The sequence below is a fragment of the Mizuhopecten yessoensis genome, unplaced genomic scaffold (assembly GCF_002113885.1).
Source record: "Mizuhopecten yessoensis strain PY_sf001 unplaced genomic scaffold, ASM211388v2 scaffold5229, whole genome shotgun sequence".
Classification (NCBI taxonomy): domain Eukaryota; kingdom Metazoa; phylum Mollusca; class Bivalvia; order Pectinida; family Pectinidae; genus Mizuhopecten; species Mizuhopecten yessoensis.
The window spans coordinates 468,921-541,009 of NW_018405944.1; the positions used below are offsets into that span (position 1 = coordinate 468,921).

The 72,089-nt window shown below is 35.1% G+C and overlaps 2 protein-coding genes across 3 annotated transcripts; both read right to left on the reverse strand.

Moving 5' to 3' along the window:
• Positions 1–5,676: 5,676 nt before the first annotated feature.
• Positions 5,677–14,912, reverse strand: LOC110450503. The gene is made up of 7 exons (XM_021498055.1): positions 14,845–14,912; positions 14,319–14,511; positions 13,251–13,453; positions 12,464–12,655; positions 9,332–9,550; positions 8,895–8,933; positions 5,677–5,768 (listed from the first exon to the last, which is right to left on the reverse strand). The coding sequence occupies exons 4-7, from the start codon at positions 12,588–12,590 to the stop codon at positions 5,677–5,679; spliced, it is 477 nt and encodes a 158-aa protein (XP_021353730.1). The 5' UTR covers positions 12,591–12,655; positions 13,251–13,453; positions 14,319–14,511; positions 14,845–14,912.
• Positions 14,913–24,761: 9,849 nt separating this feature from the next.
• Positions 24,762–37,525, reverse strand: LOC110450511 (H2.0-like homeobox protein). Of its 2 annotated transcripts, none has more exons than XM_021498064.1 (4): positions 37,128–37,525; positions 27,527–27,709; positions 25,980–26,167; positions 24,762–25,023 (listed from the first exon to the last, which is right to left on the reverse strand). In XM_021498064.1, the coding sequence occupies exons 1-4, from the start codon at positions 37,522–37,524 to the stop codon at positions 24,823–24,825; spliced, it is 969 nt and encodes a 322-aa protein (XP_021353739.1). In that variant the 5' UTR covers position 37,525; the 3' UTR covers positions 24,762–24,822. The 2 variants fall into 2 exon arrangements, with proteins under 2 accessions (XP_021353739.1, XP_021353738.1); XM_021498063.1 differs by having other exon boundaries at positions 25,980–26,170.
• Positions 37,526–72,089: the final 34,564 nt, after the last annotated feature.

A 72,089-nucleotide genomic window follows, 5' to 3' on the forward strand; every position in this document is an offset into this window, starting at 1 on the left:
CCGAGTCCCCAAAGGAAAAATGTCACACAAGAAGGGCATATCGAAGTGTAAACTGACTTTGTTATTCTATTATTCTATTCTAAGCAACCTTTAGAGTTTCATCTTTATGTTAGATATACTAGTAATTAGACTCGCTTAACTCTGAAATAATACACACAGAAGAACATAAGGACCGCCTAGAAAATAAATCGTCGATAACTCTTAATTGTGACTTATCAACTCGAATTTCGACTTCGTAACTCAAAAATCTGACTAACTAACTCGAAATGTCGCGATACTTACTCATGTATTTACCATAAATAAAGGTATTCCACATGCATTTACTATGAAAGTCAAAAATCGCATTGTTTCTAACTTCTAAATGGTAATATGTTAGAATAAGTTAATTTCTTTGTCGTTCCATGATCAAAATCACTATCAAAATGAACCAAACTAAAGTTCAGGAAAGGTTTAAATAATAATGTCGAAATGTTGAGTTAAAAAGAACCAATTTCAATGCATTACCTCGAAATTTCGAATAAGTCGGAAATATAATTAATTAAAACTTTGAGTTAATAAGTCTAAATTTCCAGTGAGCCTAAACTTCTTCTTAGCATTTCAAATGTCCAGTAAGCAAGTCGAAATTTTATTTTATCGAAATTTCAAGTATTCAGCACGAAACATGATTCTTTTGGTTTTCGACGTGGCCTATTTGCTCTTCCACAAGTACAGGCACATGACTAATCAAATATTTTATTTAAAACGTTATTTGTAAAATTTGTCTTGTGAATCACTTCACGTGCCTTTAAGCTGTTTTCAGTAAAGCTGACCGTGTAAGCAAGTACGGTTAATCCTACGCTAGGATGAACTGCCTGACACGTGAAATCCTATAAAATCGTAATTTTTAAATTAAAAACTTCATCACGAATGAGGATTCATAATCATGAAGTCTCATAAAGGAAAATGTTAATTTAAATCTTATTATCTTGATTTGCATAAAGGTTTTTGTATTATTTTTTCAAAACATAGATTTTATCTATTCTACACAGTGGTGTAAATTATTAATGCAGTCTGTTCCTGTTTTCACGGTGTTGTCATGCATACCAATATCCAGAAAAAGGACTAAGGTATTCCATGGAGACACTCTCTTTATTGATGTTACTATACCAGTGAACATTTCTCGAATTATTTATCTATGTAAATTTCCATATTTCCTACTTATCTTGATCTTACTTCAACTTCTTCAGAATATGTCAAGGGCATAATTTTTAGCCTTTTTAATATAATTATTTGCTTAGTTGTCTGAATGCGCATAACACATGGAACAGTATTGTTTAGTCTAACTATGATTGTTGTAACGGTTTGACATATCCAAGATACGCTATCACGGTTAGTAGTTACTTACACCATAACTGTATACATTTACGAAATCATCGTTTATGTTATTATGATAAACGTAAACTACCTTATGTAATTTGAACATTGAGCCCACTACATACAATAATTATCATTTTTTCCCGACTTATATTAATCAATCATGTTGGCCTAGATGAAAGCACTCAGAGGATCTAAATGTGAGAGGAAACCTGAATTCTCAGGGAAATCCCATATGATCGAGCATGTGACCAAAAACCTTTTCACGTCTGACCGGATATTCGAACCTTGACCGTCTTGGTGAAATGCGAGTGCGCTTTCCACTGCGCCCCTCGATCATCTTTTTCACCTCATTAATAGTGGCTGGTCGGTGTAAGTATTATGCGTCAACATCAGACGCACATGTACAGACATAATTAATATGTTATTATTATTACTGTAATTACCAGTAGTGACTGGTTTATTGAAGTTCTAGTGTATATTACGTTTGCATTATAATTGTATTTTAATGATGTATATATGACAGATATTGACTATTTGCAATATATCATATATTAAAAGCACACGGTAACAAAAGCTAGTGCCATTATCTACTGAAATTGTGACAACTAGTCTTATGTACAATGTATATTCAGCATTCCAGAAACTGTCGGTTATCCTCAATGATTGGAGCGGCATATATTCATCAAATAAGTAAGCAATGTTGAATATAAAAACCGTTTCATGTTTTACGTATACAGTTTATAAAACAAATTTATTTAAGAATTGAAACTTGCTTTGGTCGATTTCATAGTGATGAATTGAGTTGCTTCCAGTTCATTAAATTTGTTTAAAAACGAACTCAATTCATCTCAAAGCAAGTCACAATCCTTATATTTCAATCAACGGGCGTTTTATTCAATAATTGGAACTTGTGAAGTCCATTCTTATAGTTTGTCCTAGGTTCTGGAGCTTATGCAAGTTTACGTATTGACGTAATGGAACAAAATATAGTCCGTCATTGAAGGACCATCATACAACATGATGGTGACCGTTGATATTTCAATAAAACGAAGTTATGCAGAAACAAACACAAAACCATATTTTAAATTCCATATTTAATTTTTGTTGAATTCATAGGATATCAAATTTGTGACGCGTGATCGCGGAAGAATATTATATAGACGCGGTTAGTAGGCTCAGCTGCGAGTCAAGGGCATCTATCGTTTTCCTAGGTCGAAGTGGAGAGTCACTAAATATCGAGGTTCTACATCTTCTGGAATATGAAGCTGCAATAATTGAACGTTGAATTAGACAGGAAACCAGACGTGTCTTGAAAGGACGAAACAATTTGATATGACGGTTGGCTGTTCGACTGCATTTCATATAGGACGGGGCCACAAGGATCCACGTAGTTTTCGATTTGTACCGGGGTTGATACTGACACGAGAGGCAGAATGGATAGTTGGAGGGAGAATTTCAAGGGCAGTACATGTCTTGTCACTACCGCTAGCAACCATGAGCTGATAATACTTTGTTGATTGAGCATTTTTGGTTGTTTGAACAATTTCCTGTGTAGTTTCAATAGAAATGTAAAATATCACCAAGTGGTATAGTCTTCGTTAATAGTTATCAGTTAATCAGACGCAGATGTACAGGCAATGTTAATCTGGTCAAATTCATCGGAAAATGAAACGGGTTACATTTGGTAGTTATATTGAGTCCACCTTGAGTATGAATTGGAATATTAAGGACTGACACAGAGGTCCAGAAGCTGTGATGCCCCATGTGTCCTTATAATCAGTGCCCTTCCTTAAAACCACAAATTTAATATACAGGCTATTGTTTGCAAAACCTTTATAAAATCTATGCAAATCAATTGTTGTTAGATCATTTCTGACGAATTTCGATATTTGTGCTACTTCATTTCCCATGTATAACATGGGATTCAGACATATAGATAAAATAGAATGGATAATATTATATACATCTATCAAATTTACCTGTTTTGTGATTTGCTATCGGCTTGTTCGAAATGTTTTCTATAAAGAAACCTAATTCTTCAGTAGCATATTGTAATACAATAAGCGAGAAAATGTCCCTCTAACATGTTCTTTTTAGTAAATCTTGATTTTCAAATCAGTTCACGTTGTTTTTGGACGCCGGGCTCGTGACCGAAGGGTTGCGGGTTCGCGCCACGGCACGGCGATGTGTTGTATCTTTGAGCAAGATACTTTACTCCGCTTCTTCCAGTCTACTCAGCTGTAAGTGAGGACGTGGTTGGGTAGTGCTATAATTGTTGAATGCTAGCTGTTAGCGCCGAAATGGCAGCTCCGGCTGTATGCTCCCCAGGGAGTTGAGAATGTATTGGCTGGTTGCAAAGGCCCTATAACCACGTATAATAATTTGTTAACCGCTTTGAGACGACCTACGAACTAGGATGTGATAAAGCGGTATATAAGAACCTCCAACTATTATTATTATTATATCACATTAATGTTCGTTTCTTGGCAAGAAAAAATGCAAAATATCACTTTAAGTGACGTAATCTAAGTGATTTTATATTGGCTGTAAATCCACCAATCGTAGGTCACAACAAGTATATAACAACTCTTCCTTCTTCTTAAAAGTCTATTTGGCCCAGATTGAAGCGAATGGAGGGTCTGAATGTGGGAGGAAATCATTTTTTGGAATCGAACACCGCCGTCCTGGTATACGATATATGATAGTTAATATGTATATAATTGTATAGATCATTTTATTCTCATGCTTTGGAATTATTTACAACATTATCTATCCAATGTTTACCTGTACAACCCTTCAGGGGGTCCCCTGTGTGTCGTGCCTTACATACACACGTGTAGTGACCATCCTCAAGTTTACACTCAGCGTTAGTACCACACGAATCTTTATCTCGGTACATACCGCTGTAAATTATCTTACTACTGAACAGTCAATGAAAACAAACTCTGCACCATCCTATATCAAAAACAATAATCTACATTTTTTTAAATAACGTTTAAGTTTTATTTCATAATTACAAGACGGAATGCCATGATAGACTAAGTCATGTTTCGTTACATCACACCTTTCGCATAGAAGACATGTTACATTAATCGACATTGCGGTATGATTCTCTGATTTAAAAAATATACAGCATTTGATATAGCGCCCAATCTAGCTAACATACGTCACTCTAAAGCGCTTTACAGTACATAATTAATACAACTAACATATACACTAATCAATACAATTTTGAGGAATTCTCAGGCGCTGCCTTATCAGGCGCTTACTTCTAGTCCTATGCCACCTGGCTAGTATCTCCCTATGTGTGCATGCCTGCGTGTGTGCTGGAGGTGTATTGTGTATTGTTATTAATGTGAGATTAAGAGTGTTACTTGTTTTAAACTATTTATGCGCTTACGATGATATAAGTTAAATGATTACCTTGCTTCAGGACATTCGAGTTTTGTTCATTAAATGCCGTTACGTTCGACTGTGGTGTGTCAAAACTTTTTAAAACGTTTGATCGATAAGTGTATTATAACTGTTAGGTTTCACTCATTTATGTAAATATACACCACTAATCAAATTCAAAGTGGTAATGGATTTTTTAATACTCATCACCGTTGAAATGATGTACGATACCTTAAAATGAAAAGCTTCTCATTACGAAGGTTTCCAAATTAAAAAAAAGAACTGTTAATGTCTTCAAACTATGGTAATTTAGAATGAATTGGTGACGTATTTGACAGTGCATCAACGTAAAAGAATTAGCTGTTTTTGACTTATTAAATCAAAATAAGAGTTAAACACGAAGAGGCCAGCGGTACGACTATCCTGTAACTTTTCACATCAATTTCCTCCGTTTAAGATTGTGATAGTTTTAGAAAATGCAACTGTTAATTGCTCTCGGTTTTTAAATCTAGTAACCCCTGGAATATGTCATAGCAAAATTGAAGGCACAAAGAAAGCTGTTTAATTGGTCTCAGGTAAATAAAATACTGACCAATCGCTAGGTTGATACCTGTCCTTTGAAGATTACCAAGGAGAGACGCCCGACTTCAAAGCCTGTCAATTTGTACCGTTACGTGACCGCGAGAATCTTTTGATGTATATTAAAGGATCGAACTAGTCTTCTTGTCTCATTAACACGGTGGCGCACACCGAGCCTTCAATTTTGCTGTGACATATTCCAGGGTGAAAGTGATGAGAGTGAAAGTGAGCGTAACCCCTGGATATCGGGGATGCACTCATCCAAGCAGAATCAGTTCACCTTTACCATGATAAGCAACCGTTTTCGTAAAGCTTCACATATTATCTAAAAATAATAACTATTGCAATTCATTTTATTGAATGGAAAAATACAAGGAAAATCTCAAGATCGTTTTTCTTATCCTTTCTTTCGTATTCACTTCCGGGCTTGTTTTTAACAGCTGAAAGAGTAAAAAATAATTAAAACATCATTTTGGTTAATTTATAAAACCGGATTAGTAGTGACTGGATGGAGGAAATAGTTGATTAGCGGTCACTGGATGGTGGGAAAACTGGATTAGTAGCTGCTAGATGGAGGGAGTAGTTGATTAGCGGTTACTGGAGCGGGAATAGTTGATAAGCGGTCACTGGATGGTGGGAAAACCGGATTAGTAGTGGCTGGATGGAGGAAATAGTTGATTAGCGGTCACTGGATGGTGGGAAAACCGGATTAGTAGTGGCTGGATTGAGGGAATAGTTGATTAGCGGTTACTGGATGGTGGGAAAACCGGATTAGTGAAAATACCGGAGAAGAGGTGAATAGATTAACTAGATAGTAGTTTATGTTACATTTGAATTGAAATTTGATAAAGAATATATTATATAACGCACATTGACAACGATGTTATTGCGATAAAATGAAATTATGTCAAAATAGTAGGTAAATAGGGGAAGAAGCGTTAAAATCACAATGCGTTATATGCTCAAAGTATTGAGAAACTTATTCAGCTTGTTTTTTCTAAAACAAGTGTAAATATTTCACGTTATATCAAAATACACATATCGGGAAATCGGTAGCTTATCGCCAATTAATATTTTAATATTGATATCTGACATGGCTGCTTGTCCGATTCTTGCTGATTGTTATCGCCGTAATGGGTATGCTTTGTAAAACGAAATAAGGGCAATTTCTGTATAAGAACACTGTTCTGTTTTTCATTCAAAATAACGAGGGAATGATGAAACATAATTGCATCACCACACGTGGACTATTCACCAGGATACGTCAGGCAGATCCAATTTACCATTTGTATAGCCTAACATATAAGATACAAGACTAAGACGTCCAACAGAGATTTTATAACACGGAGACACCAGGCAGTATCTGTTTCACACGGAGACATCAGACAGAGTTTGTATGAAATAGGGACACCAAGCAGTATCTGTTTCACACGGAGACATCAGACAGAGTTTGTATGAAATAGGGACACCAGGCAGTATCTGTTTCACACGGACACATCAGACAGAGTTTGTATAAAATAGGGACATCAGGCAGTGTTTGTATGAAATAGGGACATCAGGCAGAGTTTGTATGAAATAGGGACATCAGACAGTATCTGTTTCACACGGAGACATCAGACAGAGTTTGTATGAAATAGGGTCATCAGACAGTATCTGTTTCACACGGAGACATCAGGCAGTGTTTGGTTATAGTGGAGACATCAGACAGAGTTGGTATAACATGTAGACATCAGGCAGGGTTTGTATAAAATGTGGTTATATTTGAGACATAAGACAGAGTTTGTGTAACATGGAAACTTCACAAAATTTGTTTATAATGTAGACACCATACAGAGTTTGTTTAACATCGAGACATCAGGCAAGGTTTGTCTATAATGGAGATATCGGACTGTGATTTTATTACATTAAAACATCGGACAGACATATGCCAGAGATTGTCTTACATGGAAACATTAGAATGGAGACATCAGTCAGAATTTGCACAACACGGAGATATCGACTTTGAAAACACATACACTATTTCGAGGCAAAATATGTATTCTACTCACTATAACATTTCACAATATTCCCATTTATTTTTGTACTTTGGGTCGTCAACAAAGCACCATGGCCGCTTTCTGACGACAGGATTAGGGTTTCTGCGGTAATTTGCCTGTCCTGACAGCTTTCTGGCAAACTTGTTTGCCCGTGGATATTGTGAGGACCAGGACTGACACAGACGTCCGGAAATTGTTATACCCCATTTGCCCTTATATTCAGTGCCCTTCCTCGTATTCTTGCATTCTAAAGTCAAACTGAAAAGATATGTACTAAAGCTTTGTAAGAATTTATTGTACATTTTATATTATTTTATTATACCAAGTACATAAATCCCAAAGTCGATATATAAAAAAAATCATCGGGTGTGCTACTCGCATTGATGCTTTTGCGTTCAGGGACTTGTGCGTCATTAATAGATGATTTAACATCAAGTTCCTACCTCCCTTTTTGAGGGGAAGTACAATAGTGTGGCGGTCGAAACATTTATGTCGCTCTTACTGGAGTTCAAGGATAGGGTAGTAAATCAATCAATAATAATACATTGTGTTACACTATCACGTATCCAATAAATAAACACAAGACCTCTTTTTTAATCGAAGGTTAAAGATTCGATATACGTGTCGCAAATTGACCTAACTTTCAGATTATAACATATAGATATACCAATTACATTCCCTGCTATCAAACCATAGCACCTGTTTGGCAAATGTAAAATCATACTCTTGTCTCATCATTTTGTACTATTCAAGATTACCAACCGATTACATTACAATTACACTTTTTGATATTCTTTGAAATCACGTCCAAAATGGATTGATTACTGTTTTGATCGAAATTACTGGTAAAAATTATTGATCAATAACGTCATTATTGTACTGTTTTCATTGACATTCAATTGATGTCATGATCATTCTGTTGTAAACTACCGGCAGAGATTACTGATCACTGACGTCATTATTGTACTGTTGTAAATAACTGGCAAACAATAAGTCTGGATGACGTTAGTGGTATATTCTTTTTCAATTACAATCAGGGATTACTGATGAATGACGTCATGATAATTATGTTGTAAGTTACTGACAAATTAATTAATGATGACGTCATTTTTTGTGATGTTGTAAATAACTGACCGATATTAGCGATAGATGACGTTAGTGATTGCGAAACATTGCTTGAATTTGATCACATACAAATTTCAAAATAAATCAATAATATTAATATCATAATAATACAATTCAATTTGAATTCTGTTTAGTTTCGTTTTGACGCTTTATGATCAAAATGACCTTCTTGTGCCGAGGGGCAGAAATGCCATACCTACATGCATACATCCCCGGCTTTGACCTGTAACATTTGATGGAAAAAGTTAACTTATATCCCGCTCAAAATATCCACATCCGGTTTTAAAAAAACGGAAACGGTGGAAGTTTATAATATAAACCACATTTTTTCCATTCATTTTATAAAGCCCAATTTGGAAACCATACAACCGATATATATATATATATATATTAAAGTATCATCACATGTTACTGGAGTTGTTTTCGGCTCGTACGAAATATTTTCTGAGAAGAAAGAAAATGATGTTGATTAGTATGATAGACACATAAACTCAATCGCTGGTGTATTTATCAATATGTGAATCGCAGGTAAGATAACTTGTCAAACAGCTTGATGACGAGAACCACAGTAAACGGTTTGTACTTTCAACATGACAACTGCTTTTAAAAGTTATTTAACTACGATGACCATTTTATAATGTTAAATGCATACATTTTAACATCAAAGAGGCAGAGGCGTCCATTTTTTGAAAGACACATTGAAAATTAACCGTGATTTGTATCAATTTAAACAATACAAATCAGGATAACTGGTTTGATTTAAGTTTAACAGGCCCAACCCCTTGATACATTTGGATAACATTATACACAAATGCATTCGGTTAATGTAAATATCATTTTACCTGGTATATAGCATACATCAAAGGTACCGCCACACTCTCCGTTAACCCATACTTCGTTCTTCTGTCGGCCATAGCTGAGACCGAACACACATTTCAGGTCATCTGTCTTAGATACCCAGGTGAGGTATTTTATCACAGGTTTCGTACACCGCCGTGGGTGGCCTTTTGCACTCGAGCACGATATTTTTGTTTCGGCTATACAATGCGGCTTTTTCGCTTCTAAATATAAAATAAAGAACATTCATGAACGATTGTGTATCAGTTCATGAAGGAAGTACCAGAATTTTTTGTTATGTACTAATTTGTTTTGTTTTTCATGTACTGAATACAATGTGGAAATAATGAAACCATGTCAGGACAAAAATGGAAAACTCTTGTCATCGATGTAGCATATTTAAGGTGTATGTCTCTAATGCTGCAGTTACTTTTCCATTATTACAAGCACATGATTTTATTTCTTTTGATTATTTTAACCTCACGCGATAAGATGTCGAAGTCTTAACTTATTTTCGCGTTACAACCCATAGTGATCGATTATCGTCTTAATATTGATGTTCATGATTATCAAGTGTTATAGTAGAGAAATAGCTCAAGAGAAACCATCACTCGCTTGATATCAGGTATCTTGTATTCAGTTGATAATCTTTATTGGCGGAAATACGTCTTGTACGTTCTATGTTTAACACTGTTTGAATGAAAATAAAATCTTTCCTTATGAAACTGTGTAGCAGATGGGGTTTTTTTCTTTCAAATTTTGTCTAAAAATATCTTCTTTTTTTAGTTATTCTCAGAATTCCAATTAGTTAAGCCAAGACTGTAATTAACATTTCTTGTAAGACTGATATACATCTTTGAACATTCATTTTTGAAGGACCAAGATTGAGCTTCTAAGTTTACCATTTCCGAGCTTCAATTGATAACCATTGGGGATTAACTTCATAATTTTGGATTTGACGTTACGTCACAACTCGTTACCGATTGCTCAAACGGTTCGACGGAAATACCCAAACAGTTGACGATAGAAAACATTCACGTGTAATAGATATATTGAGGGAAGCTAGTAAAAATGTACGAAACTGTCTAACTGCCTTGGTCCGGAACTAGGTCACCAGTTGGTCACACTATTAATCCCCCTGGCCATGAAAATGAATAATACCGAAAGAATAAAAAAAAAAATGCAGAATAAAAATGTTTTTAATTTTAAAAAAACACCTCAAAAACCCAGGTAAAAGTCCACTATTCAATGCTTTGCAATTACTCAGAGAGATATATGTAACCCCAATACAGCAATCATGAACTTCGATGTAAATACAATTAATAGAAAGTTATACATGGAGACCATAGCTAAATGTAATCAGAGATCAGGTGTGCCGGAAGAATAACCGTCCTCTGATTCATCGTCGACAGCCGCAATGTCAATTTAGGTACTATCCAACACATGTCACGTCCTTAAAGCGAGAACAATGGTAGTGACAACGACACAACTCGGCTATCTAATGACTATGATGTGCCAAGCACAAACTCGACCTTTGCATCAAACAAGGAGATAGAAAATTACATTCATTATCATTGGTTGTCAGAATGAAAAGAAGTTGAGAACGACTTCAGAACAAATAACGTAGAACTTGAGAACGGATTTTCCCATTCCCCAGCACTTGGGATCGTATTTCTCCAAAAACGAACGTCTGTTCGCGCCAGAAGACGTCCGAAACCGGAAATAGTGTCCACACAAAAATGATCCGCAAAAGAAAATCGTTCGTTATAAACATATCAATACAAAGTTACGGAAAAACATTGTGAGAATAACAACACCATTTCAAGCGTAAAAGTGCATATGGAAAAACCAATGATTATAGGATTGTTTTAAAATTATTTGTCTACGTAGTTTTAAGGTTCATTGTATTCCTCCGCGCAAAACTTGTTTTTGTTTACGCTTGTCACAGGCGATCGTTGACCATTGAGTTTAGAAGCCATTTGGAAAACATGGTGTTTAATTGAATTTTTTAAATGGAGAAATATATATGTTAGTAGTATATTGATGATAAATAGTTTATCATACAGTATTTTCAGAGTTTGTCGTTCGATTCGGTTGCCTCTCGATTTTATCCACGTGTTCGCGATGAGAAAATTGTTCTCACCACAAACCCTGAACAAACAGTGTGCTAATCTATAAATAACAAGAATGCTTTCCTACAAGATCCTTTTTGCCACCATAACACACTTGCCCATAATTTTTGGTCGGTATCTATCACGGAAAACATGTAAACATGATGATCATGATATATGTATAGATCCGAGGTATCAATAGTAATAGGAGACACATGAAGTACTCTGAATTTGGGGATAAAGTAAGTCTCTGAGTCCCCCATACAAGGTTTAACTCGAAGCGATGACGAGTTGTTAAACGATACAAGCCTTGTAGATGAGAATCGACGTTTGCTTTATCCCTATATCTAATTATTTAACTGCAAAGAGAAGTTTTTAAAAATATACATTACAAGCCTGAGATTTCTGACAATCTATCTACTCTTCCGCTATATCTAAAGTGATGTTTTGATAAATACACAAACAAGCTCTTTGCCTAATTACTCTTATCTCTCATTGATTGGCTCGGTCATTTTTGTAGGGAAGTTACATAAACTGGCGAATGATTAAGTCCTAAGGAATGTGTTAGGTTTCTTACTAACTCCCGGGACAGCAAATTGGGGTATAGAAAATTAAAATTTATAACTTCATTTACATAAAATAAAAATAATGAAATAAATACTTACTACACATGGGCATATCACAATATTCCCAGTCTTTCCTGTCATTAATAAAGCACCATGGCGCCTTGGTTTTTCTACGTGGATACGGATTTCGACAACCATTATGAGCTACAAGTTTTGCGAATCTATGCGCACTTAACGTGTTCCATGTTCTGCATTGTCTTCCGGTAACTGTTTCGAAAATGGCGCCCTCGTATTCTGACCCGTCGAATTTCATTCGACATTCAAGCGGTGTTTAAATACAACAATTAAGAGATGGTGCAACATAATATTTAATTTGAAGTGATGTGACAAATGATGTTATGATAGCTTAGATATAAGCAATTTTTAGAACATACAAACTTTTTAATAGAAGTTCTCTTACCTGTACACGCCTTCAGAGGATCTCCTGTGTGTCGTGCCTTACATACACACGTGTATTGACCATCCTCAGGTTTACACTCAGCGTTAGTACCACATGGTTCCCTCGTTTCCTTGACAACAATCTTCATCTCGTTACCTACTGCTGTACACTGCTTAACTTCTGAACAGTCACTGGAGACAAATTCCGAACGTCCTAAAATAGAAATAGTTTTGCCTAACGCTCTTAATCATATTAAAACCGAACAAACACTAGAAATAAATACAATCCAATTCTTAAACAAACAAACAAAAATCTCTCACAATAGAACAATTATTGCAAAGCAGAAATAGCATTATCCATGTTGCTACAGATCAAAACCGCACAGCTGATTGTAAGATCTACCTGAAGAAGTGAACAACATCTGTGTGTTAAAAAGTATACGTACATTTTTAATTCTAAACATTTTAAACAGCTTCGTATCCACAATATCATTGTTTCCTCATCAGTATTAGTATTGCTATTGATGTAAATTGACTTTTTCTCCAGAATTTATCCTTTTAACCTCTTTTATCATACGTGAACCTTATCGCATTATCTAAAGCGTCATACGACCATAGTGAGGAATAAGAAGTGCATTTTATTAGTTATTAGTTATAACGTTCCTCCAAGATATATCATATCCTAATGCATTCTATTTTTGTACTTGCAGTTGGATATTATTAAGATTTTTGATTATAAATTCATATGTTGGTACATTTTATAACTCTAAAAGCACAATCATCAATTTGTAAAGAACGAAGTTACCGACCCGATATTGAGTCCCATCATCATCTCTACATCCGCACTCCTGAACACGTATACATTGTCCTTCATTCGTTACAAATCCCTTGTCACAAGCACAGCCTTCTGCCATGGGTTTCCTACACCTGATAGGGGCTTTAGGAGCCTGACATGAGGCAGGACAGGCAGTCACCTTTTTGACGTAGTGGGCGTTAGCTCCACAGGTTATTTCTATTACAGATACATGAAAAGTAGTTCCGTATCAAGCATTTAATTTATCAGACAAGTCATCTCTTTTCAATTATTGAATTCGATAATCATGCATATTCACCGTTTTGGATACATGTTTTCCTTCTGAGTCCTACAAGATGTGTAGCGAGGCAATTGTAATAAAAAACATATATAAAAATAGGGATAACATTCTCCTTTATTTTATTTCATTTTTTAAGAAATACAGAGCCTAACAAACATACAACCCGCTATGTAGAGTATCGCATGATACCTCCTCACTACACAAGCCAAGGTATTTGCAGGTAAGAGGGATTATAATGTAACCCAGATGTTAATATGTCCATACGTAAATCCATCGATTGATTTAAGGAGGCTCCAACGAAATGTACTTAAGCTGCAGAATCCGTTAAATTTGTTCAAATACTGCTTACGCCACAATATGGACAAGATTTTTTGAAATACAAGGCAATGCGATAAGTTGAAGATTTTCTTTTTTATTCCGAAAAATACATTGAATTAACGAAACATCTCTCTTAGGATCATTTAATATGCATGTCCCTCTCGTCTCGACATATAGTTTGTTGACATTGTCACGCATATGTACTGGTGCTAACCCAATGTTAAATACAGTCTATACTAATACATCGATTATCAATACGGGATACTGATAAAGAAATAAGTCAAGAACAAAAAGGAGCCTCCTTAAGCTGACATCTCATTATGATCAACATTCAAATTATTAAGTTAAATTTTATTTACAAACAAATTTTTGCTCATTTTTGTTATATCAAAATATATACTACACCCAGCTTCTCACCAGGAATCAACATAAACATGACACGATTAACACATTACATGTAATTACCTGTACAAGCCTTCAGAGGATCTCCTGTATGCCGTGCCTTACATACACACGTGTATTGACCATCCTCAGGTTTACACTCAGCGTTAGTACCACATGGGTCCCTCGTTTCCTTGACAACAATCTTCATATCGTTACCTACTGCTGTACATTGTCTTACTAATGAACAGTCTTTGGAGACGAATTCAGTACCATCCTAAAACAGAAAAAGCAATACCATTTTCTAAATGATATGTCAGAAAATTATATTTTACATTTTAATAAACCTCGTCTCGCGGTGTTTTTTCTTAATGGACAGAAGGTGGAAAGACACAAAAAGATATGGATTATTGCCTTTTGAGTCGTAGGGTTGATTTTATAAACTACCACAAATGCACTTTTTCACGAGTGTGACAGAATACCAATTTTTTCCTCGAGTGCAAAAGTATCAGGTTAGTTTTATTAGCTGCATTTGCAATGGTTAAAAAATAACATTAGTATTATAGTGATATTGAATCTATATTTTAAATATATTTCCTGTACTACATACCGGGGATTATTGCCCGTCGTCGTCAGTACAACCACATTCAGCCTCGCGAACACAGCGTTGGTTACTAAGAATATACCCTGTATCACATTCACCCCCTCAACTGCGTTCCCAGTGCATTTGCCAGGGGCTTGCCTGTCCACACACGTGACAGGACAAGCTGACATCTCAGCGCTGTAGTGCGAGTTTGGTCCACATGGTAATGCTGAAATTTTGATTGTAGCAGAAACATGATATTTTGCAAATATTTTCGATGAAAGTACTTATATCATAAACAAGAAGTGTGTTACTATGCTCTTGTCAAAGTACCTGGCTGTTGATAATTCCATTATCAACGTAATATTTTAGAAGGCCGCGTTGACAACAATGGTTAGAGTGGCAGATATTTTTCGACTAAATTATTCGGTAACTGAGGGATTGAACAGGTCACGAGTCAAATAAAGGTATCATATATATTTCTTAGTATATGGTGATCAATAATTACCATAGGTGATCCTATGGTGATAGGGGTAACCTGCCATACTTGTACTGTCTAATATATCTGTATACGGGACAGTAGTAAGTTAAAGTTGTTATCGGTAAAAACCTAGTGGCATACGCGTGTATAGGACAAGAACATTGATGTATTTCCTAACTTTATAGGTTCTATCCCAAAAAAGACTTAGGCGAGATGTTATTTGAATGCAGCTCTTTTGTTGATAGTTTGCCCATTTGGAGTTGCAGATGTGTAGAAACCATTTACAAACTTGAAAAGACGTAGCTTACGACACAGTGTCGACGTTCTCCATTTGACTGTGATTCCCCTATAAGCACACAGGTCAGCTAGAGCACTGACGTCTTCACAAAGCACCTTCTCGAGGGATTTCCCTTATTTGTTGTCTAACCTGTACGTGATACATTATCTCTTCTTAGTAACCATTAATGATTGTAATCATAAGAAAGCTTCGTGGTGGCATGCCACTATCAAAGTCCTGCACAAACTGATATTTGATACTGCATAATGCAGATAATAAGCACAAAATAAATATATCTGTGACGCTTTTTGCATCAAGTGATTTGTTTCGTGTCAATATGATTTCTGACTATAGTGTTCACCATCTTTGAATCAACCAGTGGTTAAGGTATTACTCTAACAGTTGCCAATCTGAGGTTACCTGCCAAAGACAACTTTTTGAATGCTTTTATCCTTCTTGTCAGACCAGAAATACCATACCTACTTTTGTATAACCAAACACGTGCCCCTGTACTAACCTGAACACGCAGTAGTCATACACACAAGAACTAAAGAGAAGTGCAGCCTCCTCTTTAACACTTTTGAAACACTCGCTGAAGGCACTTTGTTTAGTACTTGTTGGGTCCATGACTCTACATACGGACGTTGTTTCTCCCTCCGTCTTAAACGTTGGATTCTGTGCACAAGGGTGGAAATCCTGTGGTGGTGTTTTACAGCTGAAAATAATTCATGAAATGGTCACGCGTCAAGCTATATATGTTTTCTCTACCATCAGGGTTAATGCTTGACGCGACCATAGAATTTAAGACTCTTTAATGCCCAGGGGTGTAGGATAGGAAAATTCCACCCGAGGTATGGGTTTTCAAATTAGGTAAAACCCGAGGCTTTTCTTCCCTATCCTACATCCTTGGGCATGAAAAAGTATTTTTCTATCGTTCAAACGTTCAGCATGATTTAGCATATCCCATATTTGCACAGAAAACAATAATCACATCTTTCTAACGTATACGGAAAATATATCGTAAAATGTTTTAATTTCGTCACGTCGCCTTTTTCGCACTGCGGAATCGGCGATTGTCAAAAATCGTTACGTCACGTCATTGTTGAGTCATTGTGACACCACGTCACGTAAAATGAGGTGTGAGATAGAAATGTCCTACACCCCTTTCTAACAATGGACAGCTCTATCATACACACAGGGAAATGAGAGAAAATTCGTTATCCTGCCTCTCTGTATGAAAGGTGCATTTGTCCCATTTGGAACACTCATGGGGATACGTGTATCTTATATTGGTACGATTAGTTACTTGTACCAGTATGACGTCATCATCAGATGAAGGCTTGTTATTATGGCTTTATTTGACTGACTGTAATAAACCTTGCTGTCGTAAACTTACAGCACCTAGAGAACATAGAAATAATTGTACAAGCTTACAGCTGTACCCGGAAGGTATTGCATGGATCTTTAAATGTGAGGTACACTTACAACATACCATACTGTTACTATATCAAGTCTTACCAACACTAAAATATTAATATCCCAAATACCAACAATTGCTAGATTCCATTAAGTATAGTATCCTGATCTAACAAACAATACATCAAACAGACACAGCTATAGCTATAGTCAGCTATATAAATAAAGCAATCAAATCATATTATATTTTCCAAAGAAAAGCTAAATCTTTTAAATATAGCTTCTTATGTAAGTCAGCAAAATGAAATATCCTTTGAAAATGCAACTTTAAAGCGTGATTACATTTTCACTAAGGATGCTTTCGTTTTCGAGGTAGATTAAACTGAATTTGCCTTGAGTCACTACATCTACCACAGATGGGCGATTGTATTACTTACTGTTCAAGTACTAGGTCCGAATCATCGGCGACTTCAAACGCATTAACATCTTTCCTGTCATCGTTTTCGTTATTATTACAATTACCACAGATCCCAGTTAGGTCGTTCCCGTACACATTAGGTACACGGACGTTAGCGTTACTGTTACCGTCAAACTGCACCACCAGACCACACCTGGTTTCCAACCGAACATACGTCCCACTTATATCTCAAACTCTTCCGTCCGATAGGGAAGAAACACTTCTTTGTCATTCACCTAGAAAAAAACAAGATCAGTAAAAATTTACGCAAGTGATTAAAAGGAAGCAGTTATACACTCATCGACAAAATGGGGAACGTTAACTCCAGGTTCTGTTAAGGATTGCTACCGTTCTGAACCCTCTGCAGACGACTAGTTAGTTTGTCAGATATACCACAGAGCAGGGCGTTACCATAATCCAACCGAGAGGTAACAAGTGATTGCACCAAAATCTTGCATGCATCTGCAGTTAGAAACTGCCGAATACAGCCGATTTTCCTAATCTGGTAGTAACAGGATTTGGCAATCACGTTCGCTTGTTTCTCCATGTTCAGAGAACTGTCAAAGTATACCCCTAGGTTTTTAACAGCTGGAACAGTCTCAATAGTTCTGGCACCAACCTTGAGCTGGAGAGCCATTGTTTGCTGACACTTTGGGGAAAAGACGATTAGTTCCGTCTTTTCCTGATTAAGTTTAAGCATGTTGGCGTTCATCCAGATACTGACATCTGTCAGACAAGCTTCCAGACTTTCTGAGACTGTATTCCAACTGTCCTGTGGTTTTATGACCATGTAAATTTGTGTGTCATCAGCATAGCAATGATAGCGAAGGCTATGGCGACGACAAATCTCTCCAATCGGTTTGGAGTACAAACAATATTTTCGTGGTGTGATGTTGTTATATAACGAGGGGATACTGTTTTGTATGTGATGGTACCAAAATGTGATCGTTATAAAGCAAGTTTATCTAAACAGTACACATATTAACCTAGAGGTTAACACGTATATGTAAATTCCAAATACTTTGATGAGTGTGGACAGGGGTCTCCCAAAGCATCGTTGTTAGTGCTGACAGTACAATGGGTTTTCCCTTCACAATTTGTTCGTAGTTTGTTTAATACACCATTTGGCTCGCAGAACACGTTGCTCGGTCGAGCAGGGCAAATGGATATGTCCCTACGACCGTATTCACCCCTTTCGATGCGCAGTGTTCCGCCTGGCTTGCATGCGATAAACCTCGTCTGATGTTCACAGAGCAAATCATGTACGGTTTTTCCGACCTCTGTTAATTGAATTAATTTAAATGAAAAGATTAATTACTTATTTATTATCAATCGATCATCATCAAATCATTTAAACAAAATTTGATAAAGACAAGACATATTTGTAGGATATAAGTACGGTTTTTCCGACCTCTGTTAATTGAATTAATTGAAATGAAAAGATTAATTACTTATTTATTATCAATCGATCATCAACAAATCACTTAAACAAAATCTGATAAAGACAAGACATATTTGTAGGATATAAGTTATGGGGATTTGATTGTTTTACCAATCAATATTGTGAAATGTTTTCGTAAAACCGAAGCAGCATGATACAATGATTATTGAAATTATCGAACATCATTGCAATAACCAATCTATTTGCGCATCAATTTGTGACTGTTTTAATTCAGTCGCATCTACATGATGTTCGAAATCCATGCATGATATCCCAGTTTTTAAATATTCGAAACAAAATCAGTAAAACCTTAGCTTTATTTGAAAAGTGAATATTCTCTATGCGGCTAATACAAATTCTTTACACAAAAATATAAATACATATTGAGATGCTTTCTACACTAGAAATAAATATGAATATATAAGACTAAAAAAATGAACACCAAGATGACATATAAGGTATATTGAAGGATACAATCGTTTACAGTCCCAACCAGACAATGAATTCCGCAATTTTTTCTCACCATTTCAAATAAGGACTTTTTTTTTGTATTTTGGTACTAAAGCACTTTATTTTAATGCTGATCTTTTTTTATTACACACAACAAAAATAGTAAACAACATGTGTTAACAAATATTTTAGCGATGCCTGTATCTTAATTGCTTGACAATTGGTACCAATATTTGATGAAACGTCACAAAATATCGATACATTTTATCAGATTCGCTCTAGTGCAGGTACGTCTTAGAATTTACTTATACTATAAACATAGTGAAAAAGAATATCCGGCATGGCGTATGGTTAGTTAAAGTATAATATACAAGTAGTAATAACGCGTTAAGTCCGATTCATAGTTTATAAAGCGTTGCAGTTAATCCAGTGCATAATCTACAGTACAGCTCGCGTGTAATTCTACAAAAAATATTCCGTGTTTATCTCTGGAACATATGAATGTGCATCCCTCGTGTAATTCTACAGAACATACCGTGAGTAAATCTACAGTACATCCTACATTTAATTATACAGTTCATCCCATGGCGGATCAAGAGTACATCCCGAGTGAAATTCTACTTGAGATTCCGCGTAATGATCGATTGAACTTCCCGAATGAGGGCGAGTTATGATGACAGTAAACACTATTAGTACACAACATATAAGATGTAGTTCTTACATGTGATTCGCGAAATTGACACTAGCTAGACATGGATCTTACCGGCAAAGCTCGAATATTCGACTGGGTGAAAGTTATCCCGTTAAAACAGTAATGACAATTGGTTAGGTCTAACGATCTAAGTATTAAATGCTTTCAAACCCCAAGTTATATTAAATTTACTGTTTGCGCGTCCGTTTTAGATTTAAACATATTTGGATTTGCATCTAATATACAAAAGGGATTGGGCACAAGTTGTCCAATTTGTGTAAAGCCCTTTCCCTATAACATAATGAAATATATATATACAAGATGGTAATTTTTAAATTAATTAATATTTTCAATTAAGTTTAGTGTTACCGAGAGAGAAAGAGAGAGAGAGAGAGAGAGAGAGAGAGAGAGAGAGAGAGAGAGAGGGGAGGTCATAGCGTGAAGATATTTAATTTGAGATCGTGGTAGTGATCTTCTCCGACACAGACGGCACTAGTAACACTGTCCACTATTCAAAGCACTCTGCTTTTCTAATGTTCATCACTTCCCGTGCCTCTGTTGCCTTCTCCTTGTAAATTCGATTCCTTCTGATATTTTCGTTTCACTAGTGCCGTTTGTATCGGGGAAGACCAGAAACACGACTCTTCAACACTTAAGATAAAAATGATTTTCGACTCATAAATGAACAAACATAGATAATATTAATACCAAGTTCGTACAATTTCTGTAAAATTAGTGGAGGGGGGAGAAGAAGGGGGGAAGGTGTGTGTGTGTCTGTCTGTGTGTGTGGGGGGGGGGTATATTTATCAAAATCTATGTGAATCTAGAATATATTGCCGAGTATGTTGAAATATTATTTCATTTTCCTGTTGGCTTAATTTCAAACTACAAAAAAGTATCAGCTGCAGGTCCAGAGGAATGAAATAGTTTGGTTCACGATATAATTTAATTCTTTGTTGTACATAATTGTTACAAGCGAAAAAGAAATTATATGCATCTTCAACAGGATGACCACATTGACAGTGTCGGACATTTATTAGATTTGCATGGAATAGATCATTATTTAAGGTACTAGCTCTGTTTCTTAATCTGGTATGTAAAATGTTAAGTTTTCTATCACCAATCAGATAATATTTTGGAACATATAAATTTTGAAGATTTAGGAGAGATTTATGTGAAACTGTGTCTTATGACTAGGTCTAATTGGTTCCAAAGTTGGATTGTAGAAGGGGAAAAGGATGAGTTTGAAAGTTGGAAATTAGGAAGAGAATAATTATCGGCATTACGGAGGTTGTATTGTGAATTTTCTGAGACAAGAGGAGACAGTAGAGAAGTAAGATTTTTTTAGCCCTTTTTGTGGCTGTTTTATTAAGAAAAACACGTTTTCTTTTGGTTCACTAAATATTAAAAAAGGTTTTAATAGCAGGACTTTTTATATCCAGCGTTAAATCTGCAAAAATTGGTGAATAAGAATTTTTTATTAAAAGCTAAGGTGTAGAGGTAATAATTTAAACCGCTTTTCTAAGATAAAAATTAAGATTAAGAAAATTTATTTGATAAGTTATAGGAAAAGACTATTTAGATCAATTCTGCAAGCATATATGATAATACAATTGGAAGATATTTTATGAATTTGTTCTGCAAATGGTCAAAACTATCAAAATTACCTAAAGTCGCATATTAGGTTAAATTGGTATATTTGATCGACCATAGCACAAAAACGAACTCACGGACATATATTATTTTGCATTTTTACAATGCCATTAACTCCTTTTGCAAAAAGTAAATACATAGAAAGAAAAATTAAATACAGGAAAACTTATAGCTCTCAAAGGTGAACATTCATAAAAAACATTTAAAAAATCAAAAAAAGTCTGCTCTCCTCATTTCCGAACTTGGGACATTTATACCATCTGTTGATGTTTATTTAGTCAGTCATGATAAAACCTTGTTGTTGTAAAGCCCTTTAATCTTAAAAGGAAAAACTACAATATTTCCTAGGAACAGAAAATAGGTTGTTAGAATAATTTCATGTTTTCTCTTACAAATATCCTAGTACAACATACCAGTCATATTCAGAGTAGTTGTTATCGTGATATCACTATTCTATATAAGAAGAATCATTTAGAAAGGCGAATAGCTATAGCAACGTTTGCCTGATCCTTGATGTTTGAATGTTATTGCAATTAAATATATGATCAAACAAATATCCCTTTGGTTGAGAAATGGGATCCGGTGAAAGAACGGGACAGACTATGAGCGTATATGAGAACAAATTCCTCACGACATATCTATGTTGATTCGTTCAGTATCATGATATCTAAACCTTTGTCAAATCGTGAGTCTTTGAAAAATGCTGCAGGATATGAACAAGCAGCAGGTTGCAAACTACACCCTGATGATCCAAGTTATTTAGCAACAAACAATAAAAGGAGTCTTAAAGTGGTTTGAGACGTGCATCTTGTTTGGAATTTGTAGAAAACCAATTTTGAGCCAGAATAAAATGTATGTAATTGAAAAATATCAATCAATATTAAAACACTTTGTGTACTTACTTTGTGCAATGCACCACAACATGGATAGTTTATGATGTTGAATCAATGTTCTATCAGCTAAATGTTAGGTAGCAAACTAACCACGTAGTTAGTGAGTAGCTGCACGCCCCATTAAGATAAATTCAATACTACTGTGGAAGGCCACATGGTACAATTATTCCTATTTCGTTTTGCACTGACTGACATATTCGATATTAATCCTCCTTCCAATAAAACCATTCAATATAAAGTCATTGTGAATATTTTAATTACTTTCCATTTTCATATCATTTTTCTTCACTGACTTTTCACTGTGGTGCAGACCACAACCGTGAAATTAAAAATACTTGCGATAAAGCCAGTTGGTATTGTCTAAACCGAAGCTAAATACCTATCAATTATTCCATGTTGTGCTAGCAGAACTTTAATGATGTAGAAAAACGTGATATTCAGTTGTTGACGTGGGTTTTCCCCGGGTACTCTGGTTTCCCCCGACAGTAAGACCCCCGCGCGCTAACAGTCAGGCCAACAAGAGTGATTAGTATAAGTTGTAAAAACTTATTTCATAATTGTTGCAAAATGAATAAAGTTTATATATATATATATAGTTGTTGACTAAATAATCATTAAGCACATTCGATCATAATACCAAACCAAAAGTACAGTGGCATATTATATATATATATATATATATAATTACTGCTACCAGTTAATTTTTGTGGCGATAATTCTGTCACCAATATTATCTCACTTAGTCGACTTATCATTATAATTTAACAACTTGGAGTCAGCATCAGGGAGAGCACACGTTAGGAATCAAACATAACCTTTTCTTCAATCTATCCTTGTTATACCATGGTTTCAGTTGACTGGTTGTTTCCTCCTATTGTCCTTACTTCTCTTCAGTTCCATTGCTTGTCTCTCTCATTTTTCTCTTTATTTGGCAGCATGTCAATACATAGGGCTTATTTTGTGTGAAACGTATTATTGAGTGGATCTAAAGCAATGTCGTAGGAATTACAATGGATTTAATTATTTATTCATTTATTTGTTAATGTATTATTTCAAATCAACTGTAGGATTATGACGGTGGCTAGCCTGCACAACATCGTAAAGTATCAAGCAGCATTGTTGTCCATCATTATCAGCGAATGCATATATATTTTTGTATAGAATATATTGAAATAAAACGGATAAGTATCGGACGGATATTAACGAAAAAAAGGGAAATAGTAGGCTTTGAATAATTTATATATTATAGCGGTAATGTTTTAGAAATAGCTGTCCATTACTTCCTGAACAATAGGGATAAAAAGTGACATTAAAATTCATGAAGGTCGCCTGGCGGCCATATTGTTATTCCACAAACAGCAGTAAAGTTGCATAACAAGGAACGAAGTGGAACCTGTGTAAAGGATGTTTAGACTTTCCAATGTCGATGTTTTACTCAAGTTGTATGACGTAAGACATTTGTTTTGTAAATCTTGTAAATGGCTTAGTTTTGACGCTGCCGACCTCTGCTCCGCCATATCAAAACCACAAGAGAGAAATCAGAGATACGTGATTGATAACGAGTCTCCTGCGTTAAAAATATGATTTTTTCTTGAACTATTTTCCAATGAAAATAAGAGTTAATATCGTTTTGTAGTAGTTTTTGCTTTTAATCTAGACAGTTAGTTTTTAGCACCGTTTTTTTTAGATGAATCTAATTACACGGATTATATTCCAAATTATTTTACTTTAAAAAAATATTCAGATTAGCCGTTTTGGTATTTCAAGATATCAAAGTTTTAAGTGTTTTGACCTGGTTTCTATCAATGACAACTGACATCATTCCTTATGCTACACAACATTCGGGATTGCAAATAGTTAATTTATATGTATTCATTGCTTTTTGTTGTCGTTTTTATTCAGAACACTTGGTCTTCTTTTAGTTCATATTTATATACGGGTTCATGATGTTTTACATTTTGTTTTGGTATGTCTTTGCTTCCTGTTGTTTCTTCTTTGTATCGACTTCTGTTTTTATTCTTCTATGTGAGTTGATAATTTGATTCATTTTTGTAATTTACTTTAGAATCACTCGTCATTCAAAAATTAAAATTGTCATTCAAAACACGAACAATGCATCATACTATCAACAGAAAATTACTGTTTCTATTAGCAATTGTTTTATTAAACAATGATAAATGTCGTATAACAATAGCATAATAAATATATTTATATAATCTATAGTCAAAGTTGGTCGAAAATGTTTTCTATATGTTGTCGCTGGTGATCGGCACATCACCATCTTCATCACTGTCATCCGAATTATCAGAGCACACAGATTTGTCACATTTGTCGATCATTACGTCACTTCCTGTTTCACTTTCAGCGTCCGGAAGTGTGCCATCTTTTTCTTTTTGTTGTTGAGCATGTCTCCACTTCATTCTCCGATTTTGAAACCAAACTTTGACCTGGTATACAAAATAATTTATAGAATTAAGAGGGACTGAGTGGATAATATCGGATAATTATTTTTCATTAAAAGAACACAAAAGAAACTAGCTATCAACTTTAAAAACAGTACCTTAATGTGCGTAGCTATTGAATATAGAAGGAACACAGATTATCCTAAACAGTGTTTGAAAGGTGGACGTCCTTCAAGAATCAAAGGTTAATGTAGATTAGAGTTATCTACCTTTCTTAGGTCGCTAAAACATCGTCTAACAAGCTTACACTACTTCCAATTGTTTCCATACTTTGTAAGTTAATTTTAGCTCACACTTTTTTGATAGCTCTTCACAATCAAAACATTCATGCCCGTATAATTCATAACATGTATCTTTTTAGAATGAAGTTGACGAAAATGATCATGTTGTCCAAGACAAGTGTTTTTTTCTTATAAGTTTGTTCTCTGCGTTACTTTTATTTGATTCCGTACAACTAGAAGAGAACTATGGTCCGAGATGTGACAGTAAAATGACCGGTAACAGATGTGAATATTGCCTTCCAGACTTGTTGCATTATCATCAGTTTACTGGAAATATGAGCATAATATCAGGGAATAAAATTATTCTTCATGCTCTCAAAAGAAGATCTAACGAATACCCGCAGTCAATGACTTCCAATATTGATATCTAAGACAATAATCATTAGTCGAGAGACACTCTAAGCCGTAAATATCATCGTATATATCAGGGGTGATAACTCCCACTGACCAACAGTGTCCTCTTGGTTCGACTTTTACATCACCCAAGTCATACAGTACTGTTTCTTTGAATAAATTGATTAAACAATAGGTTAAATTCGTTTTACATGTTAACATTTAAAAGGCATTGCTCATTGATAGATTTGTTCGGAAACCTTTTTGATGTGGTAATCTTAAAATAAGGGGTCTAACACTCAATACGACCTGTCAACGTTTACTAACCTGAGCGTCTGTAAGACCCAACATGGCGGCAAGCTGTCGTCTATCGGGTTTTGTGACGTATTTCTGTACCTCGAACCGTTTCTCCAATCCTTTCCTCTGAAGGTTTGAGAACACAGCACGTGACCATGATCTTTTACGTTTTGATTGGTTACATCCACTGCCGTCATCGTTGAGTATCGAGTAAGGACCTACTTGTTAAACAAAGAAAAAAAAGTTATCTCATAATTCGAAATATATATAGGATCTTTAATGAGTTTTCATCTCACATAAAATTTTATGAAACGAGTCTTAGGAGTTTTCATTTTTGCGAGCCTTGGCGACTTTCATAAAAGCTCATATGCGATGAAAACAAATTTAAGCTACTTTTTATCACATAACTCAGCAAACTTACATTTTGACAGGTTTTAAAGCCAAAATGTAAAGGGCTTAATCAAACGGAGACAGCCATTTTGTTGCGCCGTTCTCAATTTATGACGTCACGTCATTGTCTATATTATGACGTCACAATCAATTTATGACTGGCACAGCCAATGAAAACCGCTCCAGCGTATATTACACTAGTGACATATGTAAAAATATTACACGGGCGAATTCACTGGATAACAGGCCGATTATGTGATAAAGACTACTAACGATTTTGATGTAAAATGGTTCCTTCAAAAGTTAAATTGTTGACCTGTCTAGTGCTTATCATTTATCTATGATAATCTATTCAGTTACTTACTTCATTGTTATTTCATTTTACCGTTCAAGTTTGTGTTAAATAATGATATAATTCATTACTGTTAGGTTTTCTCGTGTGGAATTCTTTTTCCAAAAGAGGCACAACCCGCTGTTACATATTCATGCATTATTTTCAAATTTAATTTGCTTTTAATCTAAAACATTCGGTTGCGAACCTTTCACTTTTGCCATGAATCTTTGATTATGGAAGGCAATGTTTGTTTAAGATTTTAATTGGAATATTTATGAAAAAAATAATTATCTGTCTTTGAAACAGGATTAAAACACTTGGTACAACTAAGAGCAACAGGGAAGGCGAGAGCACGTCAATGTGATTTTGTTTTATTAATCAATAGACATGATTAATGACAGATTCAGTAAATACAAAAATGTTACATTAAGCAGAGAAAATGTGTAAACCGACATCCAGTTGGACACAAGATCTTGGTCAGTTTAGACAGAATGCCGACATACACAGGTCTTATTTAGCTGTGTTCATCAGAAATGGCATTAGAAAAAACACCATTATGTTAGATTATTCAGGATATTGGAATACACAGAAGTTTCACTACTTTTTAGGCTAAAAATATATCAAGTAAAGCCACAAAACTAATATGCCAAAAAATCAATGACAATCGGAGATTATATATCCAATTTAGTTGTTTCCTTAGAATAATAGAAAAATTAAACGACATAAGAATTAGGCTGTGATAAATCGGTATATAATGATTATTATTATCATTATTGATTCCTTTTGTTGTAATCTTAATCGATATTTACGAGACTTTCCGGAGTCTACCGAGGGGTTACCATTGACTACTAACCGGGCAGTGAGTCGATCGAGTGTGACATTGGGTAGGATGGTGGCTGGATGGCATGGACAGCCGACAAAGACGCGGAAGGGAAGGCCATCCGGGCATTGATATAGTTGCATGCGATCGTTCCACATCCACACGACATCCGGCTCTCCAGAATAGAGGTGTCGCCATGTTGTTTTTCTCTGTTTTCTGTTGAAGGTAATAGAAAAATCATTTGTAATTTAATTTTCCTATATGTTTTCGTATTATTGATACCTAGTGTTCTTATCATAACCATTACGTTATCAAGCACGAGACAAAAAAAAATCTTTTCATAATTAGCTATGCTTGGCAACATCAATAATTGTCAAGTCGCTACTTAACATCCACATGTTGGTCATTCAATACATGACATCCAAACTTCGGTCAATGGGTGACAACAGTGTCGATTCCCATTTCACGATAGTCAAGTTATTGCCCATCGGTTGTAACACTTTCTGTTTATAAAGGCAATATATGTGTTCAATGTAGCATGATTGTCTGTAAAGATAAATGCAGCCAACGATCTACTTAGCCATGTCCTTCTACCAGAGTTGATTCAATATACAGGCTACGTTGAAGAAATCGTATAGCATAGTCATGATCACAACTTAAATCACTAGTGTCCTATTTACTAAATTTAACGGGAGAAACATGACAGGTGCCACACATGGGGTAGGAAATATTTACTTTTTTCAGCAACTGGTTTCAACTCCATTTAAGTGGGGACTCGTGATGTTTTTTTCTTTATTTATTTTTTATGTCTAGTCAGTTCTGTTGGTGTCTTTGTGTATTGTCAGTAAGTTTATCTGTATATAGTTGTGTGTTATTGCTATGGTATACAGTGTAATGTAAATTCGGCAATACTTTTAGGCAAAAACTATATCAAAGCTTTACAGAATTGTATATAAGCCAGCAAAGATCCCATCAGTATGTGTTATTTATATAGAGAATGCTAGTATTAGGCGGTATATCACAAAGTTATATACCCGGATTTTTTTACGCTTTTCAACGATTCTCGAGTTACTCATATGATTGATTGGACATTACACAAACAATAAGTTCTGTATGTCTAGAATGGAACGGAAAGATGTCAATAAACTGCTTTTTTCGTAAACGCTGTTTATAGATTGTCTTCTGTATCGTTGACATATTCGGAGTGGAGATGTCTGAGAGGTTGAATAAACAGTTACTAATTCGACTAACTATATTCATAATATCAATATATCATTATTGATAATATTAAACAGATCTTTTATAATATCAAACATATTTCTGATAATATGAAACAGATTTTTAATGATACCTAACATATTTTTTATAATATCAAACAGATTTTTTATAATATCTAACATATTTCTGATAATATTAAACAGATCTTTTATAATATCTAACATATTTCTGCTAATATTAAACAGATCTTTTATAATATCTAACATATTTCTGATATATCAAACAGATTTGTTATAATATCCTACATATTTCTGCTAATATCAAACAGATTTTTTTTATAATATCTAACATATTTCTGATAATATCAAACTGATTTTTTTTATAATATCTAACATATTTCTGATATATCAAACAGATTTTTTTATAATATCTAACACATTTCTGATAATATCAAACTGATTTTTTTATAATATCTAACATATTTCTGATATATCAAAATAATTTTTATAATATCCAACCGATTTGTTTTTTAATTTATTATGTCATATTATAAAGCTCACTGAATTGTCACATGAAAACCCTTATAACTCGAATAGTAATCGCATTAAAACAATTCCCTAGCTATGACAAATAACGAAATGATCACACCACATCTAGAAATTTAACGGACAAAGTAAGTGACGCTCACACAATGCTTTTGAAACTTTAATTTTGTTTTTATTTATAAACATTATTAAAAAAGAAATTTTACAAAATTAGTTCAAACGCGAATGCATAAATATTTCACAAATATCAGTTTCCAATTTCACAAACGGAGAATCTAGAAATGCAGTATCAATTGTTGTGTAAAATCTTAAATCATTACTATTAATATATATGAAATCAAATGCCAATGTAAAACCAATGTCAAAATAAATTATTAATATTTTTTATGTATTTTAACTGCTTTATAAATGTGTAATAAGATGTTATGACTAGTGTACCATTTCAATTCAATCATGGTGGGGGTTTTTTAATTTAAATATGATGAAAAATAAAAAAAATAATAATACGAAACATTGGCAATGCTATCCTATCTTATTTAATCTCCTAAATCGGTAAAAAAAAAAAATCATTACTAACTTTTATATTATAAGTCTATATATAAGACTGGTATAAGTTAGCGTTTATGTCAAAAGGGAAATAAAATTATTATATGATATATTAACGAATCATAATGGTGACGTATATTTTGATGATAAAAAGGAAAGGCAAGAATAATATTTAAAGAGAAATTGTTGTATTATATATGTATTTATATGTTAAGAGATTTATACAATAATAATGACGGTCGGATATTTGAAATGCTGTGACGTATCAATTTAACCAGTCATACACAAATATATACCTAGATGTAAGTTCAGTACGTTCAACTGTCAAGTTTTTAACGCTGTTAACCACGAGAGAAAATCGAGAACCTATGTACCTTTCAACGACAATATATATATAAGTTAACACCTAAAATACACTAGACTTGAAGGATAGTTCGATAGATGTTTTATACATTGATAGTCGATGAAGGCGACATCGATATGTATTTTATTGCATTTATGTGGAAAATTATATTTACCGTTTACTAAAAATTAAATATGAGATCATAACTTTGGTAAGTCTCTTTGTATGATAATGCTATTGTTTCTGTTTTAAAAAATAATTTCCGTTCTATTCCATTACAGGTTATGCTAAGGATTGTGTATAGCGTAGGAAATATCCATCAATCAATCCAATTATAAACTTCAGTTGACTTTATGATAAGAATGATTGACAACAACACAGATTTGAATATCATAAATTTTAATGTATTTAAGTAAAATATTTTTAAAACAAATGTTATACAAGTCCTTTTTTTTCAGTTTTCTATGCGGCGGACTGTGGGTTCGGTTTTCTCAACAGTATTGTATTTTTGTCGAATCAGTAATTAAAGTTAGTAATCTTCATAAATGCTTTTTTCTTTAATTAGTGTCATTCAAGAATTTAGTGTTTGCAGACTTGATTAATTTGTTGGGTTTTTTTTAATATTTTTTCTTTAACTGATATATATGTCTAACGTCTGTATTAACTCTGCATTAATATAGACGAAAGGCAAGTTAAGCTTTCTGTGTGTTTTTGAGACTCTTATTTTCATGATTGAAAGGTAAACCATATTTGACGAAATAAATATCGTAAATCTAAATCAATCGGTGCCAATATTCTCAATCAAAGTCATTAATTGTGTGCTCATTTTGTTTGGTTTTGGACTTAGAAACAAATCTTTCGAGACATTTATTGTATTTGGTTGAATAATCTTTATTTCATTCTTAGAAATTTTATTTAGATTTGTTATTTAATATAAGACGGACTAGTTCTTTTTTTAATTTAAATTCATCTACATGTTGATAATAATTTTTAATAATACATATTCTATATTCAGCTCAAACATTTTGTTGTGAAATAATTAACAGATTCGACTTGCGTTGCATATTGATGAAAATCTTATATAAATATGACAAATAGTATAGTTCATATCTAATATGATAATGTATATTCGATCGAATGTTTCTCCTAGTTTTACTGCAAAAATGTCTATGTGACTCATAGTGATGATATAATTAAAAAACTAACAGATATGATATTTATTACCAGTGTAAACAGTGAATGCACAGATAAGTTTTACGTAACATTGTTAGATGGAGTATTGGTTTTACAGGGGGATTCATTGTCCTTAGAATAGCTTAGGTCATATTAAGACGGGTGTCTATGGAGAGACCACTAAATGGAAAATGGAGAGAGAAAAGAAAGAATTCCCAAAAAAGGAGCAGCAGCATAATTATGTTTTTTCTCTTCGTTGTTCCTTTATCAGAAAAAAAAGAAGAAGAAAAAAAGCAAAACCCTGATTCTGCATAGGTCCCATTTTAGTTGCTTCTTATGATAACATGCCGCGGGAGGATACTATATGGATCAGCTTGTTATTAATATTGTCAAAAATTAAAAAGTAAAAAAGATATATATGAATATTGATATTTCAAGTCCTTCAATATTTATAAGCATATGTGCCTGACTTCCAACAGGTAAGTTTTACAGGTAGATTCACTTGTTGAAACTCATACACGTTTTTAAGAAAAAGAATATAACCCCTATCAAAACAAGTTCCCTAAGGTAAATTAAAAATGTATGCGTTCAGGGAATCAGCCAGCTGGCCTATTCTTTCACCAACCTTGCAGGGGGTGATATGGAGAGGTTATAGCTTACAAGTTATCTCTGCCTTCAAGACAACCTGTCAATGTCGGAATAATTCGCTGTACTTACACTATCAACGTACAAATGAATACTCCACTACGGAAACTTGTATTCTAAATACTGATCAATTTGATTCAGGAACGTTTGTACCTGTTGTCAGTTTTTGTTAACTTTCCAATGTAATCTTTAATGAATCGTTCTTAACATTTACTGATTAAATATCTTCGAGAGCTCTTGAGTTGAATAACTGCAGTAATGGATAAGTTGATTCAGTGTTTATTGTCGTTGCACAATAAACATGTTTTGTTACTATCGCAAGTTTGAAACCGTCAATGTTCAGATATGTTAAAAGCATAAATAGTTTGCTTTGAAATGCATCGAGAAGTATCATTAACTGTCATTTATATGTGTTACATCGTAAAATATCTATATTATATGTCAGTTAAGCATACAGTAAATGGTAAGAAAATATATGGAAATGAATATCGAGTAATATTGTGTATTTGTTGGATAAATATTCAAAAGAAAAATTAGATATAGTCTTGGAAATAGTTTGAAGTAGAATAACGTGAATCTTGTGCAGTTTAAGTTTAATGTCCAGATAATTTATTAATCAAATATTCAATAAATATGTGTGTCAATGAATATCTAGTATGTTTATTGGTTTGATGTATTACTTATGAATTATTTAAATGTCCCGAGCATGAATTATGTAGATGTCCAGAGTATGACTTATTTAAATTTCCAGAGTATGAATTATGTATATGTCCATAAAATGACATATATAAATGTCCAGAGTATGAATTATTCAAATGTCCAGAGTATGAATTATTCAAATGTCAAGAGTATGAATTATCTATATGTCCAGAGTATGAATTATTTAGATGTCCGGAGTATGAATTATTTAAATGTTCAGAGTCTGAATTATTTATATGTCCAGAGTATGAAATATTTAAATGTCCAGAGTATGAATTATGTAGATGTCCAGAGTATGAATATTTAAATGTCCGGAGTATGAATTATTTAAATGTCCAGAGTCTGAATTATTTAAATGTCCAGAGTATGAATTATTTAAATGTCCAGAGTCTGAATTATTTATATGTACAGAGTATGAATTATTTAAATGTCCAGAGTATGAATTATTTAAATGTCCAGAGTATGAATTATTTAGATGTCCAGAGTCTGAATTATTTAAATGTCCAGAGTCTGAATTATTTAAATGTCCAGAGTCTGAATTATTTAGATGTCCAGAGTATGAATTATGTAGATGTCCAGAGTATGAATTATTTAGATGTCCAGAGTCTGAATTATTTAAATGTCCAGAGTCTGAATTATTTAAATGTCCAGAGTCTGAAATATTTAAATGTCCAGAGTCTGAAATATTTAAATGTCCAGAGTCTGAAATATTTAAATGTCCAGAGTCTGAAATATTTAAATGTCCAGAGTCTGAANGTCCAGAGTATGAATTATGTAGATGTCCAGAGTATGAATTATGTAGATGTCCAGAGTATGAATTATTTAGATGTCCGGAGTATGAATTATGTAGATGTCCAGAGTATGAATTATTCAAATGTCCAGAGTATGAATTCAGATTTTTTTTTAAGAGAATGCATTAGTTCAATGTTAAAAGTAAGGCCATATACGATTTAAAAACCAAACATATGTTCAGAAATATTGAGTAATGTATTAAATACTTTAGATGTATGCTTGGTTAATGATCTAAGTATATTAGTAAGTAAATTTTGAGAACATGTAAGTATTCAGTGTATTCGCTTGGTAAACTTTCCGAGCACGTTGTTGTTAAATGTTTGTGATACCAGTTGTTCGTCCAAGATATACCTCAGTAAATCTGACTGTCAAAAGCGTCCTTTTCAGTTTTACATGTTTTCATCAATTAAGTTTTAATCAATTCGTTAAATTTCCAGCGTATTTCCCAGTGAAGAATAAGTGTTGTATGCGTGCCTAGGGTATATATTAGATACTGTACTTGTCTTTAGTATACCATACACTGAACCCTTCAATATTGTCATTTAGGAATGAGTTTCTAAAAATTGTAGGGGACTTTTTTAGTTATGAATTTAAAGCATTGTTTTCACTTAATATCAGCTGTATTTAGTTTTGAGTTAAATAGCGGTCTTACTTATTACTGAACTAAATATCTTGTGAAATTTCTTTTGAACTAAATTCCCCGTATATGTATCACTTGACTAAACATCTTTGGTATTTATTACTGAACTAAATATCCAATATGTTTTATTATTTAAGTATCCGATGCATCTACTGGACAAAATTCCGCTGTATGTGTTTGTAACGTATCTTATCTAGTTAATTAGTTTTCTATATTATCTTTTAGTTAAGTATTTAAATTATCTTCGGAATAAGTATCTAAATTATTTGTCAGTAAATGTCCAGCCATACATAAAATTTCAAACTATTTTTGCAAACATCTTCTTAGGGCGAATAGTATGAATCGGTTTACTTTGGGTACTGACATGCTAACAGTGTATACAGAAGGTTCCTGCTTTGGGCAGATGTCAATAGTACATTAACCGTATCTACCTGTTGCAGGTGTTTGAATCGTCTCACCTGTATCTACCTAGGGCAGGTAACAGCAGTATATTACCAGTATCTATCTGACATGATATTGTATATTGCTTGCATTGTAACTTGCACTGGTGAGCTAAAACATAATCAGGGTTTTAAACTTAGTTTACGTGTCTTGGTGTATGCTCTTAATCTACTTTACCATTAGTCAATATTATATTACCTGTGCAGGTGTTCACAGTATATTACCTGTATCTACTTGGGAAATGTGTCTATATAATACATCTTGTTTCTAGGTAAGGTTCACGGTGTGTTTCCTGTTTCTATCTAGTTAAGCCGGTTGTCATCGTGTATTTTCTGTCCATCTACGTCAGTTGTCCCCGTGTATTTCCTGTGTCTACTTAGGTCTGTTGTCACCGTGTATTTCCTGTATCTACCTAGGTCTGTTGTCACCGTGTATTTCCTGTATCTATCTAGGTCTTTAGTCTACATGTTTTTCCTGTATCTACCTACGTCAGTTGTCACCGTGTTTTTCCTGTATCTACCTAGGTCAATTGTCACCGTGTATTTCCTGTATCTACCTAGGTCAGTTGTCACCGTGTTTTTCCTGTATCTACTTAGGTCAGTTTTCACCGTACTTTTCCTGTTTCTACCTAAATCAGTTATCACCGTGTATCTCCTGTATCAACTTAGGTCAGTTGTCACCGTGTATTTCCTGTATCTACATATGTCAGATGTCACCGTGTTTCTCCTGTATCTACCTGAGTCAGTTGTCACCGTGTTTTTCCTGTATCTACCTACGTCAGATGTCACCGTGTTTCTCCTGTATCTACCTGAGTTAGTTGTCACCGTGTTTTTCCTGTATCTACCTAGGTCAATTGTCACCGTGTATTTCCTGTATCTACCTAGCTCAGTTGCCAACATGTTTTTCCTGTATCTACTTAGGTCAGTTGTCACCGTACCTTACCTGTTTCTACCTAAATCAGTTATCACCGTGTATCCCCTGTATCAACTTAGATCAGTTGTCACCGTGTTTTTCCTGTATCTACTTAAGTCAGTTGGCACCGTACTTTTCCTGTTTCTACCTAAATCAGTTATCACCGTGTATCCCCTGTATCAACTTAGGTCAGTTGTCACCGTGTTTTTCCTGTATCTACTTAAGTCAGTTGGCACCGTACTTTTCCTGTTTCTACCTAAATCAGTTATCACCGTGTATCCCCTGTATCAACTTAGATCAGTTGTCACCGTGTTTTTCCTGTATCTACCTACGTCAGATGTCACCGTGTTTCTCCTGTATCTACCTGAGTTAGTTGTCACCGTGTTTTTCCTGTATCTACCTAGGTCAATTGTCACCGTGTATTTCCTGTATCTACCTAGCTCAGTTGCCAACATGTTTTTCCTGTATCTACTTAGGTCAGTTGTCACCGTACCTTACCTGTTTCTACCTAAATCAGTTATCACCGTGTATCTCCTGTATCAACTTAGGTCAGTTATCACTGTGTATTTCCTGTATCTACCGGAGTCAGTTGTCACCGGTTTTTTTCCTGTATCTACCTAGGTCAGTTGTCACCGTATTTTTCCTGTATGTTTCCTGTATCTACCTAGGTCAGTTGTCACCGTGTATTTCATGTATCTACCTAAGTCGGTTATCACTGTATTCCCTGTATATACCTGGTTCAGTTGTCAATTTTCTGTTATCTTTTTTACCTAGTCATTCTTACGATAATGTGTGTGTTATACGATTCGTTATAAGAAGCTAATGTAAAGTGTGTCAGCGACCAGTATCCTGGTCAACGTTTAACAGACGTTTGTAATTGATGTGACGTTGCTGACAACATATATATAATCTATTAAAAGCACTGAGCTCTAGCTAGCTTATAAACGACTACATGTAGAGTATGTTAAATCACTAGCACGGGATTTTACGCATTAACATACATTATTATTTTAATATTGAGTAAAACCTATTCCGGATTGTTGGATTTCGGCGTCAAATTATGTTAGATATTAAACAGATCTTTTTAAACCACATACATTTATAGGCAAATGTATTCCTCCCATAAATGTCACATGTTGGTTATCGTCATTGACGCTTTCATAGCTGTGTGTCTCGGTATGTATTTTCATCATCTGTTTCTTTTCTCTATTTCAGGAAAACATTATGTTCATTCCGTATTTATCATAATTATTATATTTTTAAGCAATAATTAAATTATGTTCAGTCCACTACGACATTTTTTTGTACATTAATTTGAAAAATAAACTTGAATATTTTTACATCAATTAAGAAGCAATTTGTATCAGACATAAATTAATGAATTATTTTATCCCGTAATATGGGACGGTGATTCCGGGAAAATGGCGATCGTTTAATCTTTAATCAACAACCATTGTGATCAAAAATTATATTACTTCAACCAACTTTTGATTCCTTAACTGCTTCTTTAAAGAAAGCTTTGGTACCTGCATCTAAAATTAACGAGGTATTATTGCCATAATGATATGTTAATACGGGGCAGTCACTAAATAGCTAAAACTTAACATTGCAAATATCATAAATATTTTTGTTGATGATATTTACATTCTTGAAATGAATTTATTAATTTTAATCCCTCACCTTTCTCGCTAGATTTCCTGCCGAAATCCTCCGATAAAATTCTGTTGATTCCGAATTTAAGATGTTTGGATTGTCCCGTCACCCCCGGGGCCCGGGATTCACTGGTTCTTCGATCCTCCCCATCCGTCACATACCGCTGTACTCTCTTGGTGGTACAAAAGGCTTTCAGGGGCCCGAGAGCGGAGGGGGATTGCTGGCACCCCGGGGGAAGCACGCCCGGCGGGTGACACGACAGTAGGGGCGTGGTTCCGCTGTGTACATGCAATATATCCGTAACGTGAAAAGAGGGTTTCTTCGTAGAAAAATTCAGAAGTCCGGCATCGTGAAAATAGTTGTGTGTCCACATACTGGTGTCTGGGTGGTACTCCGGACAAACCAAACCACCAAGGGTGTACATGTCTCCGGGACACCTCCAGCCGCGTCACTCCTCCACCGCGAGGAGGCACTTCGCAGCTCCTCCCCATCATAAACGTGTTGTCAAGGGGGGAGGGTTTACTGTGATATACAGCCACATTCTGACACCCATATGTGTCTGATTTGATTAGGGGCGAGTAAGAGAAGAGGAGGGGTGTAAAATTGGGGAGGGGGAGCGAGATCTCACAGGTGACGGAGGAGCATTTCTTATCGGGAACGATGTGAAGTTTTAATGAGGGTGTTCGTGAACTCATTGGTCCCGCATCGCTAAAACAAGACCCAATCCTTCCCACTTCACTCGGAACATCCTATATTTATCATTATCAATTCATAACAGATAATTATAACGTATTTGTAGGATTTGAAATAATATCCTCCCACTTAGATTCGTAATTAACCATACTTGCTTTCAGAGCAAGCAATATTTCGTGTCAATTTTCTTTTTTTGCATCTTAAATAAGTAAACAAACAATCTTGTCTTTTAACCACACTAGAATTGATCACAATTTATGTTAATATGTAATGATTGAAAAGAATTAGAACATTTTGTAAATCGTGCACAAGAATAAGATAAGATAACGCCTTAATGAATTACACTTAAATTACCCAACTCCTTTCATTAATTAGTCAATACGGTGATAACTTAGAAAAAAGATAGAAGGGGTGTACTGATGAGTGAGGTGGGGTTTTTGTGTGTAATTCAACAGGGCGTTTAATACGTACAAATGTACTGGTGTCCAGCGTACCCTAAAGCTGGGCCTTCATACTATTTATAGAATAATGTATTTTTAGAAATTAGAATGTTGCTGTTACGCTTCAAAATGTTAATGGAAAATACAGAATCATACATGAATATTAATTTAGAATTAAGAAACGGGTATAATATACATTTTTATCTTTTTCGCGAGCTAAATTAGTTGGGGGGGGGGGGGGGGGGGGGGAGGGGGTTCGTATATATTGGAATATTTGATAATAAATACTTTGTGATATTAATCATTAAGCGTTATTTAGATGCAAAATAATACAATATCTGACACATAATTGTACGTCTATTATTGAAATAAATTACTTTCATTGAGTTGGAAGCAGCGTCAAATGCATAATATTCCTGGTCGAAAGCTAGGATATTTCCCGAATAATATATTTACCAAAGGAAACAAGTTCCCTGAGAACGAGAGTAGGAAATGCCCGTTTCTTCGCTCGGAATATTTGTTTACTCTTTTTCACAAACATCCCTCAACAACATTTATATGTGTAATTAATGCTAATTCTGGATATGAAAACGAGGTTCTAATAAGATTCAGTGCTTCCGTAATATGTAAATTACAAAATCTCGAAGTAGACCATTACACAATGTCCACGAAGATAGTGGATCTATATTGCTATGAGCAGAACAAAACGTCAGTGATGTCAGTTAGACCTATCATAAAATAATTGAAAAAGGGATCTAATAAAATGTCCAACTCGTGTAATTATGTACTAGTTTTGATCGTTTATTTATGCATCCTTATTCATATATAGATACCGTGAAATTTGTGAGTTTCCTGAAAATATCATAGGCTGTAATTAAAAGTGTAAAATAAATCGAAACGATAATAATATTTATAATCTAAAACAAAACATAAAGACACCCTTGACCTCATCATTATTTAGTTAAATAAATTTGTCCGAAAAAATTGGAAATATTGTTTTGTTGTTGTCAAATTCTGAGTATGAGTCAAGGTAACACGCTTAGATCCCAATAATGGTAGCGATGAGTTTTGAGTACAATATATAACATAGAACTATGTCCCTATTGTATTTACATGGGGTTGAAATATCCACTAACGGATCATCGCGCCGCTGCAAAAATAAAATTGTACCTAGGCATTTGAAACAGATTTATTTTTCGTCATAACTTTAGCTTTGATAAATCTTTTCTGATAAGCAAACCATAACTTGCAGGACTTTCATGAAAATAATAAAGACAAAATAAACAAAATATAATAATCACATAATCAAGATTTGTGGCATGTATTCGTGTAAAACGACAATCTTCATGCAACCTTGAAATGTAAAAAGCCGCAATTTTGACTCCAGTACGGAAGTCTATGACGTCATGTACTAGGCGTGACGTCACAATTAAAACTTTCAACCATTCACAGGGCTGATAGGTCATATTACTTGGGTTAATACGCAAACAAATTATGACATGGGTATATTCACTTGATACCATAGTGCAGCATGTGATAAATAAAATATAATAAGCAACACATTGTTCTAAGTATTTTGTCTTGATGAGTGAAACATCTTAAATCTTGATCAAGTTATATATACTTCAACTTCAAAATACACACATAGTGCCCCAGAAAAAATAGGGATTAGCGATATTGAGAAGAGAAAAAAAGAAGAAAAAAATACGACGGATATCTTTGTTGTTTTAAGAAGAACAACAACTGGTAACGTTTTTGACAGCAAACATTAAGAAAAAGTTAAACAATTATTTAAATTCAAACATCACTTTCTTTACACAAGTACAACGCATGCTTTCAGAACAGATGCCCAATGTCAAGGTCATTGTCAAGGTGAAGGTTAAGATTAGTGTCAAAGATAATATCAAGGTCAGTTTCAGTTTATTGTTATGAAATCTTAAAATATGAAGTCAGCTTGTTTTTACGATGATCTCTGAAAATGATAATTTATATCTAAAAAAGCATACAGACAAACATAACATTTATTGTACTTTATCATGAATCTTCCTTCAGAATATAAAGACAGAAGTCGATCTTTGATATTGTGGTGACGTCAGCAAGTCACGGGAACATTTATTTTTCGAATGAGTGAGAAACAATAGATAAATTGTTAATCCCAGACGTATAAGATATTGGATATTTTACACTACGTATGGGAAGGAATCAAAATACGTTGTTCTTAGGAAGCTTGTCAACAGGTCCGAGATGTATTGGTTCTGATGTGTGTCCTGTGTGGTAGATAACGGTATCAGTACATGTATGTAACGCCTAATTTCCCTCCTCAGTCCTCGGAACATGTATAGACCCTTTAATCTGATGCCACACAATCTGCAGTGTAATTGAAGGTTTACTGAGATTTTCGGCTATATTTTTTCTGTTTATATCAACCAAAGGTGATTTTTTTATTTTAATTACCTCCAAAACACAAGATGGCGTGTATGTTCCCGTCCGCATCTTCTTACTCGTCACCTTAAATACTACCGAAATAAAGTTATCTCAAAATCAAAGCATCGTCAGTATTCAGAAGATACATTTTTAGAAAAAAATCGCCATGAAGACACGTGCTATTAAGAATGCCGTTCATTTCAAATTTGTTTGTTTCAAACAGTAGGAACCGTTGACGAAGTTTTCAAAAGATTATGCCCATACATGTCCAAATAAATTTGTCATTATTTCGTCATTATTTCTAAACGAAGCTGACTGGTCATATCGGGTTATGTCTGCAAATGTTATTCAAAACACTCGTTTGCTTAGATTCAGATGCGAGACCTTAGATGGAGATACGGTTATGAACACATGCCGGAATTCGTCATTTATCACTTCCTAACATCTGCGATGAGGGGTGAAGGTTATCTCCCTTGAATCGCCCCCTAGTGACCGTCGCCCCCCACACAGTTGAGTTAATTAGGCGCAGTGGTCTACCGCGGGACCAGAAACAATTGTGTCACTATATTCCTACTGCATCCGTAATGGTTATGCACCGCTTAGTCGGGAAATAAATATACAGTTTATATCCCAGTTAAAAATATTTTGCCCCATTTTTTTGGTACAAAGTTCTCTGTGACGCTTGGTTTATCCGAAGCGGTTTTTTTCTCTCAAAAATACTGCATACACAGCTTTACGGATATAAACAATATTCTATTACATAAACAAATGCTCAGTACCATCATTATATGTGATAACTAACATTACATCACACATCAAAACGTTTTCAATTTATTAACAGACACAAATGTAAAAAAAAAATAAAAAATGTCGCTGTAATAAAATTTCATAACAAAATACTACATTTATAGGTTTTAATTTAAACAGCATGTTATTTAATAGTAAACAAAAGAAAAGGATATATAATGATGATTAGAGAGTATAGCGTGTGTGAGTGGTGTACGATGAAGGGTTTGGAATTAAAATAGATATTCGCGTTAGCTGGGTGACACGATACAATATATATATATATATATATAATTGATAATAAGAAATCATATACAGGGGACCATTCTTTTTAAAAGGTAACACTTATTTTAAAATATTTTGACAACCGCATTTAAGATAACAACTTCGTCCTGCAGTATCCCACAGAACGATGTCGTAAGAGGAGAATAATCTGGGTCGCCTGCACAATCGGGGATAGATATCTGTGTCAGGGGCGGGTCTAGGTGAGGGCGTAATGGGCGTACAATTCACTCTGTATATTTACCTTTTCAAAAAAATAAAAATTAAAAAATATCGTAATCTGCTAATATTTTATTGAATATGGCAATTTATCATATTCATTAATTAAACACATAAACACCCTGACACTTTAACTATAAAATATACATGCTCCAAGTCAGGAACCGTTACATTAGTGCATTTCACAATTATTTTATGTTTTTTAGCTAAAAAAAGGTCCAATTTTTTTTCGCCTCGCTCGCTCCGCTCGGCGAAAGATTTGATTCTACGCCCCCTCTTTCAAATATCCTAGAAACGCCCCTGTGTGTCGTCTGCTTAGTGGACATTAATAAAAAAAACAAATTGATCATCATGGACGTTAACCACTTCCGGAAAAAAAAGATAACAATTGATGTAGCAATGCATCTTTTTTTGGTTAAAACTGAGTTTCCGGATTGCGAGTAATCTGGATTGGTGATATCACAGACCTTGATCACAACTAAAGTGGAGCCTCCTGCACAATCGGGAATATTCTTCTGCGTCTGCGCGTATTACTTAAGAACATTGCAGAGAACAACAAATCTGTCTATTGTCGGCCATACATTTATTTTCACTCTCTGGTACGATACGTGAAATCTTATTTATTCCGTCTTTGCGTATTGCAGAGTTATCTTCTCTTGGGGTCAGGTATTGATTGTTACGTCACTTGTTTATGAGAGTAACGTCATCATTTTTTGAGAAAACGACGTAATTTTCTCACACAGACCAATGACGTAACAATCAATACCTGCTCCCAGGAGAAGGTAACTCTGCAATACGCAAAGACGGAATATCCTTGTATTGGACCTTTTGTTCAACGGCGTTTTGTTCCCCTGTTAGCCTATCTACCACTTACAAATTTCCATCGTGCGACCCTGTACAACTTAACTACACTGATAGACCGTTGAGACTGAACGAGACTTACACATATGAATAAATATTATCCTTTTCTTCTATATTACAGCACTAATTTAATTATATGTTTTCAAGTTTCACTCCGAAACATTAACAGTCTAGTATCATTATTATTACTATTTCGTTATTTCCTCCCATTTGAAGAGTAACAAGAACACATATATAAGTTAATTAAAGGTCAATTCATAATTAAATATACCTATGTACAAAAATAACATGAAAACATAATTTATTAAGACATTGTTCGTCTGTGATCAAATGTTAGCACATTCTAAATAGGGTAATTCATTCTCAGATAACATGCCTTACATTACAATTTCATCGATGATACAATTTAATCATTTTATCAACAGAAATAGCACAAATCAATACAAAGTTTTCATAGTCTAATTCACATAGCTTGTAATGGATCTTCTAACTTTAATTGTAGATTTTAACACACTTCAGTTTTAGAGATATGTGTATATATGTATAATACTTCAAATAATGTGATGGAAGGATCTTGAATTTTTGTTCTCGTATAAACTACTTATAATACACATATTAGAACAACATAGAAAATCTTCTTTAATGACTACAACAATATACATTAACTTCAGTTCATGTTTTGAAAAAAACCAAATCTGATAAAAGATGAAAAAAATCATTGATATCGCATAAAATATGAGTCTTTTAAAATTACACTGATTCTGCGAAAATTAAATTGGAATTGTAAATTTGTATTTCACAGTTAATTGTTTCTGCATAAAAAAACAAGATTTTTTAAAGCTCATATCATAATATTGATAATTCAAAGTGCATTGTACATTCTACTGCTGATAGCACGATGAGAATAGAAATGAACCTCACACATTTTAAATCAACTGTGCCGTTTAATGAATTCATATGACCAAATAAATAATCCTTAATTAAATAAATAAATAAGTAAATAACAACTTACAAAACGTCTTCTTCCTCATAGCATATATATATTGGTTTTATAGAGGCATCAAATGCATAGTGGTGATGTTTTACTTTTAAATATGAATAAATAATTAATACAAATAATGGTTTTGTTTACACTATGACATCTTTAATGCTATAATATCTAAGTATTTGACTAAAATTGGAATTGAATTACGACAGAAAACTAGTCGATACTTAAATTGATACGTGTGAGAACAATCTAAACATATTTCAGAAATAGTGGCAGCGCGGCTGGATTGTTTTAAATAAAACTTAATAAATTCTGACTATAAAATTGATATTAAAGAGTCATTTGAAGATTCGTATCCGTAATCTGTAGTTAAACAACTGATTTATGCATTATTATTTTTTATTTTATAAAAAAGACAATGCCTTACGGAGGTAATGTTCCAATGAATACAAATAAAGTAGAGTTTTATATCAAAATGATGAAACGTTTAAACCTTCCACATGAACTGATGCAAAATAACTATACATGTTTTTTCTGTTTCAGTCTACATTCCCGTTTTGTATGTAGACAGTTTAATAGTTTCAACAGTTTGTCGTTTAAGACTGTGTTTTGTTAAGACAAGCAGCCGTACCATATGGCTAAAGTTCACCGTCCTCAATACATGATAGCCGCAAAGTTTGAGAGGATAACAAAATAAAATTTTACATGTAACCTTCGGGAAAACAAATAAAATTGAAATACAACAAACCGGTCGCGTATGATAACGTTAGTTTAAACGTACGATATTGTCATAAATAACAATGAGATTGAGGGAATGTTAACGAATATAAAACTACGGTCTTGTACTATTTCATGAAATGTCAAATGAACGATTATTTAGCACGTTCTTATTTATCGGACTTACATCATGGCCGGATACTACATACACCTTACTACGACTCCCGTAAATACTTATTATACTCTGCAATAGAGTGTTAACTTAACTGGACTAACTAATATAAACGAAAAATCTTTTTCTTTTAACCAAATGCCATTTTGAAATGAAACAAATTACACCCTTTTGCAATGCGATATCGAAAGCATATTTTAACTAAAGCATCAATTAAAATATTGACTAGTGTGATGGCTAGTATGTCAACTGCAACGTTTTTAATAATCATGGCGGTGCTTTGTGACATACTCAATTTGTCAATAGTTATTCAGTGGTAATTTATGATATGTAATTTGTATCTACATTTCTAACAGTCATCGAGTGTCCATTTTCAGTATTGCTGACAATTTTATCTACTATTCCATAGTTATATTATTATTATTCTCTTTATTGCCTCCAAAGATGAAGATTACAAAGTAATGTGAAACATATATACAAAGCATTTGGTACATATATACACAAATACATAATATGCATTACATAAATATACACTTTATATATAGGGATGTGTATATAAGGTGTAAAATAATAAAACATTTTAGAGTAAACCTAAAGTTTCAATATACAGATTGTAAATTGATTTGCACAAGCTAAGTAAATTATAATAAATTGTACTGATACGTGGTACGTTATACTGATACATGACTTTGTATAGACATCAACGTATCGTTGTATTTGTTAATACATGCAATAAAGACATTTATTGTAACATACTAACTATAAACGCGGAAGATACATTTGTGGGTCTGGATCACATAAGGGTGGGGGATATCCCTACCTGCGAGGTGTTACGGGCCCACATATGTATACTCCCATGCATCTTAATCTGTAGTATTGTTCATATAGTATCTCATGTGATATATTTTGCTAAGTGCACATAACTTATAGAAAATTCTACATTAGATATGTATGTATTTAACGTTTAATCATAACTATTATATACATTAAGTATAATATAGTTTACACATCTTGTACACATAAATGATGGATTTTATCCTGAATTCATTCAACTCTTCCTCACTAATTTTGTAGGTTATATTTCCTCCACTCATTATGTGTGATATCTCAAGATTTGGGAGAGAGTGAAAATAGACAGTTAACAGTATATCCTTGATATTAATTATACAGCACCATAGTTGGTCCCTCAACTCGGAAGTATAAGTACACTGTAGCACTAGATGTGTCATTGGGTCTTGATATAAAAACCCACATTTAGGACATAATTCCATGATAGTCAAGCTACGGATGGTTACAACTATTGTCATTATGTATTGTATATATTCTCTGTATTGAGCAAATCGAAGCGCTAGCTTCCATAAAGTATTAGGTTTGAGTTGGTTATGTATTTCTCGAAACCTTGTAAAATCATTATCAACTTTCATACGTTCCTTTAGATTGTGTCCCTCATATTTCATTACAGAATTATATGCTTTTTATATCGTTTTTCCACATACTCATTGCAATATAGCAATATGATATTACCATCTGATGATCACATGTATATTGATACATTACTCATTCCTGGTTTACACTGCCCACCAATCCATTACCCCCTCCCCTATTCCCGTAATTATTCTATTGTACATATTACTTCATTCCTGTAGCCAGGTGTTGAAATAATTGATTATGAAGCAGGTAACAAATTTACATAAGTGTCACGTCACTTGTTTTTGTTTCCTTTTCGGTTCTAAAAAATGTACAATTTGTATTTCGATGTATTGTCAAAAATGTGAATAAAACCAAGTTTAAACCAACTTAAAATACACCATACAAGATAATAGATAAGTGTTGTGAACTAAGGTATTTTTTTTTCTATATTACTGACCATCTGTTTGTCATTTTGGCCAAAGTTAAAAACAGTATTTACTTATTTGACCACAGTTATCAATAAGTAAGAAAACTACCTCAGACTACACTTCCATACATACACTCACTAATTAAATCAACATTGAGATCACCCGAACATTTGTAACCAATACGATGAAGATATTCCACAGGCAATAAAAATATAGGATCTTACATGAGCTTCCATCTCATATGGAATGGAAACTCATGTAAGATCCTTTTTTTTTTATTGCCTGTGGAATATCTTCATCTTACTGGTTACAAATGAGTAGATATTCATACTTTATAATTATAATTATAATCTGACGTGAAAGTGTATAGGGTACTCTGGTTTCCTCCCACGTGAAGACTACATCCCCCCACCCGCGCGCGCTAACATCCGGGGGCCAACAAGATTGATTAATACAAGTTGTAAAACATTGTCTCATATTGTTGTAAAATAAATAGAGTTTATATAATTATTATTATTTTGCTCTCTATCCAATTATATGTTATTTCTGTATCTGATATTTTTTTTTATATAAGACGTAATTAAATTGTGGGATGTTTAATCCTTTAAATTCATTGCCTTTGATTTTTTGGTTAACAATTTTTTTTTCATTATCATTTATATTATCTATTTATTAATTATTTATAAAACGAAAGTAACATTTTTTATCACGCATATTCCAATCGAGTTGATGAAGTTTTAAAGATTTTTTTTTTTATTGAGATGGAATTATTAGCGTAACATATTATCGTTGAATTCTAACGTACACTATTTCTCCTTTGTAAATTGTAAAAGGATCAATGCCGAAAGAACCCGTAAAAATGCTACATGTAACTAATATAAATGTTCTTGTAAATATTGTTATTTTTTAAGTACTTTTACTGTTTTGTATATAAAGGTTGAATTAAATAAATACATGAAAACCGTGAAAGATTTGACAGCGATGTCAACAGATCTGTCCCTGAGGGTGTACAAGTTCACGTATTTCCCAAGCAATTTACTCCACATCACTAACGTCAGTTGTAATTTTAATAAACATTATATATGAGTGATAAACCAGTATATTATGGCTATTAGTGCGGTACTATTAGATACACTACGCGCAAATACCTGCCAACGCGAGTCTTATCAGCGCACACGTGCTTCGCTAGCTTTTATCGCGAAAACACTCTAACAATTTATGACATATGTTCATGAAGTTTGAAGATGTTAATTTCTCAGCGACCCCTACGTACCTTGAGCTAAGTTTTATTATCGCCCTTCTCCAATTATCCGCCAATGAATAGAGTCTATGGTATTTTATAATGTCGAATCTCTGCTTGTTTCGCTTCCTCAGCGATGTGACCTCTGCCCCGTATAAATTAGCCCCGAACATGTCACTGTACCCGAAGATAAGGCAGGTCTTGGATCGCCGGTTCGTACAGGTGCGACCGAAATAATGGTATACATCATCGCCCAATGACGTCTCATTATCAACAGATGCCATTTATTGCATATCAGCAGAACAACACCGAGATTTTTAACACCAGCCGTCATTAATTGAGAAAACGAAAATCTAACGCTCCGTTTAGTTCTCACAAAAGTGCATCGCTGTAATTAATAGCATATGATATCAATTATTTCGTATTTTTGTCAGTTTTTCGTCAAATATCAAAATTTAATAACAGTCCCGCACAGAATGATTAATGACGTCATGGCCTAATTAAGCCAATGAAATCAAACACCGCGTAAATTGTTTATACGAGGGGGCAGTGCGTGACAGGAGTAAGACAGGCCATACGGGGGTGTCACATCCCGGAACAAGCCAGAGGGCGGAAGGTCGGGGCCGTCTAAGGAAAACAGGTTATCATGGTGACAGAGGCAGTATTTCTAAACATATTAAAACATCACCATTGATTAGCCAGATATCAATTTCGGCCATGAATCATGCTGAGTTCGTGTACGTTATATGGCATTAGCCGTATGTAACTTGATAAATTGAACATTAAATTCATATTAAGACCGGTAAGTTTTCTCCAAGAAATGATGGGATGAGAAAGGTGTGATGATTTTGTGATAAAATGTATAGTCATACTATGTGTACCAGATTGTGCACACGTGAGTACGTATACGGCTCAAATGCTGAAACGACACAGCGTTTTAGCATAGCACAGTTGATTAAGAGTAATTAATTGCAAGCTGTACAATGATAATTCCATCAGTACCAATCGGGAATCGTCGGCATGCCGGTTGCATCAGCCCATATGATGGGATGGAGTTTACATGATTTTGTTCTTGATTTAGATTTGAAATTATTATATGCAACTTCTAAAGTAGGGATGGCATCTTTATAAGTGTAACAATATTAATGTATTGCTCCCTTGATCGTAATATTAATAATAATAATCCGATGTTCTTCATTCAACAATTCTAGCACTGCTCAACTACGTACTCATTTACAGCTGGGTAGACTGGAGCAAGCGGAGTAAAGTATCTTGCTCAAATATACAACACAGTGCCGTTCCGCGACTCGAACCCGCAACCATTCGGTCACGAGCCCGGCGTCCTACCACTAGACTACCGTGCCTCCATAACATGTGTGGGATATACGTCTTGATATTGTATGAAATTTATATGAATATTGATAGAGAAATTAGATAAGAGTAATTCAGTGAGAAAATAAAATGAAAATTTATCGCAATTGGCTAAATACTTTTTACACTAAAGCTCAGCAGTTGACGTCTTCAAAACGCTTGTTTCCAAGGTGACCACACAAACCCAAATATTAGCAACTCTCTGACCAGGTAATGCCAACTGCTTTCTGGTTGGAGCGACAGAGACGAAAATACAGAAACAGGCAAAATGGTCTAACACATATAAAAGAACAAAGTATATACAGTGTACTTTTAGGTAACAAATTAAATTTAATACGTGACGTCACATTGCAAACGTCACGGCAAAAGGTATTGTGATGTCAAGTAGTGTTATGCTAAATCACACTGAAATTATCAAATAAAGAAAAGGATAAACAAATTAATAAATATGACTTTATATCGGTGACGCGTCGTTAGAACTTCAGTAAGCCCGTCATCAACGACCAGGTAACAATGTACTTCCGGTGTATGACGTCACACGATAGGTTTATTCCCCCGAGCTTTCTCAACCCCTATCGTTTCTATGATGAAGTCGTCGTCAGTAGGTTCAAGTCGATTGTACAGGACAGTAAACACCAACATTTGTTTTAGATGATCCTTTCAATGCTATCTTAGGAGGTTACACAGTTGAGGTGTGTGGTATTTGAGAAAGTCGACAGATGACGCTAATTATGGCGATAACGAGTAAGTAAAAAAAGTATTTTTGTTCGAGGTCATTCACGCTTCTATTTAAACTGCAACAAAAAATACAAGCGTTCGATTTAAGTGTGCATCTCCGACGTGCAGTATGCACGATAAGTATGCTAGGTGTTATCGATTTGCAGTGCCCGGGACGACTCGCTCATGAGCCACCCACATGTGTACTGGATTGAGAGAGAACGGGCACAGGTAGTGAGTAGCCTGGTGGTATCGCCCACACCTGGTATACAACACAATCACACAATAATGCTATTTTTGGGACAAATTGTGCAGGAAATATTTCTTAATGTAATTTGTCTATCTTTGAGTAGAGAAAAAACGAGCATAATGACGGAATGTGCGTTGTATTGAGCGGGACAAGATAACACACGTGAGCTATGCCACCTCACATGGAGAAGATGCACTACGCGATCGCAATGCTATATTTCTCAGGTAATGGTTCATTTCAAATAGAACGTACCCCGTTCGCATATACATTGACAGATGGACGTACAACGAATCCAATTATAGACGGACGGACGTCATAATACAGGGTATCCCTTTGGAAACAGACGGACGAACAGACCCCAACATATATCTATATGTATATATATGGGGCAAAGAAGTAATTCCAACAGTGTGGACAAGTTAGGTTGTCAAATTTTCGGAGCGATCCGCTCCTTTATCAAGACACAGTGAAACAGAACAGTTACATGTACATATACATCATATTACAACAAGATAGAACTGATATACTATAATTGAAAATATAGCTATTATATAAAACCAATAGTCCCCTCGGCTAAAGACATATATATATACTACCTGATGTCGCATTGAAGACGGACGGATGGACAGACAGTGTGTCCAATTCCATATGAACGGACACTATATATGAGCGCCATACTATAATGCGTTCCACAAGAGACGGACGGAAGGACAGCATCATCCTTTAATAAGTCCATTTTTAATAACATTGAGAATTTGAAATATTGAAAACAATCTGTGAATGTCTTGTACACTCTTCCAAATGAATATCATCTCATTCGAAATACTTCAAATAACCTTACTCGTTATCGCGTGATGGTCAAATATTTACGACAACCGGTAGCGTTCTTCTGTTCGCTTGTGAAAACAATTTGTTGTAATTCAACACCCATTTTCAAAAATTAAACCCAAGAAAAAGTATGCAAATCCATTTATGGATATAATATACAGTTGATTAAATTTCAGTTCAATTCCTGATTTAAAAAAGGTCAAAAATTGAAGCTAAACAACCCAAGTACCTTATATCCAACCATTGTGGAGTCTTTCGGATATTTTCTCGTATGAAATATAGATATATCAAAATTTGTATCATACACCACAGGCAGACTTATCAAACTTGTGGCGCAGCTTTGAATCCAAATCGAACGCTATCACATTTAGCGCTGAATTACACATTAATTATGTGTACTTTATAAACAAAGTCGGTATCAACATTTACATTTATGTAGAGTTATCTTATCTTGTTTGGCTGTTCCAGTGTCAAACCCTTTTACTTCCCCATTGAGGGTCGTCTCCGTATCTGATGAGTTTAGCAGGCCGAGATGAGAACGCTTTTGATACCCCTAAACTCATTTATCAAATTTTACGAGGTGCAAATGAATGATCGTTTAGTTAATACGGTATACTGGTGTTTTGATAAGACCAATTAGTGATCTGGCATGCTTCACCTAGCCAGCCTGACATATTACATACCTCACACCACAGTCAAACCATAAGCTTTTCCTGTGCCTGACAAAATAATTTATCCTATTTGATGTGAGAATTATGGACCGTTTGTTGGGGTAATACGCCCCGATTGTAATGAAGCCATAGGGTGGGGAAGGGAGGTGGGGGACCGTGTTTATTTGTTTACACATCAGTCAATATTGTCGACAGTTGATATAGAACAGAACATCGGGAGGGAACCGACATGGAGAAGGTCGGTCTGGTTGATTGAATAGGTCATAAAATCGCCATTTTGTTCCACTTTCTCACGTGCAGTATACCTGTCATACAATGTCGTGTCTACAAAACATAATTTGTATTCGCAATCTTTCGTTTTCTGATACAAATAAAAATTATGCATTTCGAAAATGAAATGATGCAGGCCTAATGAATGCCGACGCAGCTATGGCCGTTGTTTCTCATGCCTTCACTTTTGACAAGAGCAACCGCAAACTTACGCGCCGGTTATTGATTTGATGAACAAAATAAGAATTTCACCCTATACATGGTAAATTGTAGTTGATGAGAAAGTTTCACATAAATCAGATCACAATATTATATAAGGAATTTATTGTGTTAACTCAATCTCGGCAACTTAAAACTATGAAATAATCATTAATTATGTTCGAAATCATAATTGGTGGTCGTTAAAGCGATGCCACCACGCCCTATATTTGTACCCGAGGTACAGTTCGAACCTGTATGCCACAAATCTCTCATCGCCTTCATGTTCGATATGCTTTAGTACGCAACATTAGTATGCATTCTGTTTTCACAACAAATCAAAGAAAATAATATGTGCGACGGTGTTGGGGGGGAATTCCGAAAAGCACCAAGGCCATTTATGCATCACGCGTTTAACATCTACGGCATACGCGTTCATAGCTACTAACTTGAATAGGAAATCATAGTGAGCTAATAAGCAATGGCATTTGTTATATTTTATATTAAAGTTGTTTGAATAAAATAAACACTGACAATAAAATAACGAATCTTTTAAAAGCATAAAATATTTTAGATAAACAAATAGAAACACAAGCCAGTGATACAAGAGGGACAATACACATTGCGCCAAATGAATGTAGCGTGGAACTTTAAAAGTCTCAACTACCGTGTACTCGACTAGCGGCTTTCATGGGGATAACAAGCGAATCAAGGGGGTAGTTTATTGGTGTATAGTAAAAAGTAAGTGATAAGTCGGATAAGTTTGTGACAGTTCACCTCGCTCACTCGTTGGCGTCCTGACATATCTGCCGGATAATTAAGTGGATAAAAAATAAACAAACTTAATTTTTTGATACAGCACCTGCAAGAGTCAATTTAAATTGACGATTTAATTAGTGGGATAACTCCCTAAGTGCCCTGATTCTCCAGCTTCAGTTTCAAATGATTATCCCCACCGCAACGACGTTCTCCCACAAATCATGACAAAATTTCCACGACTATAAGAATTTAAATGCCGGCATAGAAGCCTGGAATTGCATTTCGTGTATACTCTGACGTTTTAATTGCAAATTTGTTCCCGATTTTAATGTTATAAAACAGTTCCGTTCGCACATTTGTAACAAGTCTGTCTTCACCACCGTAAAATGAGGCAATTTGACGCAGAAAATAATGATCTTGTAGGATGGTAAATGGGAGAGTGGCCGGTGTTTCGGTACACCATACCACCTCGGATTCCCCCCTCCCCGACTCTTACCTCCACCCCTTCTCCCCACAATCTCCGCCCGACATCTGCCCCTACACAGCACCTCAACAAATATAACGAGTAAAAGAACGCCCGGTTAGTTTGAAACAGTTACAACTAGATATAAATTAGGCTTACGGTCTGAAGTTTGATTACAAATTGTGGGGTTTTGTTCTCACTTACCAAACCGAGATAGTTATAACAGGCACACGTTTAATAACACATAGACGTGAGAAGTAAGTTAGACCATTTATAGATTCCGTGTTCTTACTCTCACAGAATTTTGCCTCCTCCTGATACTTAAGTTAACTATTGCATCAGAATCCCCTCCCCTCGTTTTTAAATTAAACTCTACATGGTATTTTCTATCCTATTCGAGGAGGCACGGTAGTCTAGTGGTAGAACGCCGGGCTCGTGACTGAAGGATTGCGGGTTCGAGTCACGGCACGGTGTTGTATATTTGAGCAAGATACTTTACTCCGCTTGTTCCAGTCTACACAGCTGTAAATGAGTACGTGGTTTAGCAGTGCTGGACTTGTTGAATGCTAGCTGTGAGCGATGAAATGGCAGCAACGACTGTATGCTCCTCAGGGAAAGTTATTGGCTGGTTGCAAAGGCCACGGTTTGCCGATAATAAATTGTGAACCGCTTTGTTATCATTATTGTTATTATTATAAATATTCCACCTAATATTACTTCCCAGCGGTGTCTCCCTTGGAACTCGTCTTCATATCACCCTGGCTGTTGCAAAAGGTTTTCATGCCCCTTGCGAAGACGGTAAACCGCGAACCAAAACGTTTTTTCCGCCCCTTCTGTTTAACCATATTTCAAAAGCTTTTCTTTTGAACACATTAATATTGTTTAGGAGCTTTACATTTAAACTAAATTGGAGCACAGCTAGTGTGAGTATAGCAATTGTATAACCTGATTGTTTTGAAACAAATTATTGTTATATCCCGCATACATATAGGCATTACACTGTACATGAAGATTTTATCCTTAATATTTCAAATATATAATAATACGATCGATCAGAACCTACTTTAATATTAAATGTTAATTTAGATAAATAAATATTTCTCCCTGTGAAAAATTAAACTAACAATGCGAGTATTCACATAAAGAAAACACGTGCATCCTTCGGAAAACAGAAAAACAACCAGATCACGAGACAAAAACGCGCATATCACGAGACAAAAACGCGCGAGAACCTGTCACGCTTTCAAATCAATGTTGGAGTTATTCTTGTAACGAAATATATTGGACAGAAAAACCCACTAGTCTTCTATATGTTTAAAACAGAAAATAAGATATAAACAAAGCTTTAAAACGTTCTTTTGTACCGAGTTGGCCTTCCGGTGTAGACTTGTTGAATTGGACTAAAATAACATTCCGNGACTTGCTGTGCCGTGCTCATTGCATGTAGTACATGTAAGAGGCGACTAACGTGGGGCCCCTACAAATTTGGGTTTTCTTTCTTATGTGTTTTATCCAGTGGACACTTAAGATGCAATACTCTGTTTTTGTCTCACTTCTATATTCTGTCATCTGTGACGTGTCTCGCTAGGCACCCGTCTTTATGTGATTGTACCGGAACTACAATGAACCCTAAGGAGTGCAACACGCGCGTTTGTGCTGATCTAATGTTTTCTCGAAATGAATTTATGTTGCGTTAAAGAATATAAAGAATTATGTTACCAAAATTATCCTAAATTAGTTGGTTAACATAATTCTTTATATCCGTAATTTTCGTCTGGTCTGCAGTATTGTAAAACTAAGTACATACGGACTCCACTTGTTGAATATATAACAGATTATGGCGAGGCCTAGATGGTAGGTCATAATACTGAATTTACTTGATATGGTGGATTATAATTTAGCCGCTTTTTATCAAATTTAAATTATATGGTAGATTGCAATTTAGCCGCTTTATACCGAATTTACTTGATATGATGGATTGAAACTTAGCCGCTTTATACCAAATTTTACAGATAAGGCGAGATGTAATTTAGCCGCTTTATACCGAATTTACTAGATATGTTGGTTGTAATTCTGCCGCTTTATACCGAAGTTAAATGATATGGTGGATTATAATTTAGCCGATTTATACTCAATTAAGTAGAGATGGTGGATTGTAATTAAGCCTCTTTATACCAATTTCCTGGATATGGCGGATCGTATTTTAGCCGCTTTATACCAAATTTACTACATATGGCGGATTGTAATTTAGTCGCTTTATACCGAATTAAAATGATAAAGCGAGTTATAATTTAGTCGCTTTGTACCGAGTTAAAATGATAAGGCGATTTATAATTAAGCCGCTTTATACCGACTTAACTAGATATGATGGATTGTAATTTAGCCGCTTTATACAGAATTTAAATGATACGGTGGATTATAATTTAGCCGCTTTTTACCGAATTTACTAGATATGGTGGATTATAATTTAGCCGCTTTTTACCGAATTTACTAGATATGGTAGATTATAATTTAGTCGCTTTTAACCGAATTTACTAGATATGGTGGATTGTAATTTAGCCGCTTAATACCAAATTTAAATGATAAGGCGAGTTATAATTAAGCCGCGTTATACTAAATTTACTAGATATGATGAATTGTAATTAACTTGATATGGTCGATTGTAATTTAGCCACTTTATACCGAATAAACTAGATATGGTGGATTATAATTTAGCCGCTTTTTACCGAATTTACTAGATATTGTGGATTGTAACTTGGCCGCTTTATACCGAATTTAAATGATTAGGCGAGTTATAATTTAGCCGCTTTATACCGAATTTAAAAGATAAGGCGAGTTATAATTTAGCCGCTTTATACTGAATTTACTAGATATGATGGATTGTAATTTAGCCACTTTATACCGAATTTACTAGATATTGTGGATTATAATTTAGCCGCTTTATACCGAATTTAAAAGATAAGGCGAGTTATAATTTAGCCGCTTTATACTGAATTTACTAGATATGATGGATTGTAATTTAGCCTTTTTTTACCGAATTTAAATTATATGGTGGATTGTAATTTACTTAATATGGTGGATTGTAATTTAGCCGCTTTATACCTAACTACTAGATATGGTGGATTATAACTTAGCCGCTTTATACCGAATTTAAATAATAAGGCAAGTTATAATCTAGCCGCTATATACTGAATTTACTAGATATGGTGGATTGTAATTTAGCCTTTTTTTACCGAATTTAAATTATATGGTGGATTGTAATTTACTTAATATGGTGGATTGTAATTTAGCCGCTTTACACCAAATTTATTAGATATGGTGAATTATAACTAAGCCGATTTTTACCGAATTCACTAGATATGGTGGATTGTAATTTGGCCGCTTTATACCGAATTTAAATGATAGGCGAGTTATAATTTAGCCACTTTATACCAAATTTACTTAATATGGTTGATTATAATTTAGCCGCTATATGCCGAATTTACTTGATATGGTAGGTTATAATTTAGCCGCTTTATACTGAATTTACTAGATCTAATGGATCGTAATTTAGCCGCCTTATACCGAATTTACTTGATATAGTGGATTATAATTTAGCCGCTTTATACCGAATTTACTTGATATGGTAGGTTGTAATTTAGTCCCTTTATACCGAATTTACTTGATATGGTAGGTTATAATTTAGCCACGTTATACCGAATTTACTTGATATGGTGGATTATAATTTAGCCGCGTTATACCGAATTTACTAGATATGGTTGATTGTAATTTGGCCGCTTTATACCGAATTTAAATTATTAGGCGAGTTATAATTTAGCCGCTTTATACCGAATTTAAAAGATAAGGCGAGTTATAATTTAGCCGCTTTATACTGAATTTACTAGATATAATGGATTGTAATTTAGCCACTTTATACCAAATTTTCTAAATATGGTTGAATATAATTTAGTCGCTTTAAACCGAATTTAAATAATAAGGCAAGTTATAATCTAGCCGCTATAAACTGAATTTACTAGATATGGTGGATTGTAATTTAGCCTTTTTAATACCGAATTTAAATTATATGGTGGATTGTAATTTACCTGATATGGCGGATTGTAATTAAGCCACTTTATACCGAATTTACTAGATATGGCGGATTATAATTTAGCCGCTTTATACCGAATTTAAAAGATAAGGCGAGTTATAATTTAGCCGCTTTATACCGAATTCGTTGTTTTTAGTGCTACAGATTTTCTGTTCGTGGGTAATATTCTAACTACAGATTTCTGTTTGTTGGATAATATTCTAACTACAGTTTTCTGTTTGTTGGTTAATATTCTAACTACCGATTTCTGTTTGTTGGGTAATATTCTAACTACAGATTTCTGTTTGTTGGGTAATATTCTAACTACAGTTTTTTATTTGTTGGGTAATATTCTAACTACAGTTTTCTGTTTGTTGGGTAATATTCTAACTACAGATTTCTGTTTGTTGGGTAATATTCTATCTAACTACAGATTTTTGTTTGTTGGGTAATATTGTAACTACAGTTTTCTATTTGTTTGGTAATATTCTAACTACCGATTTCTGTTTGTTGGGAAATATTCTAACTACAGAGTTCTGTTTGTTGGGTAATATTCTAACTACAGATTTCTGTTTGTTGGATAATATTCAAACTACAGTTTTCTGTTTGTTGGGTAATTTTCTATCTACAGATTTCTGTTTGTTGGGTAATATTCTAACTACAGATTTCTGTTTTTTGGGTAATATTCTAACTACAGATTTCTATTTGTAGGGTAATATTCTAACTACAGTTTTCTATTTGTTGGGTAATATTCTAACTACAGATTTCTGTTTGTAGGGTAATATTCTAACTACAGATTTCTGTTTGTTGGATAATATTCAAACTACAGTTTTCTGTTTGTTGGGTAATATTCTAACTACAGATTTCTGTTTGTTGGGTAATATTCTAACTACAGATTTTAGATCCCATGCAATGCCACTGCAAGATGTTTACTGAAACTACAAGGACATCCAAATCAATAGGTGTGCAAATGATCTTTGACTATTGCTGTTTGAAGTTACCGAAAGTCACATCATTCTTAGACACTCAGCAGATACACGAAACGCAATGGTCGGCAAAATAGTAAGATTTCGTTTATTTAGAAATTTGTTTATCTAGACATATTATCCGGGATTCAAAATGTCGGAGTATCTAGATCTGATTTAAAATCATTTTAATATTAACATCTGTTTTGTTTAAAAGAAAAATGGAAATTAGTATATCACCTTTCCCCCTGATTATGTCGACGACCTACATTCTACAATGCATTGAAAACGGATCGGAAGTTTTCCTGGTCTTAAAGTATAATTATGATAACGTATTACTACTGAAGGTCCGGTGGAAAGACCCCCGTGCAGTGTATTCTGATTTTGAGAATATTGAAAAAGCCAAAATGATTCTGCTGAGGCCCTTGCAAATACTTGGGATCCTTGGGAAAATATCATGTCTGAGCTTGCTTACATCACGAACGGTTTCACAGACACATATATTTGAGCCAGTTGAATTACCATTAAATCAACCATATGGTTTAAACAAAAAGATAAATTAATCTGCAAATCTGGAATTTCGAAATTATCTGTCGCGATACGGGCCGACCGATCTGTACAGAACTGGCATGGATTTATAACGAGCTTGTTGACAAACTTCGCTACCGTCTGATAGGGGTTTCATTCAACTACAACTTCCAGTTGTTTTCATGTCTAGATAGCGGCGCCCCCGGCGATACCTGGTACTCATCGTGTACATTAAAAACTACAACCACATGGACTAGCTTTGTCTCATCCTCTTTTTGTTCTCAAAGTTTCCCGTGCGTTTCTAGTAGGTTAAATAATTTAGCCTGTAACTATAAACTAACATGTATCATTCTATTGAATTAATTTTTAAAACTTTTTAAGTGACATACTGACAATGTAGCCGGGAGTGGAGAAATGAATGTGTTCTATGATTCGATTATTAACTGAATATGGATTATTAAATGGCCGTTTTGAAATATATATGGTTTAAATACATCTTATTTTAAATTCAAGTACATGTATCTGTACAAAATTTTGGAATCAATCATCAAAGATATATTTTTTTTGACTGTTTGAATACCAATGTTTAAAAGAGCATATGAATAATCTCATTTGAGGATTTGAAAATTGTGCACAGACAAAACAATAATGATACGCATCTTCATTACCATCAAACGCAATGACAGGTAGGTGATCATGAGACACAAATACCCACACAGAATAAATCACTGTTTTTAGCGCGACCTAAGCTGTTACTGAAAGGTTCACTCTAAACAAAGCTACTGTATATTTCCAGAGATGTAGGGGTAGCCCCTCTTCCTCCGTCATTTCTGTATCATTTACAATACCTCACCACGTGACCTCACATGGAGGGTCCCGCCACCGTGTATCATAGTACTCCAGACCGATTCCTAGATAAAAACCGCTCTTAAACAGAGCATATCTTGATAGGGGCAAAACTCCATAAATTGTCTATTGATAACATCGAATTGGAAATGATGAATTATCGTTTAAAGTATCTTTGTTTATAAACAAATCCTCCAATGTACGGCAAGAGAACACCAAGAAATGTCATTAGGGGCTATTTGAAAGGAATAAATATTTTGATAACGCCCCCAGTTAAAATCAATGTCAGATAGCTTATCACGTGATTAATAAGGGACTGCGCTCACTCAAGAAACACATTGCCCATGCATTCCATTTTCATCATTCCGGTTTTTTTACAAAAAGGAAAAGGATAACTGGTCTTTTATCAAAACATATTAAAGTATTCAGGCGCCGTTATGGTAAATGGATTTCGTTGAAGTATTTCGCCACAAAAAGTGGTTTGTCCGAAATATCGAGGTTCCGTAGAATACTGAACACAATTTGCTTCGGAATATAAAGGTTTCGTGTATACAGAGAGTTAATCATAATAAATATGAGTTCTGTGTCTATTAAAGTAAGTTGTCCCGGAATGTTGAGGGTCCTTCGCATACAGAAAGTGAATTACCAAAAATACAGGAAGTGTCTTTTCCGGAATATAAAGGTTCTAGTGCACACAGTGAACACACTGGATTGATTGTCGTTAACGAGGTCTGTGCATCCACCTTCGACTTTGATATCTGACATTAATGTTTAACAGATTCCAGAAGTCTTGTGTGGTCATACAGATCTCCAATGAATCGGTGTCTTCGTGTGGCCCTGTACGACTGTAACACTGCACGTCTGGCATGACGCTCCGGTCCAATAACTAACGTATTTTGGATAGATGAACAGTTATTGAACTGTTTTTAATTAGTGTACCGTCAATGATACTAACGGACAGCCCACAAGAGATTGTACAGCGAAACCTTACTTTAATGACACATTGTAATATCCGACATTAAGTTATGATTCATAAACACCGGTTTCTGTCTCTACCGACACACTGCCATATCAGATCAAACGGCACAGTTCCCTTCATGTCAGTAAAGACAGGTTTACTGACAGTCTTTGCTATCTGACCAACACATTCAGTACTCTTGGAGTCGGTAAGGACAAGCTTACCGACATATGGCCAAATCCTTTACTCATGGTGTATTCCAAAGATTCAAAGCCAGACATTTCGAAGCGGATAATTAAATTGATATTATAAAATGTCGTCATTACCTAAAGCACGAGGGGAAAATAGTAGGCTGGGACGACTAATATTTTCACTGTGTACGCTCTATTACTGAGCAAATTAAGCAAACTTAAATACAAAATAATGCAAAACCAAGTGATCTCTAACCATAAAACAGCTTTTAGGGCGGTTCATAGGCAAAATGAATGAACACTGCGTTACAGGAAAATGACACGAATCGGGTTTTAAGGATTTTTAATGCCTTGGATTCATGGTCGAACAGTTCACTTCTCGCACAAAAAATCCAAACGAGAGTCAAACGTGACTTCCTTGTTGTTTGTTAATTTTGTATCACGTTCGTATTACTGCTCATTCCGGTTCATAGTCTGATAATCTGAAACGAAGTTTATTTGGTTATATAGTGACATTTGAGCATAACAATGTTAATAAGGGTGAAATGAAATCCCTTCTGTTGTTGAATATCATATTCTCCTTGTTTATTTCTCAGAAACATAATGTTTACCCGTTTTCTAGTGAATATACTATGTTAACTATAACAAGAGGCCTATGGGCCTTAACGGTCACCTGATTTATGTAAAAAGTGATGTTATCGATGTTGCCAAATGAAAAAGAAATAATTTTGTAACAAAGGTAACTTGAACAACATGCAATGCAACAGGAGTGTGAAAAATCTGGGTAGTAATGTACTATGTACAAATAGTGGTTCTGTCAGTCAGCTGAATTTTGGTAAAGCACCTTAAGACCCTTCCATAGCTATGAAGAGTATTTGATTCTACCATATCTGGATCTTGAGAAGAATAATTTTTGAAATTTTAGTCAATTTGACCCTTTTTGGCCCCGCCCCTCAGGCCCCTGGTGGTCAGTCAGGACTGATTTGTGCATATCATCAAACTTCTAATCAATACTGATAATGCTTACCAAGTTTCAATTAATTCCAATGGAAATGAAACAAATGCTAGTCCAAAATGTGATTTCCCTATATAAACTATAGTAAAGTTTATCCCCTTCCCAGGGGGAAACGTGAGAATCCAAGGTCATGAAATTCACAATTTTGGTAAAGGACTTTAAGACCCTTCCATCTATGAAGAGTATTTGATTCTACCATATCTGGATCTTGAGAAGAAGATTTTTGAAATTTTAGTCAATTTGACCCTTTTTGGCCCCGCCCCTCAAGCCCCTGGGGGCTGGGGATCATATTATTCACAATTTTGGTTGACCTTTGACCATGGAAGGTTTCTGCAAAGTTTCATTGAAATTAGTCTAGGGGTTTTGGAGAAGAAGTCGAAAATGTTAATTGTTCACGGACGCACGACGGACGATGCCGGACAAAAGGCGATCGCAATAGGTCACTTGAGACTTTTCTCAGGTGACCTAAAAAAAGACACAACAACCAAATGAACCGACAACGTTGCCCTTTTTCTGTCTAATGTCTGTGATATTTGTAAATAGATATTTCAAAAGGAGCTATTGTAAAGTTGAGCTAGGTGTTAATAGAATTATATACTTCCTTGCTGAACACTTTAGTCGATATAATTTTGTTTAGTTCAATTCATTTATTCTGTTAAGCCTTACGGCTTATGAGATGCACGACATATAACAGGATACATTTAGTCACACTTTCTACAAAATAAATGCAGTTGTTCAGGAGATTAACAAGTGTAAATAGATACATGTACTCTACGGAAACATGCCGCCCGCGCGCGCGATATACACGTGTAGAACTCGACAGACAAAACAGTACAACTTCCTACCCACACACACGACATAATCCATCCAAATTTTATGATTAACGTATGTCATGATAAATACCCGTTAGTACGAAAGGGACAATTACTTTGTGTACAGCGTACTTAGTTGTTTATTGTACCGCAATTACATAGGATGATATTGTATTTTTATTGTTCATTGTACCACAACTAAATCTGATGTGTATATACAGCGAACGAACATTGCTGTTCATTGTGCCATAACTACATATATGAACAGAAAGTGTATTTATATTGCTGTTAATTGTACTTTAACTACCAAGGAGAATACAGCGTACGAATATTGCTGTTCATTATACCATAACTACAAAGGATGGTTCATTGTACCATAACTACAAAGGATGGTTCATTGTACCATAACTAAAAAGGATGGTATATTGTACCATAACTACAAAGGATGGTTCATTGTACCATAACTACAAAGGATGGTTCATTGTACCATAACTGCAAAGGATGGTTCATTGTATCATTACGACAATGGATGGTTCATTGTTCATAACAACATAGGACGACGCATTGTGTTTCTAGTTTTTCTTCATCATGTCATACTTACATAAAATGATACAGCACACTAATATTAACGAATAAATATACCATGTATGTAGTACATTGATTGCATTATAACTAAATCGGGTGAAATTAAAATTGCTGTTCATTGTGCCTTTACTACAGTTAATAATACAGTGCACTTAAATTGCTGTTTTATTGATATCAACATTTGTATTATTTGTCGATCCATTGAAAATTTCGGTCATTTATGGCAAAGTGATAAATATGTCTGTTCAATGTACAATAATTACATTAGATGATATAATGTATCTATATTGCCGTTCATTGCACCATATCTACAAAGGATGTACTTGCATTGTTGTTATAAGGTGCACTTATATGTATGTTGCTGTTCATTAAACCATAACTATATATCATTATACGGTTATTTATAGAGCTATTCCAATGTGTTAATATCAAAGAAAGCAAGAACAATTTCTCCGACTATAAACATACTGGAGGACAATAATTACAAATGAAATTGATACACTAACTAAAATGGTGGCGACAGTATGGCGAAAAATAGATCCAGTTGAAACATATAGATCCGTTAACTTTTCGTCGGCGTAAAGAAGTCTAATCTTTCTGACGTGTATTCAAACGACGATATTTAACACTGAATGGCATTGCCACAATATAACCATACCTAATTAAGATGGCATTCATATAAGGATTGACCTTCAATTTGACGGTGTATACGGTACATACATGTAGTATGACGAACACATTCCATGGTGTGCTTTAGCGCTCTGTAAAGAATATGGTCGTTGCCAACTGCGTTCATACTACCAAGTATGCTGTCTAAATGACGATCAATCCTTATATTTACACCCAAAAATTGTAGTCTTAGCAGACACGTCGAGTTATCTCCCAAGTGACGTACAACTATAGATGTCGCCACATATATATCAGTTTCTGATGCTACATACGCAGGGAAAACAGACGAAACGGGTTGCTAAGATGGTAACTACGGTAGCCATGGTCGCTAGGATAATATAGTTCCAGTGAATCTACATCGATATATGAGTTAATTTGGAAAATACACAGTGAACCACACTATCTTTTTCCCTTTATAGCTTTAAAAGTTTAAATTAATAATGCCATGAACCCTTTGAATCATTTTAAACGGTCGTCATGCACGCGCATTGACACACTGCTCAAGGAGTGAGGCGGTCGAATGTTTCAGAACGAAGCTGTTATTGCGTACGTTACCGTTGAAAGTGTATCAATGGGATAAGAAGTTTGCAAGCATCCTTCTGTTTTATAAATAGAAATAATGGATCCCGAATATGAATGAACCACGCAATGTTTGCCATCTGACTGTTACCTGGCTGGAGCGTAATCAGCGCCATATTTGAAACAGGTATCAATCCGCCGAGGCCCCTTTCACTGCGTGTAAACTAATTTATACGCAGTCAGAGTTTACTAAGCTGAAGAAGGCAGATATGAAAATATATTGGCTGTCACGCCATGACTCACGTGTTGACGTCATCAACATATTGACGTCATTATTGTAATATTTGTTACCGTTGACAATCCATCAACGCATTGTTTGGTATAGCATGCGCTCATTTGCAAAGAAAATGAACGTGATGCCTTGAGGTATTCCGGTAAGTTGGTGATGTAGAGGAAGTGTGATGGATCCAAACAGGTCTAGTCCTGCAGTCCTGCAGAACACAGATGTTGATTATTTTTTGGTTCATTTCATATCTATTATTTTTCATAAAAGCCCTATAAGGTATGGGCCCACTTGTATAAAACATCTCAACTCTTGAGATTTCCTCAAGTCTAAGATTACCCATAGACAATACATCGCTTGGGATTTTCCTTAACTTTGAGATGTTTTATACAAGTGGGCCATGGTTTTCTTTTCATAAAGTATTTATCAAAGCTAGTCATGCCGGCCTACTCGATTTCCAGTGCATCCTTACAGCTGTTGGCAGTGGTTCAGTAATCCCTATCTATGTGCAGATTCGAATGTCACTATGAAGTGGGAACACGTCAATCCGGACTCCGGTATTCGTACCCACGGAAATACAAGTATACTCGCCGAAATTCTCACGAACATTATGGTAGGTGTCATGTGACCACCGCTACTGACGACAGCTTGAACAAGCGTCAAAATTGGCAAACATTGATTTAAAGTTTACGAATGATTAAACCGATATAACACTCCAAATAAACTGGTAAAGTAGAGTATATCATTATACCTGACATGTTGCACATTTTTAGAAAAAAAAAAAGAAAAAAAAAGAAAAGAGAAAAGCAATGTATTTCCGGTTATAAAGACGTACGGTCCGCATCCATCTTTATCATCATTAAATAAAACTCGATTAGCTTAACTGACCTTCGACTTCCAACCAAATGGTCGGCGTATCGTACAAGTAGTGTGGTACAAACACGCTAAAGCAGCATCGCCATATGGTGTGATTTGTATGCACCATATGGTGTGATTTTTACGTGCCATATGGTGATTTGCAGTGTGTTGCTGGTTAAGACTTTTTATGTAATATATATATATATAATGTGTATCTACTACGCCATCAGCCATGCTCTTTCAGCCGATGGGAAGAAACACTTTGTCTGGCTTAAAACGTGATATCATTACTTTGAATTGTTTGCCTAGATGTGTGCGAGCATCAAATAGTGAACAAAAAATAAAGTTAGAACCACACCGGAATAAATGTCACAACTTCCGGGAGGATACATACAATTTCCATAAAATTGCACAATATGTTACCCCAAAAACATGACACAAAATTCATCTATTCAAAAGTTTGAGAGTCATTCATAACATTTGTTGACCATGAAAACTTCTTCACATTAGAAATGGTGCAACATTTGGGGTACACTTCCGGTTCGATCTGCTGCTGAGAAGACAAAGCGGAAGTTGTTCCAACTAAGTATGATAATCCAAAACATTTCATCCAGTACAATGATAGTGTGACATTTTGGATACCATCAAAAAGACAACGAACATCTTTTTTCTCCCGCTAGAAACCCCGGATATTTACGACGTTCTGTCGTAGTTAGAAACACAAAGCACAGAAAGCTTGACGAGTTATTTTTTACTTCATCTACCATCCTTAAAGAAGAGGCCAAACGGCCATAGCGGTCACATGGGTCATATCAAAGGTATTTCATTGTTGAGATGTGATGTTGAAATCAACATGTAAACTAAGTGAGATACAGTACTTGTCATGTCATCAAAGGATAAATATTGGTAAAGTTTTCCTTTAAGTCCCCGCCCTAGCCCCTTGGGATGGAGTAGGAATCCCTTATTTTACTATGTAATACCCTCATCTACCAAATATGATTCTGACCAAGTTTGAATAATTTCCTGCTGAAAATGGATAAAATATACCCAAAAGTGTTATTTTATATATAAACTATAGTAAATTTACCCAATCCCCAAGGGAGAACGGATGGCCCGGGTTTTTTGGAATTTACAACTTAAATAAAGCCCTTAAAGATCTTTCCATCCATGCACAGAAATTGTCTGTAGTACCCCCGAGTCTGGAGAAGATTTTTGAAATATTGGTACATTTTTCATTTTGGGCCCCGCCCTGGCCCCTGGGGTTGGAGTAGGAATCCCAATTTTACATTTTGGGACCCGCCCTGGCCCCTAGGGGTGGGGTAGGAATCCCAATTTTACATTTTGGGCCCCGCCCTGGCCCCTGGGGTTGGAGTAGGAATCCCAATTTTACATTTTGATGCATCTTCCTACATGGATAATTCTCACCAAGTAAGAATAATTTCCCACAGAAAATTGTCAAAATATACCAAAAAGTGTCAAATAAAGGTTTCCATAAAGAAGCACTAACATGTGACATTCCGTGACTTCAGCGGTAGTGGTAAGTCCATAACTGACTCTATACGCAAACACCTTACTAAAGTAGCAGAGGTCAAGGTCGGAGTCACAAAACTCGTTCAAAATGTTCTACTCATTAAGACACACATAAACAGTTGAAGTTACGTGACCCTTGCTACAGTACTTAGTCCCTAACTGATCTAAACGTAAAACCTTAATAGCTGGACCAACATATGTACGGACTAGGGTAACACTATATACCCCACACTACTTCTTGATGGGACCCCAACAATTATTACATGTACATAATTCCCGATAATTTGCAAATGTTTTGCTACGTACGATTAATGTTTTTCTCCATTTGAAGCTTCGAATTGTAAAATGATGAGCATATTCGTTGAATTTTAATTCCAGATTCCGGGACCAAATACATAACCATACTTCTTCTTCGTGGAATATTTCTGTGAACGTATTGACTTGAAAAAAATTATTTTCGCAATATTAATGATTAACAGGAACTTTCTACATGTTGGTTTGACAATGTTTCTCATTAAATTACTCTGACTTGGGTACAGTGGGTAAAGTAGACACCTAGCCTACCCTATGAAATAGCAAATCTCTAAAATCACCAAACTTGTGAAATTTATCCCAAGCTTGCTCCTTATTGGTAAACAAAGAAACGCGAGCGCCGATACGTAAGCTTATCGTGTAACAAAGGGAGCACCATACTTACTCCCGAGGACTTCCGATTTCCAGTGTAAGTAAGAACACAAATAAAACAAAACTGTCGAAGCAAGACATACAATCTTAGACATGCTGTTCTCCATAAAATACTGAAGATCGGAATTCCATGGAGGAAGTGTTTCCATAAGGAACACGATTATAAGTCAAAAAGTGCATCAGAATATATAAACTTCCTTCGTTATATATATTTCTCTACCTTAGAGCTCACAAGCATGAGCATCGATACTGCTAGCAAATAATAAAGTATGTACACAAGTTAGTTAGTTTCAAAATATGAAAATGTTAAACCTTATGGACACCTTTCAATGATATCAAATCCCTCTTTGAGCAGGTAAATGATAAATAGTAAATCTACCTGTCTGTATGATCCCGAGATTCGTTAGAGATACCAACAAAACTGTACCAGACTGTCAGGGACGGATGAGAAAGAGCACAGACCAGTCCGAGTGTATCACAAGTCATCTATCCATATCACGTGTGCACTGTTTATCGTTTTCAGAAATAGGGCATTCACGGGTTTTGTTCGTTACATAATTCCTATCGTAACATGACTGCATAATGTTTTGAAATGATAATGAGACAGGTCGATTTGGCACTCCTGATACTATGCGGATAACTGATCCACTAGTGAAGTTCCTCTTTTCTATCGATAATCAATTATAAACATTTTGAGTCACTTTTGTTATCGTCCACGACCATGATAATCATTGACAGCCGATACCACGAATAGCGCAATGAGTATACATACATTCAATCATCATAAAAGTAGTCCGCAAACGAAACTTGTCGGTATAATGTTTATTCAAACCTCTTCCAGTGTCATACCAGAGACATAGCATTTGCGTTAAATCATTTTTCCAATCATAGGTATTTTAGATAAGAAGAAAACTTTTCTGTTCATTCTCTTAAAAGTTCTTCTGGGTATACCAAGTAATTACGATTTCAAGTATCAAATTAATGATTAGTTTCTGTTATATAAACTGAATAATTATGTTCTTACGTTTTACTTGGCATTTCTCTGACTTTCCAAGGACTAAAGGAAATCGTTATGTTGAAATGTTTAAAATGGTTGTAGATTTATTTTACCCTTATTTTCAAAAACACGGATATTTCATTCACGATTTTATCAGAAATGTCTAAGAATGACGATTATAGACCCCCTCCCTAATTAGACGCACTAAATGTGCGAACGCGACGGTGATTCTGACACCGTGTGTATCGAGGATAAAGCATCCAAACAAACGAATGGCGATATCCAAACTAATTGCTTCATCTTACTCGCTTTGAACATTGTGGACATGCAAAGTGCGTCTTTTAGTCTGGTAACTAACTAAGATGACGCACTACGTCAACTTTGTTTAGGCTTTCGGCTCAGATACGAATCGACCTGCGCCTTCAACATGAAACAATTAAATGAAATATTCAAAACAAGACAGCAACAAGATATGTTTATGTTCAGTTTCTGTTAAGGTCCACGCACGTAAAGCAGATCCGATGAGCCGACAGACGTGTCTGTTGAAACAATACGGATTGTGTTCGGCGGCAGTTTGACTGTAGAATTCTAATACAAATGGAGAACACAAAATAGTGCCGAACGTTCATACATAAAGTTCATACATAAAGTCGGAATCAAAAAGAAAACGATTTAAAACAAAATGTCGATAGGAACACCATATAAAAAAGTCATTTGATATTTGATTGGCACTGGTGAAGTTGACTGCCAAGCCCATCCTTTACACAGCGTTTCAACACCAAATTGTGGGCACTCTAGATGGGATCCACGCTGATAGTCATGCTCAAAAAGACGCTTATCTGCACTCATGTTTCGATAGAGAGGCAGTCTCGAGAGAGGGCGAGAGTCTGGGGAATGCGAGACTACCACGCTTACGGTTGGCTTTCAGAAAGCCCTTCATCTATACCCAACTAGAGGACCAGTTCAGATGCCCTCATCTATACCCAACTAGAAGACCAGTTCAGATGCCTTCATCTATTCCCAACTAGAGGGCCAGTTCATATGCCTTCATCTATACCCAACTAGAGGGCCAGTTCAGATGCCTTCATCTATACCCAACTAGAGGGCCAGTTCAGATGCCTTCATCTATACCCAACTAGAGGGCCAGTTCAGATGCCTTCATCTATACCCAACTAGAGGGCCAGTTCAGATGCCTTCATCTATACCCAACTAGAGGGCCAGTTCAGATGCCTTCATCTATACCCAACTAGAGGGCCAGTTCAGATGCCTTCATCTATACCCAACTAGAGGGCCAGTTCAGATGCCTTCATCTATACCCAACTAAAGGGCCAGTTCAGATGCCTTGGCGTGTCCCTAGACCATTTTCCCCATGCTCTTCCAATTACTCCTAATTACATCCTCCGCACTATCTGTGCACGTAAAATTCCTGTTTCTCCTCCAAATTTCATTATGATCAACTTCAGCAACCCATCACATCTTGTGTCATCTCTAAAATGCAACTTCCAGGCCGGAATTCTTATGACATTTTCGCATAGCTAATGAGGCTGGGTTTAGACTTGTTATCCATCTTAAGGATGTCCGAAAACTCTCTAAATACCTGGTCGTGTTTCCATGTGACTCAATACCTGGTCGTATTTCCTAGTGACTCAACACCCGGTCGTGTTTCGATGTGACGCAATACCTGGTCGTGTTTCCATGTGACTCAACACCCGGTCGTTTTTCCAAGTGACTCAACACCTGGTCGTGTTTCGATGTGACTCAATACCTGGTCGTGTTTCTATGTGACTCAATACCTGGTCGTGTCTCGATATGATTCAACACTTGGTCGTATTTCCTAGTGACTCAACACCTGGTCGTGTTTTGATGTGACGCAATACCTGGTCGTGTTTCTATGTGACTCAACACCTGGTCGTGTTTCCATGTTACTCAATACCTGGTCGTTTTTCCAAGTGACTCAACACCTGGTCGTGTTTCGATGTGACTCAATACCTGGTCGTGTTTCCAAGTGACTCAATACCTGGTCGTGTTTCCAAGTGACTCAACAACTGGTCGTGTCTCAATGTGACTCAGCACTTGGTCATGTTTCTATTTGACTCAACATCTGGTCGTGTTTCTATGCGACTCAATTCCTGATCGTGTTCCATGTGACTCAATACCTGGTCGTGTTTCCCCGAGACTCAACAATTGGTCACGACTACATGTGACTTAACACTTGGTCACGACTACATGTGACTCAACACTTGGTCACGTCTACACGTGACTCAACACTTGGTCACGTCTACATGTGACTCAACACCTGGTCATGTCTACAAGTGACTCAACACCTGGTCATGTCTACATGTGACTCAATAATTGGTCACATCTACATGTGACTTTACACTTGGTCAAGTCTACATGTGACTCAACACTTGATCACGTCTGCATGTGACTTTACACTTGGTCACGTGTACATGTGACTTTACACTTGGTAGTGTCTTCATATGACTCAATACTTGGTAGTGTCTACATGTGACTCAACACTTGGTCACGTCTACATGTGACTTTACACTTGGTAGTGTCTACTTGTGACTCAACATTTGGTAGTGTCTACATGTGACTCAACATTTGGTCACATCTACATGTGACTTTACACTTGGTCAAGTCTACATGTGACTCAACACTTGATCACGTCTACATGTGACTTTACACTTGGTCACGTGTACATGTGACTTTACACTTGGTAGTGTCTTCATATGACTCAATACTTGGTAGTGTCTACATGTGACTCAACACTTGGTCACGTCTACATGTGACTCAACACCTGGTCATGTCTACATGTGACTCAACTCTTGGTCGCGTCTAAATGTGACTCAATAATTTGTCACATATACATGTGACTTTACACTTGGTCGTGTCTACACGTGACTCAACACCTGGTCATGTCTACATGTGACTCAATAATTGGTCACATCTACATGTGACTTTACATTTGGTCATGTCTACATGTGACTCAACACCTGGTCATGTCTACAAGTGACTCAACACCTGGTCATGTCTACATGTGACTCAACTCTTGGTCGCGTCTAAATGTGACTCAATAATTTGTCACATATACATGTGACTTTACACTTGGTCGTGTCTACACGTGACTCAACACCTGGTCATGTCTACATGTGACTCAACTCTTGGTCGCGTCTAAATGTGACTCAATAATTTGTCACATATACATGTGACTTTACACTTGGTCGTGTCTACACGTGACTCAACACCTGGTCATGTCTACATGTGACTCAATAATTGGTCACATCTACATGTGA

Excerpts from the sequence above, each read along its gene's own strand:
- LOC110450503 (XM_021498055.1), bottom strand. The coding sequence starts at position 12,590 with ATGAAGATTGTTGTCAAGGAAACGAGGGAACCATGTGGTACTAACGCT. Across the intron at positions 9,551-12,463 it reads TCCTCTGAAGGCGTGTACAG|AAGCGAAAAAGCCGCATTGT; the intron begins GTAAGAGAACTT and ends TTTTATATTTAG. Across the intron at positions 5,769-8,894 it reads GAAAACAACTCCAGTAACAT|CTGTTAAAAACAAGCCCGGA; the intron begins GTGATGATACTT and ends TTACTCTTTCAG.
- LOC110450511 (XM_021498063.1), bottom strand. The coding sequence starts at position 37,524 with ATGTACACCCTTGGTGGTTTGGTTTGTCCGGAGTACCACCCAGACACC. Across the intron at positions 27,710-37,127 it reads CAGGAAATCTAGCGAGAAAG|AAAACAGAGAAAAACAACAT; the intron begins GTGAGGGATTAA and ends TACCTTCAACAG. Across the intron at positions 26,171-27,526 it reads CTCGATCGACTCACTGCCCG|TAGGTCCTTACTCGATACTC; the intron begins GTTAGTAGTCAA and ends TTGTTTAACAAG.